At 39.5% G+C, this 72,089-nt stretch overlaps 2 protein-coding genes across 2 annotated transcripts; one reads left to right on the top strand and one right to left on the bottom strand.

The window, feature by feature from the left end:
- Window positions 1-16,218: 16,218 nt before the first annotated feature.
- LOC114667620 (chemerin-like receptor 1) lies at window positions 16,219-17,736 on the top strand. Its single transcript, XM_028822990.2, has one exon. It carries the CDS (start codon window positions 16,224-16,226, stop codon window positions 17,244-17,246), a length of 1,023 nt encoding a protein of 340 aa, XP_028678823.1. The 5' UTR covers window positions 16,219-16,223; the 3' UTR covers window positions 17,247-17,736.
- Window positions 17,737-40,049: 22,313 nt separating this feature from the next.
- LOC114667815 (chemerin-like receptor 1) lies at window positions 40,050-61,813 on the bottom strand. Its single transcript, XM_028823298.2, has 2 exons — window positions 61,708-61,813; window positions 40,050-42,086 (listed from the first exon to the last, which is right to left on the bottom strand). The coding sequence occupies exon 2, from the start codon at window positions 42,066-42,068 to the stop codon at window positions 41,055-41,057; it is 1,014 nt and encodes a 337-aa protein (XP_028679131.1). The 5' UTR covers window positions 42,069-42,086; window positions 61,708-61,813; the 3' UTR covers window positions 40,050-41,054.
- Window positions 61,814-72,089: the final 10,276 nt, after the last annotated feature.

The following is a 72,089-nucleotide window of genomic DNA, read 5'->3' as shown; positions in this document are numbered from 1 at the left end:
GCAAAGCTCCAGCCGCCAAGCGATTTCCTACATTCTAAGCTGCAGAAATGCGTTTTCCCGGCATCTACAACCATCACTTTTTGACGATTTCCGTTTGACACTGACAACCATAACCGTAACACACTGACAGGAGCCAGATTTGCAGGCTGTCAGCGCAGACTGTCGTACAAGGTCCTGAGTGAGGGGTATGAGTGATGGATATTGATATTGATTGATGGATATACTGATATGAAGGAAAGTGATGGCTTTACGAAGAGAACGGCCCCTTTTATGCTCTGTCAAGAATGCAGTGCGGCGGAGCGGCCCTGACTGAAGCGTAAGTGGCCGCCTACTAAAGGACAGAGGCACAGATGAGCCGTGGAGGTGGCAACAGGCGCGTGGGCCTGAGTGAAGCGTAATGAAGATTGGAGTGCCGAGTGGAGATGTCCACGTGGAGTAATTAGGTGATGGAATATGTTGCCCATGAATTATATATATAAAAAAATTAGTAATAGAGGTTAGAGTGAAGGAGTCTGTTGCTCCACTGGGCCCTCCGCAGCAGCGTCGCATCACAGGAAAAAAAAAAAACCTTGGGCACAGTGGGGCCCCTCCAGCTGTGGGCCCGAAGCGGTCGGTTTGTTCGCTTCACCCTAAGCCTGGCTCTGATCAGGGGTCCCCAGCTCTGGTCCTGGAAGGCTGCAGTGGCTGCAGGCTTTCATTCAAACTATTTCTCTTAAGTAGTGACCTGTTTTTGCTCCTAATTAACTTCTTTTGAATTCGTTTTTTTTTTTTTACATGATCTTGAAGACTCAGACCCCTCAATTGTTTCTTTTTCCTTAATTAGCAGCCAAACGATAATGAGATACAAAATGAACCAAAACATAACTAGCAAACTGTGACCATCATACAGTATCTGAAAATTAAGAAAGGTGAAGGTCTCAGGAATGCACAATGAAAGCAGCAACAAGCCATGGAATTGAAGAACAAGTTTAATTAACAGCAAGAATCAGAACCTAATTTAGCAACTGCTTGGAGTAAAATTAGTTGGAGTTTGAGGCCCTGATTTAGGTCGTCTTCTGTTGACTCACTCACTTCATATTTTAATTCTGTTTGGGTGCCATTTAAGGAAAGAAATGAAGCAATTCAGAGGAACAATGAAGAAAAATCTTAAAAAACAAGTCAATTAAAATTAATTCAAAAGATGTTAATTAGCAGCAGAAACAGGTCAGTAATTAAAAAAACAAGGTCTTTTCTGCCCATCAATGATTCTACCCGATGTACCCATTAAGTTTATTTTTATTTATCTATTAATCAATTGATTGGATGTGTTTTCTGTTTTGTAAGTCTGTATTCTTACTTTTTATTGTTCTGCTGCTGTATACATTTGAATTTCCCCATGGGATTAATAAACTGTATCTGATCTAATCTAATCTATTTCATGAAGAATCCTAATTTAAAGGAGGAATTTTCCCTTGTTAGATAGGGTGCTGCCATTCAGTCTTCTAGTGAACAGCTCAGATGTCCTTATGTGGCTATGTTGTTACAGAATACATAGCAACACATGTATCAACAATATGATGTTAGTCTTTACCATTCTTCCCAGCATCACTGGTGGCTTCAACCTGCTTTGGCCTGGTGGCACAACCACTGAATCCTGGAAAGGAAAACACACAAAAGTAGTAATTAGCAGCTAGTTTATAAAAAAAACAAACAACAACAACAAATAAGAATAACGGGCAATCTAGCCCCCTGTTCCCTTAAGTGACATACGCGAAGACACAATAATATGACAGGAAAACAAATTTCCGTGGGAAAAAAAAACTTTCATGAAAGAAGAAAGATGGAAAAAAATCTGATGGGAGAAAAAAAGGGAGGAGGAAAATACGCAGAAATAAGCTTGCGTTCTCTTGCAAAACTTTTGAACCACATCATCTGTTGCTGTAATTGCAGTTTCAGTCATTCTAAGTCACCCACTCCCTGACCGGACTCAAACATCCGCGCTACCGACAGGTGAAGGTGTACAGTTTGTGGAATGGCCGTGAAGATGATCTAGGACCACACCTTAGAGGAATAGAGCTGTGATCAGGGAGTAATACGAATTATTTAAAAGTGCGTCAATGTTATTACAGTATGTCTTACATGACAATATAATAATAGTAGGTGATCTAGGTCCACGCTACAGAGGAAAATAAGCTGTGATTAACAAGTAATATGCAATTTTTAAACAATGTTATTAGCGTATGTATTATACGTTAAATATTATTCAGTTCCGGGTCCCACCAACATTTAGTGCAAGATAGGAACCAACCCTAAACGCGATGTCAGTCAAACGCTGCGTCAACTGGGAACAACAACCTGAAAACATACAGTATCAATCCACAAAAACACAGGAAGACCATACAGACTCCACACGGACAGCACCCGCGTTTATGATTCCGACCAATGGCTGGGTCCGTAAGGCAGGAGCTGTAAGTATCTTCTTCAACAACTAATTCTCTTTTCTGTTCAATAAAATTAAATTCGGTAGGTTAAAACATTCTTGTTTATCAAGGCGCCGATAAGAGTTAACGTCACCGTACACGTACATGCGACAGTATTACTGCTATGAGACCCGAGTGCAATGCGATCAGTCGCACGATCTCGCCGGTCCTCAAGACGACACACCGTAATTTCAAGCCAGATACGGAAGAAACAATGAAACAGTCGACAATAACCAGGCATTGAGGATGGAGAGGCCAAAATGTAATGCAGAGATGCAAATGAATGAGCATCCTTCATCAGCCACACATTCCGAATGGTTCAGCCGAACTGTTAATGCACCTGGGCTTCATGTCGAAACTGTAACTGTTTCGTTATTATCGGTGTGCTTAGAGTTTAAAAACAGGTATTATTTTAAATACATTTGCATGTTTCTTTTTTTGTTCAGCAGTGTCATATCGGATTACAGTCTGCTCTTGTCGTGCTGCGGTGATTCACCCTTTTTAATTAACTAGAAGGTCACTTTTAGCTCAGAATCTGAAACAACCAACACAGCCAAGGGATACTGACCAACACTACTTTTACGCGTTTTATAGAAATGACGGCAACAGCTTAATTCAATCCAAACATCAATTTATAGACAGCTATAGAACTTGTCAACTGATGAAGTATTGAAGCAACAGTGGGTTAAATCGGCATTTACACTTTGGATCAGCACGGGAGATTTGAATCGTTCTTTATTAATCTTTTAGCTATCAAGAGAAAATCCAGCAATCTTTTTAGGAAGAAAGAAAGAAAGAAAGAAAGAAAGAAAGAAAGAAAGAAAGAAAGAAAGAAAACGGTAAGGAATCTTTTTTGCTTTGTGGACACAACTTCAGATGCAGTTTCATATGCAGCTAATTTTTAATCGATCGGGATTCAGCTATTTTACAGCGATGCACGCCATGAGTCTCTTGATTTGCGCTTGTTGTGTTAACAGGCGACTCCAAATTGGCCCGTGTGAGGAAGGCCTGTGCGCCACCCTGACCTGGTCTGGGTCTTGCTTTGTCTTAGATGTGGTCCGGACTGTCTTGGGCCACTGGAACACTGAATAGACTCCTTCTTTTTCTTTCGGCTGCTCCCGCTAGGGCAGGGGTCTGCAACCTTCACTATGAAAAGAGCCATTTTGCTCCCTCTTCCTCCAAAGAAAAATAGTCTGGAGCCGCAAAACATAACACAGCTTATAAACTTTTAAAAGTTTTTAATCTTTTTTTAGATTTTACATGTTACAACCACGGAATACAACAAACAGAAGTGCAGTGTGCATGTGTAGGCCTACTTTGAAATAAATGTAACTGAACTCTGCAGGCCTATTTGAGTCCTTCCTATACCTGTATAAAATTAAAATAAAAACTAGCCCACTTTAATATAAATAAAACATTTAGCTGTAGCTTAGCAGCTTTAAAAAAGTAAACATAAAATTCCATTTCAGTGTGCTCTCATCCTCTTCAGGTTTCCCTCTCAGCCAGCAATCAACTGAAGCACCTGAACATACAAAAAAACCTACATCAGCTCCGGGTCTGAAATAAATGTGTTTTTTTTTTTTTTTAAAATATTAGCCTATTAAATGCTATTGTTCTCACCTGTTTAATGTGACTTCTGTTTCTGAAGTTCGCTGCAGATCATCTCTAGCACTTTGAGCTACTTTTTGTATGAAAATGTGCTATATAAATAAATGTTGTTGTTGTTCTATGTCGGGGCTATACGATGTGACTTTGACCTTCACACAGGACTGCAGGCTCATGTGTGAGGTGGGAGAGATATTTGGACTTTATGAAGTTCATTCTTGAGAAAACTTGCTCACATAAGTATGTTGAGCCAAAGATGGACAGGACTCCAAATGCATATTTTTTCATGTTCATATATGTTTCGGGAATGGCACTCCATGTATTGAAAACAAGTTTGTCGGGTTTGGGGAGGTTTTCAATATCAGTCCATTTGTGCTCTTTAGCGAGAGTAGCCTTCTGACGGGCGACTTCTTCAAGATCCGCTGTCAGGCATTTGAACTTGGACACCCATAAATCTTTATCCGCTATGCGGCCAGTTCAATTTCTAGATCGGGCTTACTTACTCCTGTGAATGCGGATGTGTTCAGCAGGGATGGGTCGATGTCCAGGGAAGGAGAGAGTGTTTTTTTTCTTTCTGAACTCACTGAATCTTTCTCTAAATGCAGCTTGCATTGCAATAATTGTACGGTGGAAATAATCACAATTTATGTGAATGTTCACTGCTTTGAACTCTCTCAGGGAGGGGAAGTGAGAGAGTGAACCATGCGCTCAAACACCAAAACATTTAAAGTCAGAGAATAGATGCTCTGATATTTTTATGAACGATTCTTTCAAGTATTCTCCGTCTGTGAACGGCTTACCCCTCCTTACGATCTCTTGAGCTGCCACAAAACTAGCAGCTGTAGTTGATTGTGGAGAAGTGATCCACTTTTTGAAAGTATGTTTGCTCTGTTCAGCTTTCCGTTGCAGTTCTGAAATTGCTCTCTTTCGCTTATCTTCACTTGGGTATTTTTCAGTGAATGCTGAGTGCTTGTTTCGAAAATGTCTTTCAACGTTACATTTTTTGTTGTTCGATAATTTATCGCCACATATTAAGCACACCGGTAAGCCAGCGTCGTTGGCGGTGAAGGCAAATGCTTCTGTCCACGCAGAATTAAACTCTCTGTTCTCTTCTGGGATTTTTCATTTTTGGGATTTATTCATGGTTAGTGCAGGGGTCGCACACTCCAGAAGCCACCTGCAGGTAAAGGCGAGGGCTATAGACGTAGATGTGACGCATATTTTAGTTGACAAATTATAAATAAAAATAAAAATTAGATGTTAAAGTGTATAACAGTAGTAGTAGTAAATAAACATTATATATATTACATATATTATATACAAATTAAATTAAGAAATTGCCGTTATTCATTTTCATGTTTTTTTTTTTTTTTTTTAAGGCCAAAAGGAGCCATTACAAGGAGGCTGAAGAGCCGCATGCGGCTCCAGAGCCGCGGGTTGCCGACCCCTGCGCTAGGGGTTGCCACAGGGGGTCATCTTTTTCCACATTTTTCTGTCCTCTGCATCTTACTCTGTTACACCCACCACCTGTATTTGTATTGTTGTCCGCTTATTGATTTGACAAAATTTTACACCGGATGCCCTTCCTGACGTTACCCTTCCCATTTACCCGGGCTTGGGACCGGCACGAAAAAACACACACTGAATAGACTAAGCGATGGCTCTTGTTCAGAAAGCGGACGCCACTTGGTTTTTTCACAATAATTAAGATTAGGTATATAAGTAGGATTCACATTTCTGTTATCATTTTAGCCCTAAAATAGTGACTTAACATCAGGGACCTATTTTATTGAACTTGAGGTTAGTCTTTCGGCGAGGGAAAGGCCATCTCAAATGGCGTCCGCTTTCTGAACAATACACGATGTATGGATGTAATATTTGTAAAATTCAAACAGCAGTTTATATTAGGAGAATTAGATTCACTTTTGATATATACAGCGAGTATTTGCATTTTATATATATGCGTGTGTGTGAAATGCGTTCATTCCTCCATGTATGTCTTCTTGTGTTCACGTCACCAGAGCTAACCTGACCAATCAAATTGCTCAAAGCCACCAGATACAACACACACCCGCACGCACACACAGCACGCACACACACACACACACAGACCTTATCTTTTTATTATACTAGGGGGGTTTGCCCCCTGCTCGCTTCGCTTGTCAACCCCTGTGTTTGGTTTTCCTGATACACACTTTTAAGATTTTTTTCGAGTAATAATTTCCGTTTGTTTGCACTAGTGCGATCTTTCTCATTTTCCTGCTTTCATATTCTTTAACTTTCTCTGCATTTGTATCGCGCCGTTTTTTTTAGCCTTTCGAATTCCACTGCTTTCATAATAAGATGCAAATTAATAAAGAACCAGCAGTTTTCCATTTAGCTTGTTTCCATTTACAGCTGTGTGTGTTCAGCATGAACTATCTCGTTTAATTAATTTTTATGTTTCTGCCACTACATGTATCTCAGTTTCCACTTGTGTGGTTAATAAAGTCGATCTAATCTAAATAATAATAATAATAATAATAATAACTTTCTTTATATAGCACCTTATTACACATTTACATGCAACTCAAGGTGCTTTCCACCGCATAATCAACAAAAATAATAAAATTATACCATAGTTACTTGGATATTATCATTGATTAATATTACAATATTTTCTAATAAATATAAGTATACTAAATTGAAAGTCAACCTGGGCATTGTTAAAGAAAAGGTAAACACTAAACATCAAAACAATCCTTCACTCTTATCAGAAACAGGTTTATATTGTTTTCTAACTAAAAGCCTTATTCATAAAGATGTCAAGAGATCAACCAGAACTAATTTACATATATATAAAAATACTACTGCGGTGGGTTGGCACCCTGCCCGGGATTGGTTCCTGCCTTGTGCCCTGTGTTGGCTGGGATTGGCTCCAGCAGACCCCTGTGACCCTGTGTTCGGATTCAGCGGGTTGGATAATGGATGGATGGATGGATAAAAATACTAGGGGGCTCTGCTCCCTGCTCGCTTCGCTTGCCAACCCCGGGGGGCGGGCGCTATGCACCAAACACTTTGCATCTCTGCCGCTCGCGTATGTGAATTTCACTTTCACCAAACAACAAATCTTTTTATTATCAGCTTTATATTAACTTCACCTGTTTGCTGTCTGGTACAAATCTTGTAATCAATATTTAACCCACTTCCTATTGTCCAAATGACTTGAAATTTTGCACACTTACTCACTTCCGATGACAATACATGAATCAATAATCAGTTTCACTAATTGATCAATTAATCCATGTTAATTAAGAAATTAAATTTTCATATGAAGACTAGTTCAAGATTTCACCAATAGATGGCGCTAGTAATGGATAGAACTAAAACAAATCCAAGACTAAAAAGTTGAAAATAATATATATATAAAAAGATACTTTTTAAAAAACACGCGTATATTAAGTTAAAAAGTGTACTAAAAGTAAAAAATAACTCTCTCATACATCACTTATAAAATAAAAGTGTGGGCGTTTTTCATCAATCAACATTCAAAAAACACTTCTTAAAATCTTAGCAAAAGCTAAGATACAGAAGGAGAGGAAAACAAAAAACACTAAGATTGGGGCAAAAGGAGAAAAACAAAGCTCTGGAGGGTCACAGCTGGAAGACAGAAGTGAGCAAATCAAATAGTTAAGTCTGATGGTAATCCGTCTCTGCATCATAGAAGTCAGAATGACTTAGGCCAGCTGGGTGCCCACCCTCCACTGGGCACAGTTGATACACTCAGCTACTTTATAAAGGTTTCCAAGGCCTCCTCATTTCCTCCAGCACCTCAGGTGACTGCAGAACAGAAGTTGAATTGAATCTAATGAAATATATAGAAGGAAACTGAAGAGAAAAAAAACCCGCAGGACTGAGAATTATTCCTTTAGGCTTCAAATCATGTTGATGATATCTTTGGAAAAGGAAACAACCTAAGATATAAGATTAACCTGACATGGCAGAGTTAAAACAGTAACAAGCCATGAAACTGAAGTTGTTATTGGCAAGGATGAGTTTCTAATTAAGCAACTAGGCTGGAACAAAAACCTGCGCTCACTGTGGCCCCGCAGGACTGGCGTTCATCACCCCTGTTTTAGTGCACCAGTTAAGCCAGGCATCCTCAACCTTCACTTACTGAGAGCCGCATCTCCACGTGTCAACAAGCTAAGTGGGCTGCGCAGTGAGAAATAAACAGGTTTCCTTGAAAGTGACATTAAATGTTAGGCTTACGTGTAAAATATTTACCTGGTAATGACATCAGTATTTGTTTAATCATTTCTTAAACCAACTCTTCGTGAAATATACCTATGAAGAAGAGCATTGAGCAAAGAGAAACTAGAGCACTTGTTACAATTAGTGAAAACAAAAACCCCAACCCTGATTGCTTAATTAACAATTAAAAATACCCTGAACAATGTACCTTAACAGCTTTCGAAAGCAGTTACCTTTTCATAAGCAACAACTGCTAACATCAGCGGGCTCTCCGACGCCGATTACAGGAGATGAATGCTTCAGTCCAGGAGTCAGGAGAAGGACAGCACAGTGAAGTTCTGATTGTGGATTTTTGCCTGTGAGATTTGCTTCAAAATGTGACTTAATTCACCACATCCCCGTTCAATTATTAATAAACAGCGAATGCATCAATAATGGTTACTGTACTTACCGGCCACACTCAAGATAGATTTTATTTTATTTTTTTTCATTTGATATACCAGATGTGGAAGACTGCGAAGAATCATCCGTATAGTTGGATGGGGTTTGATGAAAACAAAAGAAACGAAAACTCAGAGGAGTGCTTGCACTTCCTGCTCCTTAAGAGACTTTTGTCGAATTACATTTTTTTTTATTGTGATCACACCGGCAGATGAGCAGATGAAGCCGTGATGGGCCTGCTGCTTCATGTATTTGGTGCAGGTGCCCCACGTAGCTCCTCATGCCCCTGATCTCTTTCCCAGTTACCTGTGTACTGGTTAACCTGTGTTAGTAATGATCTCTTTCTTGAATTTTGTTAGAGGCAATATGCATCAATTCAGTGCTTGTTTTCTTTTAATTGGGTTCCATTGATGGCTTTTATTTTTTGCTATTCCAGTCTATTTGGATTACAAATAATTTTTTGGGTGCCCGTTGTTTGGACATGTGGTGATTGCCATGGGAGGCTGTGACCTCAGTATGACGACACAATGGAATAAAAGCTCTTTTGGGGCAATCCATTCTTTATTTGAGCTGCAGATAAAAAAAAAACAACCACTTTGCTAAAATCTTCGTTTCTTTTGTGTAGCATTTATGTACTTAACTTTTGCTCTTCATTTTTTTCCTTGATGCACAGTTTTCTTTGGTTTTCTGGTGTTGACCCACTTCTGCCTTCACGTTCTCCTTCTGATTATTCCAAATAATAATACTAATAAGTTACATTTATTGAGCGCCTTTCACAAACCCAAGGTCGCTTTACATGCAGAGTAAAAAAAAAAAAAAATTCACAGATGACGAAAGTTCATAGAAGAGGAAAGTTTTCAGTTGAGATTTAAAAGTGCAGAAAGAGGAGCAATCTCGGAGAGACTGAGGAAGAGAGTTCCAGAGTTGAGGGGCCATAACACTGGAGGACCTGGAGAGTCTGGTGCGTGGGACAGTAAGGAGATTACTGCGTGAGGACCTGAGAGAGCGACAAGGAGTGTAAGGAGCTAGGAGCTGAGTGAGGTAGAGGGGGGCAAGGTTATGCAGGGCTTTGAAGGTGAGAAGCAGAATCTTGAATTTAATCCTTGATGGAACCGCTAACCAGTGAAGCTGGAAGAGAACAGGGGAGATGTGAGCAAAACGCTTTGTGTGGGTGAGGACTCTGGCTGCGGAGTTCTGAATGTACTGTAGCTTCTGTATAGATTTCGTAGGGAGGCCAATGAAGAGGGAATTACAGTAATCAATACAAGACATTATGAAACAATGAACCAGAGTCTCATCTTCCCAGCAGACATATCGATGTAGGGCCTGTGAGATAAAGTGAAGCACTGCACGATGCTGGACACCAGGGAGTAGCCCTTTGCTTTTGCTCTTTGCATTTGCTTTACATTAAAAGCAATTCCAGAAGCTGTAAAGGGCGTGAGCTTCAGTACCAACCTAATTCTTAGTTCCCACCCAGAGGGCATTTTTTTAATAGTATCATTTAAGCACTTTATCACTGTGGTGCATCATAGCTTATTAGTTATTACAGAGCTAAGTAATGCACCCTGGAGACTTAAAAACAGGAAACCAGCGTTCAAACATTTTTTCTTTAAACATCCTCAATAAGTATAGACTTCTACCAGCAAAATCAGCAGCAACTGTCGTGTTTAATCATCCATTGAATTATGGGAAGAATAAGGAGAGGCCCAACATTCTGTAGAGCATATGAATTACAGCAGAAATGCTCACACATTTTATGTAATGGAGACCACAATGCAGGGACGTGCACAATGGGGTGGCCACAGTTTCACAAGCCCCCTCCACTTTTTCCCTTGTTGTCCCAATTGCCCTTTTGACCCATTAAGACCTCATTAGCAGCATCTAAGCACATCTGAGTGAAAGCGGCAGTGATAAGCAACCTACTGGACCATGTCAAAACTACGCAGGCTACTGTTTACTCTCCCATATGGAAATACAGTATGGTGAACGTCAGCTGAAACGTCTGCACACAAGTGCTTTGCTTGTAATTCGAGTTCTTCTAACTGGCTTGTTGCAGTTATCAGCTGATTCTCACTTTCAAAAAGAGTTAGAGATTTTTGAAACAAATGTTTTCAACAACACACAGCATTTTTTACCTTTCAACTCAAACACGACAAAGCTAAGCTAAGTGTACTAAAAAGGATGACATCTGTGACACTGCATCTCCATGCTGGTTTCCTCTCCATTACTGATTTGTTTGGTAACTCCGACTAAATTAATTAACCTGCCTGTGTGCCAAGGGTATTAAGGGTATAAGCAAACTACAGAGAAACCGCTCTGTACCTGTGAAGGGGGTCAAGGTGGTGTCCACTTTACAAAGGTAACGTATAAAGTAAAGTTGTATGTACTGTACATTAATATCTGTATACTGTTTTTAATTATAAATTTACAGGAGTACATCCACCTATTTTCTTATTCTGACTCTGGGTGTTGGGGTGCCAGAGTGTAGGTTAGGATTAGGGTGGTGAAGATTCTGAATGGGTGCACTCACCATTTTATAGAATCCAATCAACATAACCTGCATTTCATTAGAATGTGGGTAGAAAATCAGAGTGCCTGGAGAGAACCACTGTGAATATGGGTGGAAAGATGCAAATAAATAAACAAAAACAGTGAGGAGTGGACTTCTATCGTCATATCACCTATGCACATATTTGAATATTTAAACTCAGAATAAGCAACAAATTCACTTATCACCAGCAATGAGCTTCAGGTTAAAGCGACACCATTAAGGCCCTCCACAGAGTGAGCCGTGTGGTCTTCATGCTTTATACTCATCTTACAGCAGCAGCGAGCACATCACACCCATCCTGCTCCGTCTTCACTGGCTCCCTGTGTCTACAGAATCGAATATAAAATCCTACTAATAACCTACAAAGCCTTAAATAACCTCGCACCAAACTACATCAGTGACCTTCTCCATCGCTATGTGCCTGCCCGCCCACTAAGGTCATCTGATTCTGGCAATCTTGTTGTACCCCACACTAATGTACACTCCATAGGTGACAGGGCCTTTAACTGTATAGCGCCCAGACTCTGGAATGACCTACCGAAATTAATCAGGTCAGCTAACTCCATGAATTCTTTTAAAAAAACAACTCAAAACTCATCTGTTCAGGAAGGCTTTTAGCTCTACTTGACTTTATTACCCATCTCTCAGTTTACCTGTCTGTCAAGATGCTCATGTAACCGGTGTGTGTGTGTGCGAGACCATCAATTATGTTGTTTGTTAGGCTTGTTCTCTGAATTCACTGTCATAATCTTCTTTATTTATTTATCTTGTTTGTACAACGCTATATACTGTATACCCTGCCATTCTTTCTTATATTCTGTAAGTGCCTTGAGCATGGGAAAGACACTATATAAATGAAATGTATTATTATTATTATTATTACCTGTAGAGTGGTGACAGAGAAAGTGTTCAAGCCGGGTATAAGAGGGAAGTGTTTAAGGCTGAGGTAGATGCTTTTCTTTAATTCTGAATTTACTTAGTTCCACACTGGAAACCTCAACTAACCTGTTGTTATTGTATTTGTAGCGTTTTAATTGAAACATTTGAACATTAAAACAATTTTGAGAAGAACAGGCAATTCAACCCATCAAAGCTTGTCAATAAAATTCAATTAATTTCTGCAAAGTAATGTTGAGTTGAGTTTTGAAGGTCCCTAATGTCCTACTCTCTACCACTCTACTTAATAATTTATTCCATATGTCAATAGTTCTCTGCATGAAGAAAACATTCTGTTTGTTTGAAATGTATCCTTAGCAACTATCCATCTGTGCCCCTGTGTTCTTGTTGAAGAATTTATATTAAAATAACAGCTGCGATCCACTGTACAAATTCCATTCAAAATGATGAACACTTCAGTCATGTCATCACTTAATCTCTGTTTGATTACACTGAAAAGGTTAATCTCTTTCAGTCTTTCCTCAAAACTCAAACCTTGCAGTCCCGGAGTGAGTCTAGTTGCTCTCCTCTGGACTTTCACATGTGTTGCTATGTCTATTTTGTACTGTGGATACCAATAGTGCACACAATATCACAGAACAGGCCTCACTAATTTGATGCAAAACTTAAATATCATCTCCTATGACTTGTATTCCACATCATGATAAATAACTTCACAGCCTATTAGCCTTCTTATTCGCTGCTGTACACTCTCTGGGATGTAGAAAGTGAAGAGTCCACTGTGACTCCTAGGTCCTCCTCATATCACCCATTATTGTGTATTCAAGTCTGACATTTTGAGCTCTCTCCATTTCAATTTGTAATGGCAATTGCCATGGAGGAAGGACAGGCATCCTGACTGGGATGGAGGATAATTTTTTACCTGGCTAGGAGGCCAAAATGGAACGACAGTGGAAGATAACCTGGCCAGAATGCCTGAAAATCTTCATCCCAACTGGGACAGAAGAAAAAGAGATGGACTTGTTAAACATGTGTGCCAGGAACAGCTCATTTTCCCTACATGACAGGTGGAAGTGTTTCTCAGGGCTAGACCCAGTTAGGACACCTGCAAGGTGACATGGGAATTAGAGTCCGGAAACACAACCCTGTCGTGGTCCTTGGGTGCTGCCAGATGGCACTACTGGGGGACTGCCCTGCTTTTCACATGACCAGGAAATGCTTCAGACAACCTTTACCATGACAGCAGAAGTAATCTTGGGTCCAGTTTAAAGAATCCCGCAGCCTCATCTCAGGGAGTCAGAGACAGGAAGCAGCAGGCGACACTCATTTGGAGAAAGATAGGAGGGAAGGAATTGATTGTTTGTTATATTCTTGTAGTAATTTGGTGATTAATTGGAACGTGTTGGTAACAAATAAACACCCTTTATTTGAACCCAGAATTGTGTTAGGTGACATTGTGTCTGTGGTTTGGGTCTCAGTGGTGCCCACAGGTGGTTACAACTGATCATAGGTTATCTGCCATTCCACCTAGTTTGGCATCAGCATTTTGTTCAGCTTTGTATTCTAAACATGAACACAGAATACAAAACAAATAAAGTTGAAAGATGAATATGTAATACTAAGCAATAATACTCCTTGAAAGTAAAGAATGACAGTAATTTATTGTGATGAGTTGGACATTAGTTGTAGGAGAAGCAGAGGTTAATGTGACTTTTCAAAGGCCTACATTTTAAAAACATATACAGTGAATGGTGACAGTCATAATCATGATAAAGATCTATTTACGGGTCACATAAAATTCTGGAATGTTCTCAGTCCAATTTAGGGATATCCTAGTGATACCTAAAAGACCACCACTTCCACTCACATGTGCCCAGTTTGGTACAACCAGTTAAGGTAACACATGTACTGCTTGCGCAAGGCAACAGGAGTTTTTAGAGAGAATAGGATCAGAAAATGGCACCCAGAAGTCAAAATTCATGTATGGGTCCTAACTGGGAAGACAATAATAAATAGCAAAGCTCAAGATTAAAGACCAGAGTGGAAAGGTATACAGTCATCCCTCACCTATCGCGGGGGTTACGTTCCAGAGCCCCCCGCGATAGGTGAAAATCCGCGAAGTAGAGACCTATATTTATTTTATTATTTATACATTTTTTAAGGCTTTATAAACCCTTCCCACACTCTTATAAATCTTTCTCACTCTCTTGTTAACCTTTCCCACACTCTTATAAACACTTCCTATGCTCTTAAACACTTTCTACATTCTTAAACACCGCAGACCAACACTGCACACTGCACGCAGCGATCAGACGTCAATGTGTCTGCACTCGCTTCGTGAAGGGGGGCAGCTGAACTCACGCTGAGCAGAAATGGACTTTGTTCTGCTTCTGCCAAAATGCCTGCTTGTCGCTCTGCGCGTTCGGAAGGAGGAGGAGGAGTGGGGGTGTGTGAGGGCTGAACGCACGTTCACTTAAACCCCCCTCCCCGGAGGCGCAGTACGCTCCTGCCACTTCGCATTGTCAAGGGGGTGGGGAGCTGAATGAACGCTAAGGAGAAGTGGACTTTGTGCTGGCTTTGTGCTGCTTGTCGCTCTGCGTGTCAATAATTTAAAAGCCTGTACAGCACCTATTTTCCTGTCTCACTGTCTTGTCTTGCGTGAAGTTAAAATGTTTTATAATAGTGAGATGTTACTCATATCCTTAGCCCGACATCCACATATCATATGTGTTAACAAAGTGTGTTTTATAAGTTTACATGTGTTTAAAGCATGTGGGATGGGTATTTTAAGGCTTAAACTATAAAAATGTTTATTTAAAATGTCTTTCTATATCGCGGATTTTCTCCTGTTGCTGATGGGAATGGAACATAACTTCCGCGATAGGCAATCACTTGTATTTAAAAACCCGCGAAGTCGTGAATCCACGAAAAGTGAACCGCGAAGTAGCGAGGGATTACTGTAAATCAAAAAGGGTATATGTGACCAGAGCCACAAAATATGAGATATTAATCGGTATCAGAGATCAGAAAAAATAGTTACAACCAAAAAATTAAAATCTATCAATATGAAATGAGCCAAAGATTTTTTCTTTTGTGAATCACACATTGAGCAGTTGGGAATGCTGTGCTAGTGATGTCATGACATGTGACCAATCAATGGGGCATCATGTCCTAACACCCTGTCTCCAACAAGGTGACATCCATGAAGAGAACAAAACAACACTACTGGGGAATATCAATCTTTTAAAAAACGTTAAAAACACAATGAAGCAAAAAATGAATAGATACACTAGATTCCTTGGCCATCACATAACCTGAAAGCATACTTATGTAATTTGTAGAGGACAAGGAACAGTTGTAAAAAACTAAAATCATAAGCATATGTCTTTAGAAAATGGAAAGTGAGTTGGACAACTCAGGGAAAAACTCATCCAGACAAAAATGAACAAGTAACCTCTAGATGGAAATTGGGGGATTCAGAGCCAGCACGTAGAACTTGTGCTATCCCCTCTGTATACTAAAATAAGGAGAAATGCTTCACATTTTGACACTAATTAACCATTCCTCCTGATTTTCCAAAGATTAATCCAAAGCTTTGCTTTCAACTTTCAGTAAAATGAAAAGTAAAAAGTCTGATATGTGGAGATGGATACAAGTTATCATATCAAACGTGCGTGACCTTTTCAGTACTAGCACACTTGTCTTCTGATCAAAATATGTATTATTTACTTTATTATGTCTGTGTGGACATCTTTATATTGCCCCTTGTTCCTTATTTCAATTGGAAAAAGTTGCTCAAATGTGAAAAATGAACATATCTCCATAAAGATTATAGCAGGTAGGCATCGACGTTCTAATACCGACATCAAAGGAATACCTTATTGCACCCGAGGCTTAGGGGTCAGTCAGATTTAATGGAGACAGGTGTCGCAGCCCTTCCAAAGCTCAGTTAGCCACCTAAGGTGCACAAGTGAAGGGTTTTACTATTCACAACAATAATTGTGTTTTGTGTTTTATCATGTTTCAGATCAACTCTGATGGATAATGCCACAAGCACTCCAGACGGGAGCACAATTAATTCTCTCATGAGAATGAACACAGTCGCTGTTGTGGTTTACTCTCTTGCCTGCATCCTTGGCTGCATCGGGAATGGCCTTGTCATTTTTATCACCGGCTTTAGAATGAATAAGACGGCCAACACAGTCTGGTTCCTTAACCTGGCCATTGCCGACTTTATCTTCACCACCTTCTTGCCGTTAACAATTTTCTACACTGCTAATGGCTACAACTGGATCTTTGGGAAGTTCATGTGCCAGTTCAACTCTCTCATACTCTGCCTCACAATGTATGGTAGTGTGTTTCTGCTGACAGCCATCAGTATCGACCGATGCATGGCGGTATTGGCTGCCATCTGGTCACGAACCTACCGCTCACCGCGCACAGCTAGCATAGCATGTCTCATCGTCTGGTTGCTGGCTGTTGTCCTGGGTACGCCACATGCAGTCTTTCGTGACCTTAAAGTATATCCAGATCACGTCATGTGTGGCAACAACTATTCTAGTGATACAAACCTTAGTAAATACAGGGAAAAGACTCTGATCATCACTCGTTTTCTTTGTGGCTTCCTCATCCCCCTTATTATTATCATACTTTGCTACAGTGCCATCATATGGCGATACAAAAAACTACAGCACAAGAGGAACTTCAAGCCATTCAGGATTATTGTCGCCGTCATTGTTGCTTTCTTTATCTGTTGGGCTCCTTTCCATATCATACAGCTGTTGACAATAAAAGAAGCCAAACAAACGGATACTCTTTACAAGGTCATACGGATAGGTAACCCCATTGTGACCAGCATTGCTTTCCTCAACAGCTGTCTGAACCCAGTGCTCTACGTCTGTATGTGTCAGGACTTCCGTAACAAGTTTAAGAAGTCTATCCTGCTGGTGCTGGAAAGCGCCTTCACCGAAGAGGGGCTTATATCTCAGTTGAACCACAGAAGGCCCAACTTCCAAATGGAGACTTTAATTTCTTCACATACAAAAGCCAGCACTTTATAATCCATATGTTCATAGAAGTAAATGCACTTTTCAAATATTCACAAATGTTTTTATTAATCAGTGCCTTATTACTGTCTGTTACATAACACACACAAAAAAATGTCAGCATGAAACAGCAGTCCTGTAATCCTGAATTCTTATGCATGCAAAGATTCAAGTGTGCTAAATAACCAAATAAATGGTCACAAACGGAAGCATTTCCCAGGTATCACATCTACAGAGTGACAGTTTAGGAAGAAAATATGAACAGCTACAAGAATCGACGTACTGTAGACATTATTAGTCATCTATTGTGCTAAGCAGCAATATCAAACTTTCAATAAAGAACTGCATTTGGAACATGGACAACCTGGATTTCTGAAGATACTGTCCCATTGTTAAGTTCAAGAGTAATGATTTGAGTGGCGTAGAAGTGTCATTAGAAGTTAATGCTGCCACCCAACAGTTTCCAGAGTCCTGGTCTTGGCTTCAAACTCAGGCACTAACCCAGGGGTCTGCAACCTTCACTATGAAAAGAGCCATTTTGCTCCCTCTTCCTCCAAAGAAAAATAGTCTGGAGCCGCAAAACATAACACAGCTTATAAACTTTTAAAAGTTTTTAATCTTTTTTTAGATTTTACATGTTACAACCACGGAATACAACAAACAGAAGTGCAGTGTGCATGTGTAGGCCTACTTTGAAATAAATGTAACTGAACTCTGCAGGCCTATTTGAGTCCTTCCTATACCTGTATAAAATTAAAATAAAAACTAGCCCACTTTAATATAAATAAAACATTTAGCTGTAGCTTAGCAGCTTTAAAAAAGTAAACATAAAATTCCATTTCAGTGTGCTCTCATCCTCTTCAGGTTTCCCTCTCAGCCAGCAATCAACTGAAGCACCTGAACATACAAAAAAACCTACATCAGCTCCGGGTCTGAAATAAATGTGTTTTTTTTTTTTTTTTTTAAATATTAGCCTATTAAATGCTATTGTTCTCACCTGTTTAATGTGACTTCTGTTTCTGAAGTTCGCTGCAGATCATCTCTAGCACTTTGAGCTACTTTTTGTATGAAAATGTGCTATATAAATAAATGTTGTTGTTGTTCTATGTCGGGGCTATACGATGTGACTTTGACCTTCACACAGGACTGCAGGCTCATGTGTGAGGTGGGAGAGATATTTGGACTTTATGAAGTTCATTCTTGAGAAAACTTGCTCACATAAGTATGTTGAGCCAAAGATGGACAGGACTCCAAATGCATATTTTTTCATGTTCATATATGTTTCGGGAATGGCACTCCATGTATTGAAAACAAGTTTGTCGGGTTTGGGGAGGTTTTCAATATCAGTCCATTTGTGCTCTTTAGCGAGAGTAGCCTTCTGACGGGCGACTTCTTCAAGATCCGCTGTCAGGCATTTGAACTTGGACACCCATAAATCTTTATCCGCTATGCGGCCAGTTCAATTTCTAGATCGGGCTTACTTACTCCTGTGAATGCGGATGTGTTCAGCAGGGATGGGTCGATGTCCAGGGAAGGAGAGAGTGTTTTTTTTCTTTCTGAACTCACTGAATCTTTCTCTAAATGCAGCTTGCATTGCAATAATTGTACGGTGGAAATAATCACAATTTATGTGAATGTTCACTGCTTTGAACTCTCTCAGGGAGGGGAAGTGAGAGAGTGTACCTTTCTGTACATCTCTGACAAACACTGTCATCATGCGCTCAAACACCAAAACATTTAAAGTCAGAGAATAGATGCTCTGATATTTTTATGAACGATTCTTTCATGTATTCTCCGTCTGTGAACGGCTTACCCCTCCTTACGATCTCTTGAGCTGCCACAAAACTAGCAGCTGTAGTTGATTGTGGAGAAGTGATCCACTTTTTGAAAGTATGTTTGCTCTGTTCAGCTTTCCGTTGCAGTTCCGAAATTGCTCTCTTTCGCTCATCTTCACTTGGGTATTTTTCAGTGAATGCTGAGTGCTTGTTTCGAAAATATCTTTCAACGTTACATTTTTTGTTGTTTGATAATTTATCGCCACATATTAAGCACACCGGTAAGCCAGCGTCGTTGGCGGTGAAGGCAAATGCTTCTGTCCACACAGAATTAAACTCTCTGTTCTCTTCTGGGATTTTTCATTTTTGGGATTTATTCATGGTTAGTGCAGGGGTCGCACACTCCAGAAGCCACCTGCAGGTAAAGGCGAGGGCTATAGACGTAGATGTGACGCATATTTTAGTTGACAAATTATAAATAAAAATAAAAATTAGATGTTAAAGTGTATAACAGTAGTAGTAGTAAATAAACATTATATATATTACATATATTATATAGAGAAAAGCCAAGCAAAATGACACCTTTTATTGGCTAACTAGAAAGATTACAATATGCAAGCTTTCGAGGCAACTCAGGCCCCTTCTTCAGGCAAGATGATTGCCTGAAGAAGGGGCCTGAGTTGCCTCGAAAGCTTGCATATTGTAATCTTTCTAGTTAGCCAATAAAAGGTGTCATTTTGCTTGGCTTTTCTCTACATTCATAATGGCTAACACGGTACAACACCCTAGTACTACATATATTATATACAAATTAAATTAAGAAATTGCCGTTATTCATTTTCATGTTTTTTTTTTTTTTTGTCAAGGCCAAAAGGAGCCATTACAAGGAGGCTGAAGAGCCGCATGCGGCTCCAGAGCCGCGGGTTGCCGACCCCTGCACTAACCATATCTGATCTGCACACTTTACACATGTTATGTTTTCCTCCTGGGTCTCCAATTTTCCTTTCACCTGCCAAGGACATGGATGTTAGGATAGCTAGCATCTCTGAACTAACCATATGTGAATGAGCGTGAGTGTACCCTGCAGTGGACTGGTGCTCTGTTCAAGTTTGTTTTTTGCTTTACACCTGATGCTCCTGACATAGACTCTGGCCAACTCAAAGATGGGATGGATTACGTGGGATCAAAAGTGAGAACATGAGAACAATTTCAATGAAAACAGGTCATTTGCCTCCATGTAAAGAAACTAATATTTGTGCAAAATTCCATAACAAGTGTCATTTGATGGTGATGCCCTCAAAGTATGATACATAGGTGACACAAAATTAGTTACAAGGTCAGAGGAGGTCATTTGATATTCAGTATGTTTGTGCCCTGGAGATTGAAGATGGAGCATCAAACTGCATCCTCCCCAGATTAGAATATTAGAACAATTTTAATGGAAAAATGCCAAATGACAAAGTGTACCAATCTCATTTACCTAATTTCTCCAAAACAACATCAAGTCGAGTTTTGACAGTCACTAAAATCATACTGTCCACCAGACTACTAGTTATTAATTCCATTGGTCTGTAGTTCTTTGTGTCCCAAATGAGGCGCATTACCTGCATTGTGAGGGAGTGTCAGTTACAGCACTATGGCTGCAGGATCCTCATTGTTCAGGACCTGAATGGCTGGACCAGGCCAAGGGGATGCCCACGTAACACCTGGCAATGGTAGATTGAGGGTGATTTCTGGAGGGTTGGACTCAGTCGCGTGTCTGCCTGGGTGGTTGTTACCAGGATCCCGAGCTGTTTCATTGTGTTGTGGGTGAGGCAACGCGCAGTACCACTGCATGCTCCCCAACCTGACCTGACCTCACCTGATAGAAGATGGAACATTAAACTTCATCCTCCTCACCTGCCTTTGACCAACACCAGTACCTTACCTGGGCAGTATGGCGTTACTAGAGGGTGGGCTTCTCATCAGTAATATATGGGACACTATAAATGAATTTACTGAATTGGAGAGCAAGGAGAGTAGGACAACTTTCTGGATTTCAGTCTCACTACTACTAAGGAATGGTTACTGCTTACTACTTGTTCTGGTAATTAAATGAAATGTTAGAAATGTTAGCCAAAAAAATTATCAAATATTGTTAAGTAACTGACAAAATCACAAAAAATGGTAAAATGCAAGGGTAGGGCCTCGAGTATAGCATTATGAAAGCAGAATTCGTTTTACCCAAACATCTCACAGGGTAATATAAAAAATTCAGCTACCGTGTCAACTTCAAAATAAAGGATAATAATTGTGAAACTGGCTACCAAATTTTCAGATGGCCTTACTTTACTAACTACATTCTTCTTGAAGATAAAAAGATATGATCAAAAATTTGAAACAAGAGCAATTGAGAATATTTCTTCATTGACTGACTTATAAGGAACTCTGGATTTAATAAGTGGCTAAGAAAAATCATGGCTGATCTCTCCATCCATCCATTTACTGCTCCCACGTTTTAGTACAAGCTTTAGGGTAGATAAAAGATTTTCATGACACTAATAGATTTAAACAGGGAACTGACCATGGGTGGAGAAAAAAAAGCATAGATCCTGTGAGAATACAAAATTCAACATACAGTGAACAGGCTGGGATTTGAACCAAGTTTCCCAGAACTGTGAGACATTGGCACTGAACCCTGGATCTGCCTGAGTGGCAGAGTTATCATAGATTTTAAACGGTCAGTGAGATATGAAAATAATTTAATATATGTACATGTAAAGGTAGACCTAATGCTAATCCAAAGGTCAAGTGGGTAACTATACCTTAGGAAAGAGGAAAATGGAATCTCCAGCCCAACTCCTCTCTAACCTGTCTGTATCACATCTGAGTAAAGGTCTTGCTAGGAGTGGACCTGGAAATTAATTTACAATTAATTGAAAGCTGAATATAGGTAATATAAATAGTAATCCTTGATGGTTTTCCATGACCCATACTATATGATGAAGGTGGCTACACCTTCTTCGCATGATATGTCTCCTAAGCCATAATGGATTTTAATGCTCAGAATGACTTCTACAAGTTTGAGATGGAAGTACACCCAGCACGCAAGTACCTGTATGTGGAATGTAGCTAAAGTATCAAATTAAAGTTCCACATTCTTTCAGGTACTTACAGAAACATTATCATTATTCATAGGCTATTTTAGAATATTTTTGATTGATGTAAATTGAATTACATAAAGTACTATTAATATTTAAGGTGGGACGTAGTAGAGGGAAGATAACCATAGGTCTCTGGAACTTCACTCAGGTTCTAAAGATAACATGTCATGTTGTTCATCACTTGAGTGCTGACCTTTCTTTCCATTTTAATTAAAGTTCTTACTGATGATTAATTATATATATGTACAGCTTCTTAAAGCACTTCAAGTTTCAAGGCATCTCCAGCAGATCATTGTTATTTTCCCCTAAACTGAGATCTTCAATGGTAGGAATAGCCAGCAAAAAGAAACTGAGCACTCTTTGTTCTTGTAGATTAACATTTAACATGAAAGAGAAATGGTCACTGGGTCTGTTATATAAATGGTATCCGGTGTGATGTATGAGATGTTTAGGTGAAGAAGTTCTAGAAATTGTGGACAGAAAAATAAATGAAAAGAAAAAAGATTATTTAGGCAGCTTTATTTTAGAAATTAGTCACAATAACACTTAAAGTATTTGAAAGGGAGGAGCAATGTAAATGTAATGTAATGTCCGCAGTAATGATCAAGCTGGGATAATCACTTCTTCTTTACTTGTCCATTATTTCCTTGATTTCCTGGGTCACCGAGAAAGTTTGTTTTAAAATATAATACATTTAACTTGTGCTATGCTTGTAATGAAAGAATTAAAAAAATTTCTTCTCCTTTATGGATGCTTTCTCATTTCGTCCATTTTTTATTTTCACAGACCTTGCTCCATTGACACGTTGACTTTTGTCATTCAGTTGTTTATTCTGCTGTGTAACAGACACTGACCATTGCAGTTTTTGAGACATTATGGAATCCACTCAGAAATGGTGGAAAAGCACTCGTGTGACACACAAGGGATACGTAGAGCACACTAAGACCAGCAAGGCTCATTGTGCATGTGTGTATGATGGGGCTGAGAAACCGAGAGTGAACTTAGACAAAACATTAATAAAGTTTTGTGAAAAATGACTTAAATTAATGCACAACAGAATGAAAACCCCTTCTAGTTATGTAAATAAAATCAAACTGACAGAACAGTATGGTCACTGGGTCCCACTGGAGCCCTATTGAGAATTCTACATGAGTCCATGACCTCAGTGCTTCGGTTTCACTTTTCAGACACTCCTCTAAGATTCTGCCACTTCTCTTTGCTAGGCAATGCTACATCATAGTTTATCCCACAGCGCTATGATGTTTAAGCAAGTGGTCACCTGATCTCCCTCTTGGCCATTCGCTTTTGCACCAATCGCCAGCCTCCATCCTTAGTATTTTTTATTTCAGTTTCAGTTTTCTTTTCAGTTACCCATCTCCAGTTATGTAACCTTGAACCCATATGGTAGTAACATGTTACTGGCCATCCTTTTTTTTCTTTAAAGATCTTAATGTGAGGGAGAAAAATAATACAAAATACTTTTGTGTTTGGGCAGCATGGTGGCACAATGGTAGCGCTGCTGCCTCACAGTTAGGAGACCCGGGTTCGCTTCCCGGGTCCTCCCTGCGTGGAGTTTGCATGTTCTCCCCGTGTCTGCGTGGCACTCCGGTTTCCTCCCATAGTCCAAAGACATGCAGGTTAGATGCATTGGTGGTCCTAAATTTGCCCTAGTGTGTGCTTGGTGTGTGGGTGTGTGTGCCCTGCCCAGGGTTTGTTCTTGCCTTGCGCCCTGTGCTGGCTGGGATTGGCTCCAGCAGACCCCCGTGACCCTGTGTTAGGATATAGCAGAGGTTGGACAATGACTGACTGACTGTTAACCATTAGGTAACCCTGTTGCCCCTTAATCAATTTGGTCAATTTAGTTTGTCATTAACAGAAAGTTAGAGTAACAAACTGTGAAAGCCAAACCAGATTAGATATTGTCAGTTAACCTATTAGAGAGAAGAGCAGCCAAAATATCAGGAGATCAAAACAAGAGACATCATGTGCAATAACAGTGGCACAACAATGGACAGGGTTCAGTATTCTGGTGGAGTGGCTTGTCCAGTAGGATTTCTACTGCAGAATCTTAGCTTCAATGCTTGTCATTTTTGCGTTGTGAAAATGCTGAAATGGACACAATGATCCTCCCGTCTACTCAGACAAGCTGTTTTTTCCTAGCTGAACTTGGAATGGTTAGATGAAATGTTTTTAAAAGCATCTTTAAGGTGTATCTTAAAACACCCCAGTCAAGGAACATCCACCATGATGTCACATGTTTCCTCACACAGCACTTTATTTTAGATTCTCTGATGAGACGTACAAAGGACAATGTGAGAAAAAAAGAGAGGAGTCCAAATTTGTGTAAATGTTATCACGTTATGACTCAGGCGCCGCCGAGAGTGGCAGCCTGTTCAGCAGCTCCGTGTACGACTTTATTTTTGTACTTATTTATTTTTCTACTTTTGTTCTTCTCTTTTTTTATTGATCACTCCTATCACTTTATTTTATGAGGATTCGTTCCCTGGACACACTTACTTTTACAACGTGGGCATGGATTTTTACATGCCGAGATTCGTTGTGAATTTTCCCTTGGGATTAATAAAGTATCTATCTATCTATCTATCTATCTATCTATCTATCTATCTATCTATCTATCTATCTATCTATCTATCTATCTATCTATCTATCTATCTATCTATCTATCTATCTATCTATCTATGTCCCCACTGTTCGCTCTTCATCCATCTAAGATCACATATGTGACTGTGATGGCCTTCATTCTTAATCTGAATGATTAGAGGAGAGAGATCGACAGAGAGAAACAGTGAGCGATGCAGGCTAAAGTAATGGCTCTACATGACTGATGGGGTATCCCTTAAACTGAAAGGTGAAAGATTCCAAATGTGGTTCTGAGTGTTCACATAAGTTACAGGAGTTCCTCATAGGCCTAATCATCACTAAATGGGTTATTTCACAAAGAATATGTCGATTAGCTGACTGTCACACATGTACTTATGTGCATTCAAGAGAAAGAAAGCCCACAAAAGGAAGTTGTCTGCAAATACACCAAGTATGAGGCAAGATGTTTCCAACATACAATAGAGTCATGTGTCATGAGAGAATCTTTGAAAGCAAGCTAACAACACTTCTCATATCTTCTGTTCAGTCAAAGATAGGGCAAAACTAGTGCCAGTTTGGTTATCTTATAAAGTATCAAATCAAAGTTTCACATTCTTTCAGGTACTTGCAGAAACATTATCATTATTCAGAGGCTATTTTAGTATAATTTTGATTGACGTAAATTGAGTTACATAAAGTGCTATTGATATTTATGGTGGGACGTAGCAGAGGGAGGATAACCATAGGTCTCTGGAACTTCACTCAGGATCTAAAGATAACATGTCATGTTCATCACTTGAGTGCTGACCTTTCTTTCCATTTTAATTAAAGTTCTTACTGACGATTAATTATGTATATGTACAGCTTTTCAAAGCACTTCAAGTTTCAAGGCATCTCCAGCGGATCATTGTTATTTTCCCCTAAATAGAGATCTTCAATGGTAGGAAGAGCTGGCCAAATAGAAACTGAGCACTCTTTGTTCTTGTAGATTAACATTTAACATGAAAGAGAAATGGTCACTGGGTCTGTTATATAAATGGTATCCGCTGTGATGTATGAGATGTTTAGGTGAAGAAGTTCTAGAAATTGTGGACAGAAAAATAAATGAAAAGAAAAAAGATAACTGAGGCAGCTTTATTTAGAAATTAGTCACAATTACACTTAAAGCATTTGAAAGAGAGGAGCAATGTAAATGTAATGTAATGTCCGCAGTAATGATCAAGCTGGGATAATCGATTCTTTCAAAGGTAAGTTGGGCTGTAAACGAATTGTGATAGTTGGGTCTATTGACACTGTAGATGTGGAGGTTTAGTGGTTATACGGGGTAGGGAGATGAGACAGCAGATACAACTATTCTATTCAATACTGCAAAAGAGGAAGTTCCTCGAGAACAGCCGAGTAAATAAACAGAAAAATGTATTTAGGGCAGAAAAAGGGAAGTATTTCATGCCACACTCTGGAGCAAACTGCCAAATCATGTAGTTCCAATGAAAAACTTGAAACTCGTAATATAGAAAGTAGATCTGTTTAGCTCACAGGAGCCCAGCTTAATAAACTAAGAGGTCTCCTTTTATTTAAAAAGTTACTTATATTCTTCAACTGTTAGGGGCATTATGACATTTACCAATGCAAATAAAGGTTTGAGGCAAGTCTTTAATAATAATAATAATTCTTTACATTTATATAGCGCTTTTCTCACTACTCAAAGCGCTTTACTCCAAGCTTTTAAGTATTTCTGCCTACTTCATCCATCCACTCATCTATCAACTTTCTGATCCCACTTTATCCAGTACTGTACAGGATCTTGACTGAAAGCAATTCCAGCATCATAAGGTGTAAGCAGAGACCAGTTCTGGATGGGATGCCAATTCTTTATCAGACACTCCTATGCAATCATACATTTGCTGACTTGAGCTTTTTAGTATTTGTATGGCCCCAACCAACACTATCACATGCCAGTTAATGACACTAAATCTGGACACTAAAGGGGTGCCCCCATCCAGAGCTGGCTGTTCAACAACAAAAAATAAGGAATTTCCAAAGCAGCTGTCTTCATCCGGTTGTTTCCATAAGGCAGTGCCTCCAGAATCCTCCATCCTAAATCCTCACTGCAAATTCAGTTTTTCAGAAATAGTTTTGCTTGTCTCTAGCGCCTGCCAATGATAATTTCTTCTAACCATCAACGTAAAAAAAGTACCCATGAACCGTAATGATTCTTTTTTTTTTTTTATTGTATTGATTTTATTAAAGTCACACAACATTCCATACAAATAGATCAATTTTACAAAAATAGAATTGAAAACAAATCAACCCTCACCCCTGAGAAAGAGAGCATTGGCAGCAGAATAAAACTTAAAGCTAGTAAAAATAAGTAAATAGATAAATTAATAAGTGAATTTAAGATAAATCGAGAAGGAAAAGAAATGGGGAGATAATCTGCTTCCTCGTGCTTTAAAAGCTTATTCTAAAATGTTATTGATCAGATCCTGCCAGGTTTTGAAAAATTTCTGCACAGATCCTCTAAGTGAGAATTAGATTTTTTCCAGTTTCAAATAATATATAACATCAGTTACCCACTGACTTAAAAGAGGAGAGTTAGGATTCTTCCAGTTTAGTTAAGGCAATTACAGTTTGTTTGTCCTTCTCCTATTTAAGCCCCTCTGGAAGTACCCCAAACACAGCTGTTAGTGGATAAGGAGGGATTGTGACACCAAGGCTGTCTGATTGGTCCAGAATGATGTTAATTTGGTGCAGGCCCAAAACATGTGACCCCAGTGAGGCTGGAACTTGATTGCAGCGTTCACAGGTTGGATCTTGCCCTGGAAACATTTTGGACAATTTTAAGCGAGACAGATTTGCTCGATATATAATTTTGAGTTGAATAATTGTATGGTTTGTGCATATGGAGCTCAAGTGAATGCTCTGCATTGCCAACTTCCACTCCTTTTTTGAGATGTTGAGTGAGGGATTCAATGGTTTTAAATGTTGCAGAAATGCTGACTAAGTCCTCGAAACTGAGCAATATTTTTTCCAGCATAGAGGGAGGTGGGAGGTGAGGAAAATCGGGCAGGTTCTGTTTAACAAAGTTTCTAATTTAAAGGTTAGTGAAAGAAATGTGTTACTGGAAACTTAAATTTAGAATGTAATTGTTCGTAGGATGCAAAGACATTGTCTATGTAAAGATCTCTAAGTGATTTAATCCCAAACGTTTTCCATACATTAAAAACTTCATATGTTTGTGAGGGTTGAAAAAGGTGGTTCTCGTGCAGAGGTGCCACCCATAAAAGATTCTCCATCTTAAAATGCTTCCTACATTGTTGGAACTGCAACAATTCTAAGAAACTTTATTCCCACCACTGACCAAAAGTTATTCTACTATTTTGCCAAAGAATTGCATTACTTTGCAAAAATTATGTGTTATTTGGAAAGACAAATGCAGTATTTCTCAGTAATCATTGCACTGTTTCGCAAAAATACTGCCTTCTGTTGCTGGTAACATAGTATAAACACGTGCATTAGTCATCTGTGATATCTATTGACTGAGTGCAGGTTCAGAGCACTGTGAACAATTCTCAGTTAATTAAAGACTATAGATTATATTAATTACTAAATACAGAACTAGTACACACTTAAATGCAGATTTGCTAAAACATTCAAAAAACAAGGCAGAAGGTGATTACATTTAAATCAAAGTCAACAATATCAGTCCATTAATTAACTGTTGACATTTTGTAGTCTCAATTTAAGATAGTACATTATTACAAAAGACAGCTTTGACCTTAACTTCCAATTTTTCCAGGAGTTATTTCCATGAAGCCTATTGTTACATTGGCACTTACAATTGCAAGAACTAAAAGTATAGATTAGAAATAGCTTGCTCACTTTCTCTCCTCCCCACCCCCCACCAGCCCCTGTGCCTCCCCAATTTGCCTCCCCATGTGAGGCTAGACCACACTTCATAAAGTCCCAGTCCTCTGACATATCTAGACACAGAGTGCGTCCAAAACAAAACAAGCCCCCCATCATATAATTGTGAACAAAACAAAAAAAAAGTGGCCGAGAAGGAAATAGGATATATAATTACGGCATGAGTCTTGTTGCGAGTGGATCAAACAGCAGGTAAGATCATCTTTGCCTTGCCAGGACACGATTCATGATTGCATTCAAGAGAAGTAAAAATGTAGAACTTGCCTTGGATTGACCACTTTCAATTCGGCAGGATATCCGATCTTGGCTTTCTGTAAGCACTGTTTAATGTTGTAAAATGCGACATGTTTAGCAGCTGTTGAAGGAGAAGAAATCAGGGAAAATACAAATGCGGTTATTTTCAAATATAATCTCTTGTGTCTGTCTGAGAAGTAACATTATATTTAACTCAAATTATAATTTGTCAGATCACACAATGAGGCTCCTAGGTTTTGAAGCATTCAATCCACGTATGCGGTAAGCTGCTGCTATCTCGGTCCTCTCCAATTATTTTAGAAAATGGTTCAGCTATGAATTAAACTGGGTTTGGACTTTCACAGTTTTCAGGGGGACCTTTGATTCTGATATTATTCCTTCTGTATCAAACTTCCAATGCAGCTAGACTGTCTCTGAGTACTTTGCCTTCAGAATTTGCAGCTGTTGCTTTTCCGTCAATGGTAGATGCCAGTTGTTCAACTATTTCAATACAAGTCGTGAACATTTTCTTAACATCTTCAAACTGAGCACCAGATTCTCTAAATTTATTCTCAAATTTAGATGCATTTTCCTGTATTTTTTCCCCAATTTTTTCCTTAATTTTTTTAGCATAGCTTTAAAGGTTGCTTCAGAGCAATTACTTAAACATTTCTCCTTGTCTTTAATATCCTGAAAGAGCTTCTCGTTTGTCTTGTGTATGTCCATTATATCTTTACTTGCATCATTTATATCCTTCTTTATATTATTCTTGAGCTCCTTTATGTCCCCTCCAAGAGCAGGGGCCATTGCGACGATCATTATCTTCAGCTCGGACAGATCATTTTGGTCTTCGCAGGTGAAGTAGCAAGCCCAGTTGGAGTTTCTGTTGCTGGCTCACGAGGGGTAATTGACAACATGGAAGGTAACGCCATTTTCAGTTTCAATGAACCTTCTGGATTTGGCGAGTACTCCTGGTTCAACTCACTTGTACATTCGCTCCCACTTTCATTCTCGGCTGGAGACGATGCAGCAGCATCAGGTCGTGGAAGATTTTTACTTTCGCCTATCTATTCCAGGTCAGTCTCTGGCAGGCCATACCTTGAGCTTGAACTTGAGGTCTGTTTAGGCTTGGATGAAGCTTTAGCTGTCTTTTCCGTTTCTTTCTGAGCCTTTTTTTCTGCCACTCATACTTATATATGTTTGAATATACAGTAATGTAATTGAAGCCCCTTGGGTTGAGTAAATACAGGATACCTAGGGATGATAAAAAAAAGAAAAAATAACACCACTCCTAATGGAGTCCCATCTCAGACGTCCATCTCCTGAAACAGATGAGACCATATCCCCCATTAATTAATTGATGAACTACAGCTAACTGATAATGGTGGAGATTAAAACCGTAAAAGAGAAAGTCAAAAATAAAGTCATAGTCCAGGAGACCTCGGCGATTTTTTGGCCGTCTACCTGCTCCTGGGTTTTCTATGGTAGAGTCTGTGCTGGCCATCCAATCTGATGAGAGAATCGTTCCATCCGGGGATTCCAGTGCCCCTTTATCTGAGATGACTTTTCCATATGCAGAAGAACAGCCTGGCAGTAGAGCAGTGGCACCAAGTGCCACATCCAGATACAGAGAAGAGAAACGACATAGAGGGTGTAAGATTGGCGCTATATTGCGCCTGAACCGACACAGATTCACACGGGAGACATGGGTAAAATAAAACAAATATTTATTTTCTTCAGCTGGAGGGAACGTCTTCCCTGTAATCCCTCCAGCCACAACACAGTCCCAAGCACAGTACACTAAGAACGCAATTTAACTTTCTCTTCCTCCACCACTCCCCTCTGGCAACTTCGTCCTCTTCCTCCCAATTCTGGCTGATGAGTGGTGGTCGCTTGCTCCCTTTATTGGGTACCTGGAAGTGCTCCAGGTGCTTGATTGCCGACATCCGGCTGCACTTCCAGGTGTGGCAAAACCAACGCCCAAAAGGGGCTAGCAGCTCCTGCTGCAGCACCTCATGGCGGCGCCTGCAGAACCAAACAGCGCTACACAGAACTCCAATACCCATGAAGCCCTGGGGGAGTCTGAGGCACCGTTGCAACCCAGGGAGGCTGCCATCTAGCTTCGAGGGGAATATACTGGGTTTCCCACCCTTGTCCTCCTGGTATATATAGTGCAGGGGCGTCCCGGCCAGGCATGAGCCCCGGCCATCCATCACAAGGGTTAGTAATGGTTTAAAAATATTGTGATCCTTATATTTCTGTACAAATGATTAACAAACAGAAATGCAGTATGCACAGCAAATCAGCAGCTCTAGTCAGGGTAGGCTAGACCAAAGTAGTAAGTCTTCAGCTGGGATTTAAAAACTGAGACTGAAGGGCCATCTCTTATATTAGCAGGCAGATTCACTCCATGGCCTCAGGGCCCTGTAACTAATAGATCAATCCCCCAGTGTTATTTTATTAATCCTTGGAATCTTAAGTAGGCTGGCATCTTGAGATCTCAATGTGCACTCTGGTTTGTAAGTACTTATAAACTCAGATAAGTAAATAGGGCCTTGGCCATTTAAGGCTTCTGAAGTTAAAAGGAGATTTTTGAAATTAACCCTAAGCTTAACTATGAGCCAGTGTACGGACTTGAGAACTGGAGTTATGTGTTCATGATTTTTGGTTGGTGTAATCATTCTCGTGGCATCAGTTTGAATTAACCTACACACTACATTTAATCTTACAGATTGTGGAATTACTGAAGGAACAAAATAATTAACTGACTACCAGGGAAGATAAAAGAAAAGGCATGAACAACAAGACAAATTAACAAAATAAAATGTGTGCATGGAGTCTTATTGACCCAAGTGTCCTTTTTGGCTGTCATTTCATTTGTGGCTACTTGATGATTTTACTTTGTTGTTTAGCAGTGGTCTGTGCATCTTCTAAGTGAAACAGCACACCTCCTGTTTCTTGTAAAACATGGAAAAAAGTAGTGCTAGGCAATGTTAGCTTCAGCACCTGTGGATGATTTTTTATTTCATCATTTAAAGTCCGAAAGAAACTATTTTTAAAAATATCTTATTAATAAAGGTAAGACCATGTGCCTCTGAACACTAAGTTCCTCCTTCATGATAACAGAAGTTGAGTTTAAAGCTAAATAATTAAAAGTGAATGAATAAAGAAGAGCGACGCTATCAGACTGACCATAGGGGTCATGTGAAACATTGTTGAACAGGAAGGGCGAGGAGTTACATTTAAGGATTGTAAAAATGAGCTGTACAATCCAACCAAGGGGGCATATTTGAGCAGTTTGACATAATGCATGATGTATTGGATTTGTAAGCCACTGCATCCACACACATGGTAAGGGACCTCAACTCAAGGCAATTTAAAGAAGATCAGCAAGAAGTTTCACAGAGTAGAGCACAAATTAGGATAGCGTGTTTCCAAGTCTGATTCTAAAGTACCAACCAATTTATTCATCAAAAGTAAGGCATTGTCAATAGCAACACCTTTGCGGCTCACGGGCCTGCCTAACTGCTTGACTCATTCTCCTGTTCTCCTTCACCATTTATTCTTTACCTTCTGGTTTCTTCTGCCTCCTTGCCCTCCTTATCCTGTAAGTCCAGCTGGCTCCAAGCTTGCAGAAATCAGGGTTTGAAAGCTTTCATAAGGACAGATCTACGAGTACTTCCAGGAGTATATCTGGTATTCTGTTTGCATAGCCAGCATAACCAGCAAGCACCTGTGATCATTAGTAATCTTAAACCTAGGAGATTGTCTTTCAGGAGGCTCCCTCTGATGAACCCAAATAGCTTAGGGGACTACAGTTCTCCTTACCAAGCAGTAGTCTGATATATTAAGATGTCATGCTACTGTTGTTGTGATCTTTTGAAGCGGTGCAACCTTAAACCAAGTCCTTCACTTTACTGTCTTTTCAATCAGAGAATGTTCCCAAAAACCTCCTGGATGGGTTATTGAGATCTTCTCCAGTCTTTGTCCCCAAAAAAACTCTTGAACAAGATACCAAACATCTGGCAGTTCACTTCACTCCACAATTGTGCTTTAGACTGACTATAGAGGTTTCTCCAAGAAACTAAAATAGAAGAATCAAGACAGAAGACAGTTCATTTGTCTTGTCAATTAAACACTGCTCCAGGCACCCCAGAGAAGACAAAGTATAATACAGCATTAAAGGACATGTCAGGGGGTCCATATTAAGTCTTAAAGTCAATAAGCCAGAATGTTCGGATTAAAAAAAAGATTTCATAAGTAATCTTAGCGCTTGGTTTACTTAACACGCCCTAGTGGACAAAAGAAGGTTGAAATGTTGTTGAGGTCATTGCAGGTATTATAGGATCACTAGCCACGTTACCTGATGAACACCATCCTTACCTTAAACCTTAAGTCTTTCTTAATTGAAAAATCTCAGAGCGCATTTATTATACAATTGCAATCAGAATATTACAATTCTATATTCTCTTGGACACTCTATTAGGTTATTACAATCACCCACACAATCAATGGATGTACTTTGACAATTTCTGTTATGAACAGGCATTTTTTATATGATTTTGTTCTTTTATTCATTGAAGCATTCTTTTCAGTAGGAGATATGCATGTATTTTTTCACTCCATTTGGTCTGGTATGGTGGACAGTTTCTAGGCTCAAACAATAAATTCCAGACAGCAATGAACAAATACTGCACTTAATAAAGAGATAAAAAATGAATTTGCTACCACATATTACGGATGTCTCCTGATTTTGCTTGGCTCCATGTCTACATTATATATTGCTACCTTTGTGCTTAGATGAAACCAAAAACATTCACTATCCATTGACTGATCTGATACAGAAGCCCATCTTCTGCATGATGGACCATGCCCCAGAAGTTCTGACATGTAGAGCATTGAGACAGAAAGCTCTTGAGGACTGCCTTGCTCTTGCCAATATGGTTACCATAGTATGAAATTATGATTAAAAGGATCAGGCATGGGTTTCTTCAATCCCAATATGTGAATCTATTACATTAAAAAATGCAGCAATGGCAGTAACTAATATTTTTCAAAGGCTTGAAGTATCTTTTGTAATGCAGTTTGTAAGACAACTAGACAGAAACAAAGGGGGACAGGAAAATGACATAGAAAATGACTGGTAACCAAAGTTCTGCCTCTGTATTCATCAAAGTTTTCTTGACCTGAATGTCTGTTTTCCCATACAGTTGTGTCTTATGATTATATTGAGTTACAAAAGACTGCATATGGAAACCCTAGAAGCTCAGCTGTTAACAATGCAAAGTGAGCATTGTGCAGTCATTGATGGAACTGTGGTTAGATGACAGGCACCACTGACCGGCAACAGTTTACACAAATAACCTCCATCCATCCATCCATTTTCTAACCCGCTGAATCCGAACACAGGGTCACGGGGGTCTGCTGGAGCCAATCCCAGCCAACACAGGGCACAAGGCAGGAAACAATCCTGGGCAGGGTGCCAACCCACCGCAGGACCACAAATAACCTTCCATGTTGAATTGGCTCATGAACTTCAAAAAGCTCCAGGGTGAGCCAAATGCAGCACAGTAAGTGTTGAAATGCAAGAGGACAGTAGATACACAGTCACCATTGGGCAGATTAAGAAACCATACTGTGCAGACAGTCTTCCTCATTCTCAAGCCAGTAATCGAGGTGACAAAGCCATTCTGGACATAGCCAAGGACGCTGGGCAAAGAGGGAGGCACAAAGCATTAATGCGTTTAATGTGATGCAAGATTTGTTTCCAAATGGCATATTTGGGGAGTTATCTAAGACAATCTGAAACAAGCGAAGAAACCATTGAACATTTTTATGATTATGACATTTGGGTCCTACAGTACAGATGTCCATGTTATTTGAAAGAGATATTTGGAAATGTTAATGATTGACTAGTGACATGAGGATGGTGAACTGAATGGACTCTGTTAATTCGGTAAACTTCTTATGTTCTTATGGCTGTGGTAGTCTAACAGTGCAGCATGATTTCACCTCCTACAGCTTGCTTTTCATTTCATTTGATGCTTATGAATGTTTAATGTGATCTTGTTCCGAGTTGATATGTAAGGATGTTTCAGGTTGTATTCTTGGAATGAGGATCAATGGTAAATGTAGACTGATTCACTAAGGTAAGTGGCTCCTCATATGTGACCCTAGCCTAGTCATTGTCAGATTGCCTTTTTTATGGATACTTCATTTCCCTCCACATAAGACATGAACATTAATCTGATTGGTGAAAAGTGAGTGGCATTCCTGTTGAAATAGGCTCCAACTACCTAGAAATCCCAGAAAACGGTACTTAATAAAGCCAGTTTGGAGAACAAAGGGATGCATGATGTACACCTCAATAGATCAAAGAAGAAACTTTGATAATGCAAGGAAATAACAATCAATGCAAGATGAATGATGAAAATGTCCTCTGCTTGCCAAGTCAGTTCTGAATTAAATGTTGAGTCTTTTATAGTTGGGCACAAGGTAGAAAGAGACCAGTCTTGGATGAGGTCCATTCATATTATCAGTCTTTTATTCCAGTATCAGTAGTTAAGAGTTTGTTTAGCCAATCAGTGGAAAAAAATAAAGACACAATGCTGAGATATAAAAGATATTTATTTCTTTTTTGGTGTCAATTGCTTATTTAAATTTTAGTAAAGAAAATAATTAGGTTATGCAAAAACTATAAAAATGATTGCAAAAAAAAAGAAATAAAAAAGAACAAAAACCTTCCCCACTAATGTTACTACAGAATAGGAAAGAAACAGGTATTGCCATTATAATAATAACACAATCAATGATGGCAAAATAAGATTATTAATAATAATAATAATAATAATAATAATAATAATAATAATAAGAAGAAGAAGAAGAAGAAGAAGAAGAAGAAGAAGAAGAAGAAGAAGAAGAAGGGGGTCTCTCTCTGAGTTGCTGTTCCAAAGATTTTTTTTCTTATTTTCTTAGGCTGGGGTCTTATTAAAAAACAGGGTCTGTTAAAGCCCATTGAGGCATTCCTTGTACGAGTTGGGCTATATGAGAAATAAACTGTTGTTATTGTAATAATAATCATAATAATGATAATGGGCAATGATGTGGTGTAGTGCGTTTGATAGCTTGTATGTTCCATGTTCATGTAGACCAGCGTTTCTCAGCCTTTAAGTATTTGCGACCCGAGTTTTCATAACAGTTTTAATCGTGGCCCCCCTACAGTTTTTTTGAAAGTAACCCACTAATACCAATTTGTTCTTTTTTAATTAATGATATATCATAGATGCATATTTTTTCATGCCTACTTAACTTTTATCGACATTTATCTAACTCTATATTTATTTTTCTAGTATCAGAATGTAGTTTAAGTTAATTTGTTTTGGTTTCAATAGATGTATTTTTCATATTTTCGATTCTTGTTTTCTTTTTTTCACATCTTCGCACCCCCTTTTTGTTACTTCGCGCCCCTCTAAGGGGGGCCTGCCCCACAGTTTGAGAACCACTGATGTAGGCTTTTCTCCTGGTGCCCTCCTTTCCAACATAAGCATGAACAATTATTTTTATACATTTTCTAAAATGTATTACACATTAACTAAACATCATATGAACATGTATTATTCACCAAAAATGGAAAGTCACCTTCAATATTTTCCCCAAACTTTAGTGCTTGAGGAAATTAAGGACCTCATTGTGGCAGCTATGTTAAGTACTGATGGTGATCTACAAAGGGTCTGGGACCATTTAGAGGACAAGCTTCACATATACCCTGAGATTAAGAAAAAACCTGTGAGAGTTCCATTGCAAATTGGTTTTTGCTACATGTTTATATGATAATTAGTTACTGAGTAACACATTTTTGAAGTGTTAAATTAATTTTGAATCATCCTCCATATAAAGAACAAAATGTGTTTGTTCTTCATTCCTTTGGACACATTATCTACAAAACGTTTCAGTGATCATCCCTCTCATCCTGGAGGCACCTGCGAGTTGTTCTCAAAAATAAATAAATTGGATCTCTGCTGGCAACAAGCCTGCTTCTGTATCTATCCAATGAGGCTGCAGCATTTGATAGTAGGACTCTCTGTATTGGTGCTCCTCTCTTTGGAACTTTCACCATTATGACCCCCCAGAATGTAATTGTGCCCACCTTGGCGGGAACCTTATGCCATTGCTTAAACTGTTGCTAATATATGGATGTTGATTTTTAAGAAAAAAATAATGGTCAGCAAAATGTTACTGCACTATGAGTTCAAGGTTTCACAGAGATGTTTAACTTATAAGAGCTGGTAAACTACACATATAGCTGAGGGTTGCGGTATGTAAAGTGTTTAACAAAAAGCTGAAAAACAGAGATGACCTAAAAATACTAAGGACAGCACTAGGAGATTTTTGCAAAAGCAAACATTCAAGAGTGAGATCTGGTAAGTGTTGACCCCTTGTTTAAATGTCATATGTAGTTAGAAGGAATCAAGTGCTGTTGGATAAGCTAGAATGTGGCGCTATCTGCTGTCGCAGAGTAGCATTTGAAAGCTGAAACTGAAGCGCTGAGATCAAGGTGAGAATTTTGAATAAGGCTCCAGAGAGCCTGCAGTCTGTCAGTTTATTTGATTTTATTAAGAAAGGTCCAAAGGGTTGCCATTTTGTTATGCAGTTATTTAAGTGATTTTTCACAAAACTTTATTAATAATGTTTTGTACAAGTCTGCTTTTGATTATTCTCTGCCCACACACAACAAGCCTTGCTGGTCGTAATGTATTCTACGTATTCCCTATGTATCACAACTTCTGCTTTTCATGCCATTTTAGGATTCTACAATGCCTCAAAGCCTGCAGTGTTCACCGTCTGTCATACAGAACAGTAAACAACTGAATGTCAAAATGTCAGTGGACCAAGATCTGTGAAAACAGAACAGGAAGAAAAAGGGTAGCACCCATGAAGAAGAAAAAGCTTTGCATGTACAGAAAATATTTAAAGCAAACAAAAATGCGTGGGTCTCACTTTCTTTGGAACTACAAAAGATCAGGGATAATGGATGAGAAAATAAGAATTGGTTAACCTATTACTGTAGCCATTACCAACATTGTTCTTCGCTTTCTAATGCTTTAAATATTATTTTTCTCATTTCAAAATAAAGTTGAGTCACCGAGGAGCCTTTATCTTTCATCTGTTTGCGTTTTTCTCTGGCCACAACTTCTAGAACTTCTTCACCTAAACATCTTGTACGTCACACCGGATACCATTTGTGTAACAGACACAGTGACCGCTTCTCTTACACCTTAAGCGTTTCATTGTGCTTACTACTATGAGTTCAATTTATGATAACAATGATTTTTCCGTTTTTTTTTTTTGCTGATTATTCCTCCTATTAAAGATCTTAATTTATGGAAAAATAGCAATAATCCACTAGAGCTGCCTTGAGAAGTGCACATATGTATAATTTATTAGCAATGAGAACTTTAATTAAAAAGGAAAAAGGCCATCATTTGAATGAAGAATAATATGATCTGACATATTTAGAACCTGAGTGAACTTCCAGGGACCTATGGGTATATTCCCTGTGCTGCTTCTCACCTTAATTATTAATAGCACTTCATGTCGTTCAGTTTACATCAATCAAAAGCACACTAAAAGAGCTAAAAAAATTTGCTTAGTAATGGAAAGAATGCAAAACACTGCTTTGATATTTTAGCCACACATTCTACATACAGGTATTTGCATGCTGGGTATACTGTATATGCTTGTACATCCACCCCAATGTTGCAGAAGTCATTCTGGACATTAAAGTCAATTAAGGCCTAGAAGACACATGATGCTAAGAGAGTTCAGCTCTGGTATAGCCACCTTCATTGTCTCATTGTGTGGGTCATGGAAAACCATCATGGATCACTGTTTGCATTAACATTATTCTGTGTTCAGTAAACGGCAAATTCATTTCTAGGATTCAACAGCAGACAACTGCTAACAGGCCCACCTCTATCAAACACCTACTGTAAGACATGATAGGGACAGAGAGAGAAAGGAGCTGGGCTGGAGGTTCCATTTTCCTCTTTCCTCAGATACAATTAGCCAGTTAACCTTTGTTTAAGAATTAGGGCTACTTTTGAATGTGTACATATTAAAATATTCTCACATCTTGCCAACCTTCATAATCTATTGCAGCTCAATGTATACCCACTAAGGCTGATCCAGTGCTCAGTGCTTATGTCTCACAGTTCCTGGAGACAGAGTTCAAATCTCAGACCCATCACTGTCTGTGTAGAACCTGCTTTCTCCTAACGTCTACATTGTTTTGGTTTTTTTTGCTTTATTTTTTCTTCTGTCTCACAAAGACATGCAAGTGAAGCTAATTCATCACTCTAAACTGACCCAGGCATGGAGGACTGTGGTCATGCCATGTGATGGGCTGGTTCTCCATCCACCCTAATTTTAGAGCTCCCTTTGTGAATCCATTAGTGCCGTGATAGACTCCAGCTCCTCATCACTCTAAGACTTGCAGTAAGTGGGATCAGTTAATTTAATGTCTATGAATTTTCTCAACCCACTTATAATATTGAACTATAAAAAGAGAAAATCTCTATTGATCTTGTGTCAGATGTTTGATCATATCTATTTATCTCTTTCAAGAATGTAATTACTAAAGTGAGGCCATCTGAAACCTTTGGAGTCTGTCATGATTACTGTCATCCACTTTACATGGTAGCTGAAGTTTGCATTTTCATTTATCCTTATATGATGTTTAGAAAGCATTCTGCTTTTATAATGTTACTACCCTTGCTGTTGAGTATTTTTCCAAGTTTTTGATTTCTTCAGTCAATTAACAATATTTGGTCAAAAAGAGAATGGTGTAACTACCATATCTTTGGTTTCCTTAAGCTTCAACCAGTCCTTAGTTGATATATGTAGGATATGAAATATATCAAGAGGTCCTCCTCTTCGTCCTCTTCTTCAGTTTAGTAAATTCATTTACAGAGCTCAGTATATTACTAATGAGAAGCCCACTCTTCAGTTATGCCATACTGTCCAGTTACGATACTGGTTTAGGTCAGAGGCAGGTGGGGAGGATACAGTTTAATGATACATCTTCTACCACCAGGGTACAAACTTACCCATGGTACAAAATACCAAGAGACTTTCTAAGTCCATGTAATTAATTTTTTGTCACTCATGAGTCATAGTTTGAGAGTATCACTATCACTCCATTCAGATGGAAACTAGTTAAGGTTAAATTCTGGACAAATATTAGGAAGATTTCTTCACCTAGTGAACTATAGGCAAATGGAACTAGTTACCAGTATTGTGGTAGACAGTAGGATTTTAGTGGCCATCAAAACTGGACTTGATGTTGTTTTGGAGAAATTGGGTAAATGAGATTGGTGCATTTGTCATTTGGCCTGTTTTCATTAAAATTGTCTTAATGTTCTCATTTTTTAACCCATTTTAACCAGAATCTGTCTCAGGAGCATCAGGTATAAAGCAGAAACCAACCTTGGACAGAGTTTCAGTTCAGTGCAGGGTACACTCATGCTCACACCGACACTCATTCTCACAAGGTCATCTCAGAGTTGCCAGTCATTCCAGCATGCATGTTTTTGGAATGTAAAAGGAAAATTGGAGAATATGGAGAAAAACGTGCAAATGTAAGGTGTGGAGATGCAAAATAGTTAGTGCCTTAGTTGAAGTCCACGTCCAAGACTCTAGGGAGTTGTTGGGTGGCAGCTTTGACTACTACCCACACTGCCATTCCACTCAAATCACCACTCCTGAACTTAATAATTGGTCAACATCTTCTGAAATCTCAATTGTCAATATTCCAAATGCAGCTCTTCATTGAAAGTTTGACATTATGGCTTAGTACAGCAGATAAGTAAAAAAATGTCTCTGTTATTTTTCTTGAAGTTGCTGATATTTTCTTCTTAAACTGGCACTCTGCAGATGTGACACATGGGATGTCCTTCAGTTTGTAACAATTTATTTGGTTATTCTTGATACTTGGACCTCTCTTCACGTAAGTCTTTGGCCTTACTAGACTATCATGTTGAAATGTGTTTTTTTTTCCTGTTTTGTAACAGACAGTTATGAAACACTGATGGATTAAAAACATTTAAAAACCATCAAAACTGCATTTTATACTACAAACATTTGGATTATGAAATGCTGTTTTTTTTCTGTAAAGAAACTAAAGACTCCATTTGGACGGTGGGCCTTCTCTGGCTCAATTGAGACATGAGCCCCTCTTCAGTGAAGGCGCTCTCCAGCACCAGCAGGACAGACTTCTTAAACTTGTGCCGAAAGTCCTGACACATACACACGTAGAGCACCGGGTTCAGGCAGCTGTTGAGGAAGGCAATGCTGGTCACAATGGGGTTACCTATCCGTATGACCTTGTAAAGAGTATCTGTCGAATTGGTGCTTTTTAATGTCAACAGCTGTATGATATGGAAAGGAGCCCAGCAGATAAAGAAGGTAACAATGACTGCAACAATAATTCTGAATGGTTTGAAGCATCTCTGGCGCTGCAGGTTGTTGTATCGCCAGATGATGGCACTGTAGCAGAGTATAATAATAATAAGGGGGATGAGGAAGCCACAGAGAAAACGAATGATGGTCAGAGTGCCACGTCTGTACATGACAACATTTACGTCACTAGAATAGTTGATAGCACACATGATTTTATTTGGGGTCACTCTAAGGTCACGATAGGCTGCATATGGAATTCCGAGGACAACAGCCAACAGCCATACAATGAAGCATGCAATGCTAGCTGTGCGAGGTGATCGATAGGACTGTGACCAGACGGCAGCCACTACTGCCACACAGCGGTCGACACTAATGGCTGTCAGCAGAAACACACTGGCAAACATTGTGAGGCAGAGTATGAGGGAGTTGAACTGACACATGAACTTCCCAAAGATCCAGTTGTAGCCGTTAGCAGTGTAGATAATTGTTAACGGCAAGAAGGTGGTGAAGATAAAGTCGGCAATCGCCAGGTTAAGGAACCAGACTGTGTTGGCTGTCTTCTTCATTTTAAAGCCAGTGATCCAGATGACAAGGCCATTCCCGATGCAGCCGAGGATACAGGCAAAGGAATAAACCACTATGGCGACTATGTTGAGAGAATCGTTTATGCTTCTTGCTGTAGAGTTTGTGGTGTTATTCATCTTTCAAGGTGAGTTAACCTGAATAACAGAAAGCAATACATGATTAGTACAGGGAAATGATGTTGGTGTGTTTGTACAGTGCAGTCCACACAAGTATGGTAGTGTAAATAGGCACCCATCACTTAAGCAACACATACTTTCAAAAAATCCTGACAAATTAGTCTTCATCTTATAAGTCATCCAAATTTTTGGATAATGTGCCAATAAATGTGAGGAAATTCGATTTATTTTCAATTTTCAAAGCACGCAAAATGCAAAAGCTGGATTAGAAGGGTTCAATAAATGGTTTGATTGATGAACAATTCTAGCCTAAATCTGCTGATGTAACAGCATATGCTTTGTTTAATCTGGCAATTCTAATTTACCATTCAGGTTATGAATATTACTGGCTTTAACCATATACAGTATCATTGGCTTTTCCGGAGGCTGCTTACAATAAATGACAAGCAACCTGATAGTAAAATGGAGAAGCATATCTGCTCTGTCGCTTCACTATTTACCACAATGTTTGGCTTGATTCCCTTCATAGTCTTGTCTATAAATGTTTAAATCTACACAGGGAAGGTTGAGCTGTTGAAGCGGACATCTGCCTCTCCCTGGCTTACAAGTATTTCTCTTTCTTGTTTGAATTACACCATGGTGGAGTTTTATTTTCATTTCATCTCTCTCTCTGTTAAACTTGGCATAAGGAGATGTTGCCAGAATTGAATTAGGCAGGTTCAGCAAAAGAATAGGATATCAGTTTATCTCACTCATACATCCTATTGCCTAAGTTAGTTTGTTGTTGTGGGTCAAATTAACCTACACACCTTGGGTATATAAGAGGAAACTGGAGATGAAGTAATGTCCACCTACTTGTGAGGCATTAGCACAATGGAGTGTGTCACACTGTTCATGAATCACACCCTTATTCCTCCTCAACATGACACATTACTCACAAAACTGGGACTAGTGGTTCTAAACCAGTCAAATAAGAGTAATAAGAGTGTGTATGTGGCCATGCATGACTTTGCCTAGAAATTGACTGGCAGTCCATTTATGGTTGCTACCACCATTATGCTGAAGCAAATCCAAAAAATGAACTTTGGATTATGTTGTCTTCAGTCAGCTAATTTAAGTTACACTAACACAAGGTGATCATGTGTATGTATGGCTTGGTGTATCTGTTTCTAATGCAATCAACATCTCATAGATAGATAGATAGATAGATAGATAGATAGATAGATAGATAGATAGATAGATAGATAGATAGATAGATAGATAGATAGATAGATAGATAGATAGATAGATAGATAGATAGATAGATAGATAGATAGATAGATAGATACTTTATTTGATGTGTCAAATTAGAACATTTAATTTGTATTGGATAAAAGACCAACATTTTTCATTGCTGAAAATAGCAATATATTATTCTTGGGACTTATTAAGCTGATTTTACTTAAAATGAGCATGTTTTTCAGCCAGTGTAGTGATTCAGTAGTAAGTTTTGTTGTCTTATGATTCCAATGTCCTGGGTTTAAATCCTGTACTTAGTTCCTGTCTGACTGTTTTCCCTGTGCCCTGTTTTTTTTTTTAAATTAATAATGTGAGTGTGTGCATGACCCAGACTTGAACCCAGTGCTGCCCCCCCCCCCCCCCCCCCCAAAAAAAAAAACCAAAACACACACACAGGTCCTCAAAGTGAAATAATCCAGGCTACTATCCGCTATGTACAATGGGCTATATCCGTTCACCCTGCCTAGAGCTCCAAATGGCTTTCGACCAGCACTGCTTGCGACAACATTATATGCATTCACTGGTTGTCAGGTCTCACATGCATACAAGCCCATCTCTATGAGTAAAAAAAAATCAAAACTTTTTCGTTCTGTCGGGGTACACTACAACTGCCCCATATTCACTAATATTATGTAAATTAATTCTATGACAGAAATTCACTGGAAATGTCATGTAATGTGACATGGCCTTTAGTGTAAGTGACATTTTTGATATGAAACTTATAGATTCATATATCTAGTGCATTATATTACATGACTGTTGTAGATAATGTGCCTACAGTCAAAATGATCAGAGTGGGTTGTATTTGAATCACCCGTTCAATATCTAGGAGCTCCTCAATTAATTTATGCATGATATTAAATAACTCCAACATTTTATTTTTCAGAATGTAGACTCCAGTTACCCTGTTCAAGAAAAGAAAATCCAGATCAACGTCTAGATTAATGGCTGGTTGGATGGTTGCCTGGCTGGCTGGCTGGCTGGATAGATGGAGCACAGCTGGCTTCAGAAGCTTTTACAGGAAAACTCTGAAAAGCATTACTTCAAAGAACATTTGTCACAATGTAAAGAAAGCTTCACAGCCAAAATAAGTAATGGAAATCCAAGGAAATGAGACATCTCTATTACAGTTAAGCAAAGAGAGAATTTTGAGTTCCATAAACTAAGTCCGTGCAGTGTTTGGAACTTCGTCTCTTCATTACTTGATACAAAACCTTGAACATTCAAAGACAGTAATCACTGCAAAAAGTTAACTAACAAATAGCTATACTGGATTAGCATGTTATCAGCTAGACATTGCTTAATGAAGAACTGACCTATTATTTCTTCAAAAGCTGTTGCTGCTGCTTTTCATATCACTTAAGCATCTTGTTTTATTTATCTGTATAAAAAACCTCTAGTTCACAATGACAATCTGATCTGGGGTGACACTGCTGAAAAAGCATACTGTGATTAGCAGAACTCGCATTATGATGAAATATTTTGCAAGATGGGTGCTATGACACATCAGATGGAGTATTGTATAAAGTTTGGACCATCTCATCTTGTTGTTTTTATCTCCTATTTGCATATGGTCACAACTGTTCCACAGAAGCTATCATAACACTTTCACTTTTTATGCCGTGCTGGCAGACCTGAATAATAAAGAGCTGCTATGCCCAAGTCCTGCTTACAGACTACAGCTCAGCACTTCACACTGCTGTACCCTCAAAGCTGATCACCAAGGTTCAAGACTTTGGGCTTAGTGCCCCACTATGAAATAGGATTTCAGCTTTGCAATCTGCCAATTTGGTTGATTTGTTTTCTCCATGCTGCTGATTATCATAGACTGACCACGGAGTGCTCTGCTGAGCTCTTTATTCTCCGTGACTGTGTGGCCAAACACAGCTTCAGCTCCATCATTAAATTGGCTTACGATACCACCACCATCCACGGCATGATAAGCAGTGATGATGAAACAGCTTACAATGAGAACACCTTCAGACATGATAATACCAGAGCAACCATCTCTTCCCTAATGTCAACAAAACCAGGTCGCTGGCATAGATATTGAGGAGGCAGTCCACACTCCCACTTACAATGGACAGGATGTTGCTGAAGGGGCAGTAGCTTCAATTTTCTTTGATTCACCTTGACCACTACAGATATACTGTAGGTGCAGCTAAGGGGACTTTGGGATTGAATTTCCAAAAAATATATTTGTAGTACTAGGGTGCTGTACCGTGTTAGCCATTATGAATGTAGAGAAAAGCCAAGCAAAATGACACCTTTTATTGGCTAACTAGAAAGATTACAATATGCAAGCTTTCGAGGCAACTCAGGCCCCTTCTTCAGGCAAGATGATTACATCTTGCCTGAAGAAGGGGCTTGAGTTGCCTCGAAAGCTTGCATATTGTAATCTTTCTAGTTAGCCAATAAAAGGTGTCATTTTGCTTGGCTTTTCTCTACAAAAAATATATTTTAAGACATGTTCAATTGATTCACTATAGTTTTGTGAAATGGACACTAAAAATTGTTTTGCAGAGAATGTCACAGTTGAGAAGCCCAAAACTAACTAAAAAGAAGATTCGGGAGGTTTCTAGATATTTTTTTTGGTGGTTGGAAAGCAGGGAATACTGCTCCCTAAAGCCTCATTAACACTTCCATGTTCACTTGTGTTCCTTTTGTGCAGCTGTATAATGCAGCTCGTAATCAGCAAATTATTTCCATTCATGTCTCTCATTCACATCACCACAGACAAGCACAGTGCATTATTTTTTAGTTATGACATACAGCATATTTTCTACGGGAAGATAAATTGAACTGTAGCACCGTGATCATCTTCTAACCATCTAACCACTTTCTCCTCACAGGAAGTCACTACACGTTACTCCTCCTTGACATTACCTAGCAGCCACCCCTTTCTGTGTCTTTACTCCTGCACAAAAGGTTAAGGATATGCACTCTCCAAGCACCGGAAATCTTCAAATTTCTTTTCTGTCTCTGATGCATCTTTAGGATAGCAAATACCAAATCTGTCATTATAACTGGGAAAATAGTATAACCAACATCCCGTATATATTCGCGTATAAGTCGGGTGTTAAAACTGGTCATATGCCCATTCAAAAATGCGACACTTAAATCTTCTTCCCTCCTCCAATCTCACACCAGTTTCTCAGGTACATCGAATTTTGTTGCAGTAGCGCAGTTACCAATTTCTTTCACCACTTCAACGACTTTTAATTTAAAATGATCGAACGCTCCATCGTAGGTAAGGGATGCTCTTACGATAAAGGTGTATGAGAGTGTGAGATACAAAAAACACAAAACAGTGCATACGTTGCTTCAGAATAGTTTGAGTATTACCGTCTGGTCACGTAGGTACAATACATAGAAAAAAAAGGATGTGTGCTCCGTGGATAGGTGGGCATTCGCATATCATAATGTCTTGGACCAATAGCGTGAGTTTTCTGCATTTGACTTATACGACCGACATTATAAAATACTGGAAATTATACAGTAAAATCAAGCCCCAACCTATCTGCGGGAGAACTTATCTGCAAGTATATATGGTAATATCTACACATGACAGGAAATGAGTCCAGTTTTGTTTTTTTTTTTTAATTAGAGATCTTTATTTAAATACCAAAATGAGAGGCAGACACGTGTAGATTTAAAGCAAGTAAATTCTTCCAGACAGGAACTAAACATCATCCTTCTACTATTAAATACACAAGTATCGCTAGAAACAAAATGAAGTTTCACAAAACACACTGAATTTCACTACTAATTCATTTCAGCACAAATCAGAACATATCTCAACTATCACCAGTGCATTAACCTCCACAAACATTTGAAGCAAGCCCAGATGTCTCAATCTGTGCTCACCATCTTCTACAGGTGCACCGTGTAGTCCATCTTCACTTCTGCATAATATTCTGGGATGGCTCCTGTTCACCTCTGGACTGCAAGGCACTGTAGGGGTTAGTAGAGCACATACTAGCTGCACTACCCACCTAAGACACTATGAAATACATATGTCTCTGTTGTATGCTATTTGATATTAGATTCATTAAAGAAGTGTTATTGATTGTGATGTGCCATCTATTGGAATAACAAATACAATGAATTTTATTACTACAAATGTTTCTGTTGTGCCATCTTTTAGAGCTGCGTTTCTCAACCTTTAAGTATTTGCAACCCGAGTTTTCATAACAGTTTTAATCGTGCCCCCCCTAATGTTTTTTTTGAAAGGAGCCCACTAATACCAATTTGTTCTTCATAGATGCATATTTTATTATACCTACTTAACTTTTATCGACATTTATCTAACTCTATATTTATTGTTCTAGTATCAGAATGTATTTTAAGTTAATTTGTTTTGGTTGCAATAGATGTATTTGTCATATTTTCGATTCTTGTTTTCTTTTTTTCACGTCTTCACGCCCCCCCTAGGGGGGCCCGCCCCACTGTTTGAGAACCACTGTTTTAGAGTGACAGAGACAACTGAACAGGCAAAAAGACAAACACATAGAATCTTATCCATTTATTAAAGTGGATTACTAATACAGGGCCCCCTTCTGTCCAGGAGATGTACAACACATACTTCCTTAGACCGGCAGTTTTATTAAAAACATCACCCATAAAATCTGGTGTATGACAAGAAAGAGATGTTTATTGTGAATTGTTCAGCAAGAAATGGGCAAGTACGTTTGTCCAGTCACTGTTTTTTTTTTCTTGCAATAAAAAAATTAATTTGCTGATCCATAGTATATATTACATGATGTCACAACAGTTCAAGCTCACCAACAGACGAGACGATGGATTCTGCAGAAGTTCTAGTGCCAAATACACACTGAGACTCACTGAACCTAATGGACACATAGAGACAATTCAACCATCATGCCGTTGATGTTTCAAAAATCTCTATGTGTGAAAACTGAGGAAGAGAAACACAGCTATCTTCTTTTTGTGGGTACACTCTTAAAAATACTGGTACTTGACTGTGTTGAGGGGTTCCTCATAGAGCCATTGCTTAACAAAGAACTCTTTAATTCTGATAAGAGTTCTTTGCATAAGAAATTGGTTCTTTGTTCTTTAAAAGAACTTCTTAATATGTAGAGAAAAAAAAATCTTTAATCTACGGTAGGCTACCTAGCAGAACACTAATAGATTAAGAAAACCGGACTGTAGTCCATGCTTCTGTATGTTTGCAGCAAAGGTCCTTTTCAAATCAGGACCCTTTGGTATTTCACAAATCTGTTACCATCTATTCATGGTTATTGACTGTATAGAACCGATTACAAATATAAATAAAACAAGGATCTTTCTGGAAACTTCTTTGTGGATGGGTCTTTTGGGAACCAAAACTGGTTCCCCTATGGCATCAGTCTGAAAAAACACTTTGACACATTTATTTTTAAGAGTATAAGAGAAAAAGGCAGAGACATTTATGATACAAGGACATTAACTCCAGAAGACGTGAAGTTACTTAAGATGCAATATAAGAATAAATTTGAAGAATACATAATGCAGAATAAACACTGTCTTTTCTCAAGTATTATATTAAATATGAGAGCGCCGAAAGATGCAGAATGTTCAGAACATTTTATAATAGAGCTAAAGATGTTCGTGAAGAACTGTGATTTTGCTGCTAGTGACAAGATGGTGCAAGACCGTATTGTTTTGGTCAGAAACTCTCCAAATATTAGAGGCCAATTGCTAAATCAAGCACTGGATAGCCCACAGATATTGCATGTTCACATAAGATTGCACAAGAGAAGTTAAAGGCAAAGGTTAATTCATGTGCAACCGTTCAAACTTCTGATAACACTTTAGTTTAGGTTCTGCAAAATGCACCCATTACTTATTTAATTTTAAGTAACAAAACCTTCTTCTGGTGCTAATATCACTTATAAAACATCAGTAAAGTGGTTATTCACCTGCGCAATATGACCTACTAAAACAACTACACTTTCTAATGGTCAGAGGTGGCTTAAATGAGACATACTGTATTTCTCTTGAATTTGCTTACTTAATTATATAATATGTGAATCGTTCATATTAACAAGTAATTTTACCAGCGTCTTATTATGCCACAATGTACGGAGATGAATAGCCTATCTACTGATGTTTTATAAGCATAATGAACACCAAAAGAACCCTTTGTTAATGTCTTATTATGGAAGAAGAAATGAGCAATAGATGCATGTTTGCAGGATCTAAACTAAAGTGTTACCAAACTTCCCAGTCTGCTCAAACGGCTCTGATGCCTATGTGTCCGAGGGTCTCCTCCTAGGCTCTGTCAAGGCGCGTAATAACCCACCGAGACATGAGGGGGCGTTATCACTAACTGTCTTCTCTACTTTTCTCTACGCAGCAACAGCAAACCTCCCAGTGAGGGTACCTGACTCCTCCCCTTCCGGTTTGCCAGCTGTAAGGACCCTGGACTCCCACAAGGCGGTGTCATTCGGCTGACGGACTTGCCGTGAAATGAAGCTCCTGAAAGCACTGGCTAAAATCTATATTGTATGTTTCCTCTTTTGTTTTGGCCCACAAGCCTGGGCAGACATTCTAAGAAGGGCATCATCCATCCATCCATTTTCCAACCCGCTGAATCCGAACACAGGGTCACGGGGGTCTGCTGGAGCCAATCCCAGCCAACACAGGGCACAAGGCAGGGACCAATCCCGGGCAGGGTGCCAACCCACCGCAGAGAAGGGCATCACTTTTGTTTATTTTCCCTTTTATTAAACAGGACAACCCAGTTGGCACCCCAAATATCAATCATGTCATCTGTCATTCATGCACCTGGCCACGCTGTATTTTATAAAGCTGCCCAACAGTGCCACTCCAAAAAACCTAAAGGAAGCAGCACATTCTTAAAAAAGTCAAATGTGTGGACCGTGTGCCCAGGAGCACAAAGAGAAAGATGCAGTGCAGTGCAAAAAGTGTGCAAAACGTAATCATTTTCATAAGGCTTGCAGATAGTCCATGCCATTGAGAATCTTCACCTTTAAGTAAGAGAGGAGCTCTTCATCTTTGCCATCACAGAAGCACAATGGCTCAAAATATGAACAAGCATTTGTAGGCATGGACATTGGCCCTAAACCACATAAAGTCAAGTTCAAATTGAACATTCAGAATACTCTACAGCAAATTCAAAAATCTTTATGGGCAGGTAAGGCTGAAATCTACCACGCGCCACCTTTCTAGACATGGTGCAGAACAACTTGATGTTAAAGACACCTGCCAGCTAAAATGCCAGTATAAAGATACTGTATCATAACTATTATTAGAGCTTTACATTGTGAATACACAAGCAGCTCCCATTCTTGGACTGGACATTTGCCTTGATATGGACTTAATCAAACCTGTGCTATCAATTCACACAGAGGCAGACAAGCACATAGTTTGCAGATGTCTAGGAAGCAATAGGACAATTCTCAGGTGAATGTAGCATACACCTTAAACCAGTAGTCATCTTTACATCATGCAGCCATTAAAGGAACAGCTGGGCAAAATGGGACACCCAGAAATCATCACAAAGGTATTTTAGTCAAGTGACCAGGTCAGTGCACTAGAGGTTGTTGAAAAGCTTCTCCCCAGAAAATTAAGAATATGCCAGGGATCACGTACCCAAAACAAAGCAATTAAAAGACTGCATTACCTGTAACAAACGCTACATGTTATCACCATGAAACTAGCTGGTAAAGTTAAGAATGCCAGATCTGGCGTTTGGGCAATCAAACTAACAGAGGAGGCATCTAAACTCACCACTTTCATCACTGTGGTTGGTAGATACAAATTACTGCAATTGCTGTTTGACATTATTTCAGCAGAGGATGATGCAAAATGGCATCCAACCCATCCCAGAAAAGGTCAAAGCTATAAAGGAAATAGAAACAGTCCAAGGATAAAACAGAGCTGGAAACGTTTTTGTGAATGATCAATTATTTGTCAAGATTTGCCCCAAATCTCTCTGAGCTCAACGCTCCATTAAGAGCGAGTTTGTGTGGAATGAGGCACAGAGTATTGCTTTCAAGGAGGGTGAACAATCTGACCAGGGCCCATCCTTGCTTATTATGATCCTGATAAAGAGCTTTGACTACAAGTTAATGCATTAAAGAGTTGCCTGGGTGCAGAACTCCTATAAGAAGACATGCCAGTGGCCTACCACCCAAATCATTGACAGCCACAGAGAAGAACTGTGTTCGGATTGAAAGGAAACCAAATTGCTGTTCTCTTAGTGCAAAGACTTACACTAGTGCTGATATGGCAGAAAAGTTTGTTGCAGAGACAGACCACAAACCCTTAGAGTTTATGCTACATCTACATATAATGATTTTTTAGCAGCTACAAAAATATGATTTTATCATTCTTCACTGACCAGGTTAAGAAATTCCTGTAGCTGATACACTGTCCAGAAAGTCTATGATCTACCACAACAAAATCTTGAATGAAGGCATGGAAGTCCAAATAAACACCATCATGAGCAACATACCTGTCAGTGTCAGTGAGATACAATAAGCAACACAGCAAGAGCCACAGCTTATAATGTTCAGAAGGGTAGTCCAAGTAGGATGGTCAAAGGTGAGAAGAGAATGAAATTACTGAATACTTGAATGACAGAGACGAGATCTCACAGATTAATGTCATTCCTTCGGCACATACACACGGGCCACATGGGCATTAAAAATTGAACAAACAGACCTCTTCTTTTGGCCCAGAATGGGGAAACAGATTGAAGCCATTGTAGAGGAGTGCCACACCAGCTATCAAAAGCATAAACCAAATGAAAAAGATCCAGTGATCTCATATCTAATGCCCCAGAGGCCATGGCATTGTTATTGATCTGTCTGAATGGAATGGTGAAGACTACATAATACTTGTCTTCACAATAGAAAGACTTCACTATACTTCTCCAACCTCTGTGATCTAGGAGCTCAAGGCCATGTTTGCTAGACATGCAATACCCAAACAATATTAGACAATGGCCCACAATACAGCTCAGAAGAGTTTTCAAATTTTGCAGCCACATAGGATTTTTGTACACACAACAGCAAGCCCTCACTATGGCCATGCAATGGCCTTGAACTAAGAGCAAAGACCACACTTGTTAAAGCCCAACTTCAGAGAAAGGACCCTCTGATGAGTCCATTAGAATACTCTGAGTAAGCATCTGCAACCACAGATTGCTCATGCCAAAAGAAAGCAAAACCAGGAGATTCAAAGATTCTATCACAACCACAATTCAAGAACATTATTTACAACTAGTCAACCCGCGCCGCATAATTATGTATTGATGGGTGAACACTTCCTGAACGACACAGTTGTCCAAATGGGGTGGGTTTGTGGATACCACTGTGAGTGAATGAAGAGATAGACCTCTGGAGAGAGCAACATATAATTGTCCGTGACTGAAAGCGGGATCGTCTATGACGAAGAAGGCCACGCTGGTGAAAGTTACTTCTTCGGTAGGGATAAGTGTCAGTACTTGTAGATTAAGGTGTAGCGAGTCTTCGTTGCTGACGCTTAATATAGCTTGCGTACTGAGATGTTCCGGAGTCACAGTTGAGAAACACTTTTTTAATGTCTTTTAAGCACAGGGGAAAAAATTAACATGTGAAACATCCGTAATGTAATAAGCCACCAAGAAAAGTAACATTGCAACAATGCTATCTACGACCCGATCTCTGTAAACAGAAGTGAAAACAAAATCGAGCCCGGTGTATTCTTTAACTGCCTTGTGGCGCTGTAGTAGTGCTGCTGCTTTGCAGTAAGGGGACTATGGAAGATTGTGGCTTCGCTTCCTGGTTCCTCCCTGTGTGGATAGCGCTTTGAATACTGAGAACACCGCTATATCAATGTAACAAAGTATTAACAGGAAATTGTCTTCGTGTAATAGTAAAAGACAAATTATCCACGACAAACAAACTGTTTTACACGCTGCATACCAACCCACGGCGTAGTATACGCCACATAATCACGCCGCTTTTTTAAATGTTTTTTAAGCAGAGGGAAAAAAATGAACATTTGCAAAATCCGTAACGCTGCTTTCAGTAAGTACAATGCACACGTGTTTAATTTGACGGCCACTTTTTGCCAGCCGTGTTTTCTGGTTTGGGCTGCTTTTGCAGTGTTACCGCTTGTGCATATTAAATCTTGAAATCCTTCGAGTAACTAATTAACTAACTAACACCAACCCACCCACACACACAGCTAGTGTGAAACAAATGCACCCGTACTTTCATAATTTTGTTGCAGTGTATAGTGGAGTCAGGCACAGAGAAGGTCAGCTGCTGAGAGAGCGTCTTGACTGTTGCAGGGCCTGCATCGGTGAAGCAGGTGAGACGCTAATGAAACAGAGGCACAGAGTTTATTGGTTTTTAAAGACTGCTTCCTTCATTGTGTTTTAACCTCAGTTTTAAAGGATTGTTTTAAGGATCCCATGGGATACCCCTCGCAAACTGTTTTAGACGCTGCATTCAGCAATTCACATCCATGACAAACATGCCTCTTCTTACATGGTCCTGCCGCGTCCACCCTCGTTCTCAAAGCATACACACCGCCTGGTCATGTGCCCGCTCGCAAGAGCAATTCACGGAGACCCGCCCACCAACTCTAAGACCATGGTGTGTAAAACAGTTTGTGATGGTGGTGCGTGCGTCATAACCGAAAAGAATAATGAAAAGTCAACGTGGCTCAGAGGTGCATGTGGACTCCTAGCACAGACGAAAGCGATTTACGGGGTGGTCAGTGAGTTGTTGCGTCCGGGCACATGAGCAGGCAGTGGGAATGCCTAGAGAGCGAGGGTGGATGTGGGCCGGGGAATAAGGAGTGTTGGTGGGCGGGGAAACGTTTTCCGTGTTCCTGCAGGACCATCTAAGAAGACGCATGTTTGTCGCAGATGTGAATTGCTGTATGTTGCGTGTAAAACAGTTTATGATGTTGCACGCCGTCGTGCGTCGTAACCGAAAAGTCAACGTGACTCAGAGCTGCATGTGGACTGTAGCACAGACAAACAGAAATGACGGCGTGTTTTCTGAGGCGTCACGTCTGAGTGGGTGGGCGTGGCTCTGCGAGTTTTCGTAGTATCCAATGGTCTTAGAGTTGGTGGGTGTGGCTCCTTCCTGCGTGCTTTCATGGGTGTGGGCGTGGCTCCTTCCTGCGTGCTTTTATGGGTGTCTTGCCCGTTCTGGCGGTGGCTTAGAGAATTATATATATAGATGAAACAAGGAGATATAATTAATTTTCAGCTGAACACATGGACTGTGGGAACCAGCCACTATAACTCAAGGATGAAATGTCCTACCTAATATGCACCAAGCAAGGCAAACCTCATCATAACCGCTATCGCCTCCAAAACGTAACCTTTCTACACTAGAGTAACATTATCAACAAAACTGTGAGTGTCAGCAGGAAGACAACCAGATAGAGCCCACCACAGCTCAAGAATCACACCTGACCAATGATAGGCCAGAAGGGAAATCTGACACTTAGACACATGTTAATACCACCCGTTATGGCCGCAGAGGCAGGACAATTCAAAGGGTACAGGTGCATCCTTGTGCTAATGCACTTTACAAGAACTCATTACTGTGTGTCATCCTGATGGATATTTGTAAGTGCTGAAAATAGCCACATTTTTCTCATGCAATCCCCTCAACAAATTCACCAATTGATCATGACAATTTAAAAAGGAAAGTGTGGAAAGCTTTTCTTGTTTCTCACATGTGTTTCCCAGACGTTAGTGCACTGTCTGCCCTGATGTTGCTTATTATAAGCAGCTGTCTGAAAGGACAGAAAAAGGATCTATCTATCTATCTATCTATCTATCTATCTATCTATCTATCTATCTATCTATCTATCTATCTATCTATCTATCTATCTATCTATCTATTATATAGTGCCTTTCACACATCTATCTATCTATTATATAGTGCCTTTCACATATTGATCTATCATATAGTGCCTTTCACACATCTATCTATCTATTATATAGTGCCTTTCACATATCCTCTAATAATTTGCTGGAACCCTTTCAGTCTGGTTTCAGAGTGCGGCACAGCTGTGAAACTGCTCTGCTACGGGTAACCAATGATTTGCTTATGGCAGCAGACTCTGGACAAACCAGCATATTAATTTTGTTAGACCTCAGTGCAGCATTTGACACTGTCAGACATGACATCCTACTGTCCAGAATGGAGAACATGCTGGGTATCTCTGGCACTGCCCTCCAGTAGTTCAAGTCCTATCTGACTGATAGGCAAGAGTTTGTTAGTCTTGGCAAGAGCAGATCCAGCTCAGCGCCAGTCACACAAGGAGTCCCTCAAGGCTCTGTCCTCGGTCCTCTGCTTTTCTGTACAGTATTTACATGCTTCCCCTTGGCCATATTATCCGTAGCTATGGACTGGGTTATCATTTTTATGCAGATGATACTCAACTCTACTTCAATGTTAAAAGTGGAACTTCATCAGAGCTTTCTCAGCTCACAACCTGCCTTAGTGAAATTAAAACCTGGATGGAGCAGAACTCTTTAAAATTAAATTGCAATAAAACTGAACTCCTGCAAATTGGGACTAAAATGCAACTTAATAAAATGAGTTCCTTCCCAGTCTATCTTGGCGGTGATCTCATCAGACCTGCCTCTACTGTAAGAAATCTTGGTGTCATTTTTGATTCCTCCCTCTCTTATTCCGCCCACATAAATCACATTAAGAAACTTTCTTACTTTCACCTCTGTAACATATCCCGTGTTCGCTCCTTCCTCTCCTTTTCTAACGCTGAGAAACTTGTCCATGCTTTTATCACATCCGGCATCGATTATTGTAATTCCCTACTGGCCGGTGCCCCATCTAATCTTATATCACAGCTCCAGCTTATTCAAAACTCAGCTGCAAGAGTCCTTACTCGAACCAGCAGCAGCAGCGAGCACATCACACCCATCCTGCTCCGTCTCCACTGGCTCCCTGTGTCTTACAGAATCGAATATAAAATCCTAGTAATAAATTACAAAGCCTTAAATAACCTCACGCCAAACTACATCAGTGACCTTCTCCATTGCTATGTGCCTGCCCGCCCACTAAGGTCCTCTGATTCTGGCAATCTTGTTGTACCCCTCACTAATCTACACTCCATGGGTGACAGGGCCTTCAGCTGTATAGCGCCCAGACTCTGGAATGACCTACCGAAATTAATCAGGTCAGCTGACTCCATGAATTCTTTTAAAAAACAACTCAAAACTCATCTGTTCAGGAAGGCTTTTAGCTCTACTTGACTTTATTACCCTTCTCTCAGTTTACTTCTCTGTCAAGATGCTAATGTAACCGGTGTGTGTGTGTGCTAGACCGTCAATTATGTTGTCTGTTTCTTTTTTTTTTTCAGAATTTACTGTCTTAATCTTCTTTATTTATTTATCTGGTTTGTACAATGCTATATACTGTATACGCTGTCGTTCTTTATTATATTCTGTAAGTGCCTTGAGCATGGGAAAGGTGCTATATAAATAAAATGTATTATTATTTATCTATTATTTAGTGCCTTTCACTCATCTATCTATCTTCTATTATATAGTGCCTTTCACATATCTAGCTATCTATTATATAGTGCCTTTCATATATCTATCTGTCTAAGTATAGGTGTGCTGTAAATCGCTTATATATCCTTGGTGAACTGGAAACTAATAAGGTATTTTGCAAGCTCCACTCTTAAAAGTAATGGTTCTTTAATGGTGCTTCATGGATTTTTACTGGACAGTGTGGTTCCTCATAGCTCCATTGGTTGACAAAGCACCATTTCATTCTGGGAAGAGTCCTCTGCACAGGAAGTGCTTCAAAAAACTTTCTTATATGAACTCTTTATAATGTATGGTAGGCTACATAGCAGGACACTAATAATTAAGAAAACCTGCACTTAGCCTCTGCTATTGTAAGCACGAGTCCATTTCGTGCCATGACTTATTGGTATTTCACCAATCTGTTACCATCTATTTGTGGTTATTTACTACACTTAGCCTGTTACAGATCCTAATCTGAAACCTTCATGTGGATGGATTTTTTTTGGTAAACAATAATGGTTCCCCTGTGGTATTCGCTCTGAAGAACAGCTCTGGCGCTTTATTTTTAAGTGTGTAACTGGAAGGGGAACTTGTGGTTTTCAAATAGCTCCGATACATGGCAAGGAGCCAGAGTAGCTTAATTTTACGGTGTCCAAGATATCTGAATATGACTTTACTTATACCAGTTCACCTCTCCAAGCTTTTTCATGTTGCAGATTCCACGCTGTCTGTTTACGTTTGAAGGTTCTCAGGGGAAGTGGGTGATGAATACCTCCCACTTTTCTCCCAAAGAGAAAAAAAAAGTTGAACAGATTAGAACCTGGGACTACCTGAACGAATCCGTATGTCTGCCTCTGTCAAAGGAAGCAGCCGACACAGCTGCAAAAGTTATACACCTGGCAGGCGCCGCAAAGCAACTTCATGTGTCACGCATGCATTGATTGTTTGATAAGTTGACGGTAATGGACTTGTCTTATGTGCGTTTGAACTTCCTGTAGTGGCTAATGTGCACTGACGATAGATAGATAGATAGATAGATAGATAGATAGATAGATAGATAGATAGATAGATAGATAGATAGATAGATAGATAGATAGATAGATATGTCCCCAAGGATGAATTTATCTTTTTACACGCGCACGTACACACACACCATAAAGTCTAAAAAGAAATAAAATCTAAAAAGAAAGAAAGCTTATTATTAAAATCAATAATAATTATTCCCGACAATCTCGAAAAGTTAAATCGCAGTTGCGCTTGAAATATGGTCACAATTCGTACGGGGGACAGAGCGCCGAACTATTTAGCGGGTTTGCGTGCTACTTGCATTTTAACTCAGCTGTCAAACAAAAGATCGTCGCTTGCGCTGCTGTTGAAAAAGGGGTCAAGGACGAGTCGCGCGTGTGACAAGTTTCTTGATGCAGGGGCCCACGAAATCATCATTAAAATATTCTGCATACTACTTCAGACTTCTTCGAGTCGATGCCGATGCAGGATTATGTAGGAAGTGATGAAGGTTCAATAAAAATGAATCGTTCAGGGGCGTGGCCAGCCACCCAGATAAGGTGGGTCTTATTTTTCAAGCTAATTGAATCTGAACGTATTACATCCACTAAGAAAAAAGTTAATTATTATAAGTAATGTCTGTTTGTTAGTTTGCCATGATTTATCGTTAAATTGTATTTCTCCCATTACACTCTGTGATTAATGTGTACTTTCGATTTGTGGTCTAAAGGTATAACATTTATTTTAAATTCCTAACCATTACCTCACTGCCGCTTATAGCTAACGTGATGCACATGAATGCAGGAGCAAATCGTCTTCAGTAGAGCTGCCTGTAACAGCCAAGATGATAAGTGCATAGTTTGTGCCGTTTAGTACTGTACATCATCTGTAGCAGAAGCTTACTTCAGAACCTTATTAAACATACACTGTGTAAAGCCACCTACGAGAAGCTTAAGACGTCTCTGCCTGATTTTCAGATTCATTAGTGTCTGAAAATATGATTGTCAGCTTCATATTTATCTTAATCATATTTCCGTGATGTTCTCATTTATTGAATAGCCTACTTGAAATACAAATGTTACAGAATTGGGGCAGTATAGCTATTCGCTTAAATAATAACTTTTAATCTATATTAAACTAATTATTCAATTACCTCTGTCAATAGCACCGCCTTGCAGTTCAGATGCAATTATGAAATAAATAATCACATGCAAACCTAGAAGTGGTGTAGTTGTTAAGGCCTTGGACTTCAAGGTCCGAGTTTGGGGATTCATATCCCACCACGGACACGGTGTGACCATGAGCAAGTCACTTCACTTGCCTGTTTGTGTTCCAATTGGAAAAACAAACGGGGACGGCATAAACTGATGCACAAACAGTAAACGGGACAATGAAACGAGACGCACTCAGAACTGACATTTAAACACTATGTGGCCCCGCTACAATGTGACTGATTATATCTCAGATGTGCGATGCCTTGAGTTAAGGCTTCAAACAAATGATTCCTTAACATTTGAAAAGCTGCTATATTTTATATAAAAGGTTTATTAAAGTGTGTAAAAAATGAATGGCTAAATAAAAGTTGTCTAAGTATCACGAAACGGTATATTATCATATTCATTTTCAACAATGTGCTTACTTTTAGTGTCACTTTTACCGGTTTTATTTGGAAATGGACCCGTTTTTAAAGGTTCTTAATGTTTCACAGCGGGCCTTTTCCGGACGGCCCATTTCATCCATCCATCTTCCAACCCGCTGAATCCGAACACAGGGTCAAGGGGATCTGCTGGAGCCAATCCCAGCCAACACAGGGCACAAGGCAGGAACCAATCCTGGGCAGGGTGCCAACCCACCGCAGGACACACACAAACACACCCGCACACCAAGCACACACTAGGGCCAATTTAGAATCACCAATCCACCTAACCTGCATGTCTTTGGACTGTGGGAGGAAACCGGAGCGCCCGGAGGAAACACACGCAGACACTGGGAGAACATGCAAACTCCACGCAGGGAGGACCCGGGAAGCGAACCCAGGTCCCCGGATCTCCCAACTGCGAGGCAGCAGCGCTACCCACTGCGCCACCGTGCCGCCCGGCCCATTTCAGAATAGTTTATTTAATGCACGCGTAGTTTATTTTAAACTGTCGCTTTTCATGATGGTTTTGCTCGACAATTAATAATTTTTGATACATTTTGTTGCAGTTTTTGGTTTTAATGTAGTGACGTATTTATATATAATTTACTGCGCTTCTTCGTGAGATTATTTACGTCACAGTTGTCTTTTTATTTATTTCATTTCGGCACAAATGCTTTTCTGTGCGCTCCTGCCAAACACACAACCGAATTTTAGCGACTGATAAAGTCGCCACAGTAAAGCAAACTATTAGTAGATGGTAGATAATGGCTCCCTCGAATTAAAGGATAATTAGATGACAATTTATCTAACCCGAAAAGCCTAGCTGAAAGCCCTTCTGTATCTTCTTATCTGCGGAATATCTGTTGTATATTTTGAGACCACTCAGCCGACCGTTTAACTTTCCGTTTACTAAGCTCCTTTCTCCCCATTAAAAAAAAAACCCGGTACTACAAAGGCGCCTCGGGTAACCCGTTGTTGCACATTTTTTCGGCATTCTGGTATGCGTAACGGTCTTTTAAACAAAAGGCTATGGGCTTATTACGTTTTATTTTTTGGTCGGCTAGCAGTTTGGGACCCAAGGCTACGCCCCTTAATGTATGCAGGAGTCCCTCTGCTAACTTGAACTTAGTGAAGCACTAATGATGTATTAAGCAACTATATGCAAGTTTCACTTTAAAAGATGTCATGGCATTTTCGAACCCATTTAATCCTGATGAGGGTCGCGCCATAGTTGGGGCTGGAGGCAATCCCAGTTAGCATACGGCGGGAACGAACCCTGGACTGGGAGCCAGTCAATCACACATACACGGAACAATTCGGCACCGCCAACTCACCTAACCTGTAGGTCTTTGGATAGTGGGAAGAAACACCCGGGGAGAACATGCAAGCTCCACGTAGGGAGGACCCAGGACGCGAACTCGGGTCGATATGCTGTACTGATAAGCAGCAGCGCTACCACAGCGATATCGATGCTTTACACCCTGCCGATGTAAGATACTGCGTAAACTCATCTTCACCACTTGCGCTCTCCTTAATGGTTGAAAGGTGCCTACAGACTTGAACACAGAGCCGGAACTATTTGACATAACGAATCCATTTTAATAGAATACTGGAAGACAGATCCGGCGCCGGCAGCCAACCTTAGATAGAGCACCCGTTTGATGAAAGGTGAAAAACCCACGGGGTGAACGTCAGAGCCTTTGAGCCCCCTACTGTGGATGTGCAAGGCTTCGGCGGCGACGTTATTTGCCGTTTTCAGGAGCTGCTCTGTCCAATTTCTGGGTTAGATCCTTTTTCACTAGAAGAAAACCGACGGAAAAAAAATTCCCTCGCAGTCAATGCAAAATACCCAGATCCTCAGTTTAAATCATAATGCCATTCAACTGTGAATCTCATTCGGTACCGATGTAAGTTAACAGGCATGTACTGCATCCGTTTGCATACATCATTCTAACATTTGGAGCACAGACAAGACTAAATCGACGAGTCTCCATCATGCTGGGTCTGCATATTCGAAGCAAGGACTCCGGAGCCATGGAGCTACAGCGCTAACCACTGCGGCACACAGCCGTCTTGCCGTCACTCATCAATATATTGTAAGGCTACTAAAATATGAAACAGTCTAGCATGTACAGTGTCAACATTAAGCCCATCACTAATTATTTAAACACTTGTTTCACCTGTGCCGACTAAGATTTTCCGCAGCTGCTGCCCTCCGAGGTTTGACTTCCTCTGTTCGTCCGCTCTTCGCAGTCCTAAGCCGTGAAGACGCGTCTGCCAGCTCACTCTCAGCTTTTATTGTGCGCCCTGTAGGATGGCGAATTAGATTAATCATGGGCTTACTTCCTTGAAATTACAAAGTGAATCCTAGAAGGCGGCCAAATACGATTTTGGTTAAGCCTTTTTACTCCTAATTATCTTTCTTAGGGAATATTGATTTATCCACATATACTGTTGTTCATACTTGTGTAGGAAAACCATTACATGAGAACAGTCTGGCCAAAAGCAGCCAACCATCTTTTAAACAGGCAATCTGTAATTGTTTAAATGGGCTGCACGTCTTGGGTTCTGTTTAATGTCCTTGACATCATGTAATTTCATTTGTTTTTTAAACTATTCTCAGTGCTATTCTTCCTTAAGTATGGAGTCCTGTTGTACTGTCCTTAATTTTACAGTTGTATGTGATGTTACACTGTTTAAAATGTTTTGTTGGATCAACCTAAATAAATTACTTCACAAGGTAACAAGCAATTTAATTGATTTCTTTCAAATTTTAAAAAGTATTTGAGTAAACTTAATTCATTTGAGTTTGTTTTAACCTTTTCAAAATCTTGAATAAAAGCAAAAAAATGTATTTAGCTCAAACCAAATTTCTTTAAAAACTCAAATTAACTGTGGTGGGCTGGCACCCTGCCCGGGGTTTGTTTCCTGCCTTGCGTCCTGTGTTGGCTGGGACTGGCTCCAGCAGACCCCCGTCACCCTGTAGTTAGGATATAGCGGGTTGGATAATGGATGGATGAACTCAAATTAAAATTTTGTCCATTATTGTATTCACTGTAATGCCAACTTAAATTCTTAATTGGACTCAACTAAATATGTTCTTTATATGGTGTTGAATTCACTGTTTGTTAGGGTGAAATTGTTTTTAATAAAACAAACCACAACAATGTTTTGCTTTAAACAATGGAAGCAAATTTATTTTAAAATTAGTGCTACATTTTGTACAGTGCCTTCAAACATGTTTTTAAACTGATCTAATGGTGAACCAGCTATAGCAAAACTCTTAGATTTATTACTGAATATTTGCAACACAAAAATCAATTTTTTGGTCATTCCTTGAACATGTTTTTTCTGTAAATATTCAGAACAAACATTTCACAAAAAATGTTTATAAATTATACATAAAATATCTATTTGAAATAATTATATATTCATATATTAAATACACCTTATATTTTGAACATTACATAACATTATATAGTATACATAAAATGTATATACTGTATATATATATATATATATTTTTATATATATATATATATATATATATATATATATATATATATATATATATATATATAGTCACAAACTCGAGACAGAGTCATATAAAGATTTGGGGCAGCCACCTGTATAATTTGGTTTCCTGGCTGCAAAGTTGCTTTTCAAAATAATACACCACGGATGTGCACAAAACCGAGTCCAAACAGAACTGAGGGAATAGGGAAAAGGTGGAGACTTTTAAAGGGGGGGACAGGAAGTGAAGTCAAAGGGGTTGGGCTAATGTAGATCTTCTGCCATTGGTGCGAGCCCAGACGTGACATCACAGGGGTCAGAGACGGCAAGGTCTCCAAAGCGATTTTTTGCATTAGACCAAATAGAAGAAGTTACATTAAGCGACAGCAAGGTTTTTCAATTTGAAGTAAGGCAAAAAATTACGTTAGGTGAACAAACATATTAATATAGTTCATTACAAGTACTAAAATTACCTTAAATCAAAAAGAGCCCTTTTTCTCTTTTTAGAGTGAGTCTGTCTTTGTTAAAGAGTCTGTCTTCGCTTCTCATTTCTGTTTGATTATTCTGCACTGCCTATAGTTGCTACCAGTCTATCCATCCATTTTCTGAAGCTGCTTCATGCATTGGTTAAAATGGCCAGAGATCATTCCAGCCACAGTAGATTGCTAGAGACTAACCAGCCTGGGAAGGATGTCCACCCACCCCTGTGCCAATTTAAGTTGGGATATCTGTCAGTATTTCCTTTTTCTCTAGCAGAGTTTTGTTAGCATCCATGGGATGCACACTGTCCACAGTGAGACAAGCTTAAAGCATTCACAGCAGATGAAATGCTTTTCATCTACAACAGGCAGAAGCCCAGTGTTCGGATTCTGTCCTTTAGAGTTCAGAGTCAGGTTCATCACTTGACCAATGGAAACTTCTTCCATAAAGCTTTAACTGTTAAAAATGAAGGTTCCATGGTGGTTCTTCATTGTGATGCCATAGGGAAACGATTTTTGGTTCCCATAAGAACCATTCACATGAAGGGTCCACAGTGGTTCCAAAAAATAACTAAAAGTATGGTTCACAGGTTTACGATTTCAAAAAGGCCGCTGCTCCATACAACACAGGCTAAGTCCAGGTTTTCTTGATCTGCTGGTATTCATAGGTAGCCTATGATATTTAAAAGTTTCTGTTTCATCCACATATTAGTACCCTTTTCAATGTCCACAGAACTAACTTCATATGTAAAGAACTTGTTCTTTATCAAGTGATGGTTTTATGAGGAACCACACAACCCAGTACAGCGCTATTACAAAACCATTATTTTTAAGAGTGAAGATGCTGGATCATAGCATTGAAGGCCCTCTAAACCCTCTTTATTTATCTAAGATGCATCATAGCATAACATTCTCTAAAAGCATCTCTCTATTATAAAAAAAAAATCTTGGAAGGAGACGAGACGTGATTGTCTCAGAGACACTTTCACATCCCCCAAGATGAGTCTTCGTGCCAAGCGATGTAACCACACTTGGGGCCAGAAGCCCCGCAAGACAAGAGCTTATGCAAAGAGATTTGGAAAAGTCCTGCGTGGTTATGTCAGACACATTTCTTTTAGAAAGAAAGAAACGATATTCACTCATGGGCAGTTATACGTTATGTTGTCACGATGTAATTCCAAACACGGAATCAAAATTCAATGCGATATTGATGAAAAGGTAAAAGCGAAAAGAGATTGAATATATGGACATAGGCTGCAGTGGGCTGGAGTCCTGCCCAGGGTATGTTTCCTGCCTTGTACCCTGTGTTGGCTGGGATTGGCTCCAGCAGACCCCCATGACCCTGTAGTTAGGATATAGCGGGTTGGATAATAGATGGATGGATATATGGACAAAAGTAATATGATAGAAGTGCGCCCGTGCGAAATGCAGATCATGCAGTATGGCAGCAGCAGCAGCCAGCAGCTGATCAAGCAAAGAGGAGGTCAAAGAAAAACTGTATGTGTTTCCCATTGTATCACCGTTTAAGAGGGGGTGTTAGAAGAGCAACTGCGTCTCCTTGGGGTGTATTCAGACCCCCCCTTCACAACGCAAGTGGGAGATGGTTGAGCAAAGCGAGCAGGGGGCAAAGCCCCCTAGTTATAAACGTAAACAAATGCAAACAGGACGTCTTAATGTATAAGCAGCACAACTAGAAATCACATGAGTGCAGGTTCAATCCAAACTGCTGAGCAAGTAGGCTGGTGGCAAACTAATTTTATGTCCATGAAACATTGCACTGTCGGCAAACAACTTTTAATATTTAGGTACATTTTTTTTAAATAAAGAAGCTATATGGGTAGAACAGTATGTTGGATCTCAAGTTGGTTAACCGTTCAGGTGACAAAGATAAGAGGAGAATACTCCACGTGGAGTGAGGTCATCAAATGGAGTCCATCTGGGGTCTCTATCCTTGGACTGTTAATTTTTCTGATTTTTATTAATAACTTTGATTCTGGTTTTGTCATAATCAGGGCTGTATTTTAGGGTCCATTTGCTTTTTCTATATTATACAGCATTTTGCGTAACTGTTGTTAGGGTGACATGTCACGTTTCTAGGGGTGTTGTCTCCAGGGTTGTGGCCTCGAGTTCATTGGCACAACAAGATAAAAGGACAGTGATTGCAGCAGGCTTTTTCCGATCTGTGAGTTAATTCTTTAAACCCACAAAAAAAAAAAAAAAACACTTTCTTTGCTATTGATGTCTGTGTCTTGCCTGGTTTTGACATTTTAGCAGATTTTTGAGTTTGATTCTTGTCTCTCATTTTCAGTCACTTCATTTGTATTTAAAATGTTTTGTTTGTCTCCCCGTTCATCTCAAAAAATTAGTTATCTGTTTTCTGCCAAGCCAGAACAGGTAGAGTTAGTAACTTTGTGAAATTTGCAAATGAACCTCAAATTGAATGAATGGAAGACACAGAGGAGGCAGCAAAAACAATTCAAAAAGCTTCAGAAACAGATGAACACCCGGAAAATGCAGTTTTATATAGAAAAGTGCAAAGTGCTACACATGGGAGACAGGAACATCAGTCATAAATGTAAGATGGCAGACAATGTCCTATAGGATCCACCCTCTAAAAGAGAAATAGGGGTTAATATTGACAAAACGTTTTCATAATCTAAGTAATGCATGGAAGCATTTAAAAAGACACATTAAATGTTAGGTTATATCTAAAAAAACATTGAATGTAAATTGAAGGACATTATGCTTGGACTATCTTCTTCTTCTTCTTTCGGCTGCTCCCGTTAAGGGTTGCCACAGTGGATCATCTTCTTCCATATCTCTCTGTCCTCTGCATCTTGTTCTGTTACACCCATCACCTGCATGTCCTCTCTCACCACATCCATAAACCTTCACTTAGGCCTTCCTCTTTTCCTCTTTCCTGGCAGCTCTATCCTTAGCATTCCTCTCCCAATATACTCAGCATCTCTCCTCTGCACATGTCCAAACCAACGCAATCTCGCCTCTCTGACTTTGTCTTCCAACCGTCCAACTTGAGCTGACCCTCTAATGTCCTCATTTCTAATCCTATCCATCCTCGTCACACCCACTGCAAATCTTAGCATCTTTAACTCTGCCACCTCCAGCTCTGTCTCCTGCTTTCTGGTTAGTGCCACTGTCTCCAACCCATATAGCACAGCTGGTCTCACGACCATCCTGTAGACATTATGCTTGGACTATAAAGTGCAATATTGAGACCATATCTGGAGTATTGTGTTCATTTCTGGTCACTACGCTACAAAAAAAGACTCTTTTTCTTCAGTTTATAGGATTCTGTTTCTGGATAGTGTTTTGTTTGCTTAGAATTGCCTTATTGTTTGCCTCCTTTTTTGGTTTTTGATTTTTTTTATTAATATAAATTCTCTTTTATTAATATTTTATAATGCCTTACTCATAACGAACCAGGGTTTGATGGCGTTCCCCTCCCTAGCACAGCATTGTTAGGGTTTTTCAGAATATTTCAGAGTATATTTGTGAACTTTGAGAGTTAAGCTCATTTTCAGCCCAGTGTAGGCCAAAGCTATCTACTCAAGTGGAAGCTAGGCTGCCTTTCAGTGCATCTCCCCTGGACAAGGTGGTAGGATTTGCTCCTGCTTCTTGGCCTATTTTTTTTGTAGGCCTCACAGAACTTTAGCTGTTTTAGGTGAGTAGAGCACTACACTGCTGTCGTCTTGTCACTTTAGGCTTCATGTGAACCAACAAGGCCAGACAACTTTGCTATTTTCACAGCACTACAATGCACTTCTTGGCCTTCCATGGAGTCATTCAGGGTCACTGGGATTCCCTGATATTTATGTTCATGTACTCAATCACCTACGTCATGTCACCAAGGGAGGCCAGTTCAGCTGACTGTTTCAGAGTAGAAAATCATCAAGCCCAACTAGTAACAAGCAAACCAAGAATCTTTTTATATATAAAGACTAGTAAAATACCCGCGCTTCGCAGCGGAGAAGTAGTGTGTTAAAGAGGTTATGAAAAAAAAAGGAAACATTTTAAAAATAACGTAACATGATTGTCAATGTAATTGTGTTGTCATTGTTATGAGTGTTGCTGTGTTATATATATATAAAATACACACACACACATATAAACATATATATACATATACATATACACATATATATACATATCTACATATATATATATATATATATATACATATACACATCCACATATCAACATATATATATACACATATATACACACACACACGCTTTATGGGTGATGATTGTTTTACTCTTTTTATCTTTATTTTATTTTATTGTAGAATCAACTCCTATCTGCGCACAGCAGGGCAGCCGTGGGCGGATGCGTATGGTGTATTCACTCCATGTTATCGTGCATTGTGCTGTCAGTGGTATTTTGATAAAAGAATTTGAACAACATATAAGAAGCGTATAAATTATTAAACAGTAAAACATTAACATTTAAGAAGTAAAGTTACATTAAGTACTACTGCAGTGCCTTCGGGTATACCTCATTTTTTGTTTGCCCATTACATGCTTAAATGTATACATTTTTTGGTGCACCTACCCGAGAACACGCGACATATAACCGAGCGTGGGAGAAGCATGGATTTTAAACACGCGTTCAGTTCATCTGCTGGTCTCCCTCGTGGAATAACTGGTAATGTTTGACTAAAATCTACAGCGAGTAAAACGACATTACCTCCTATTTTTTTTTTTACGATCTCTGAGATCTTGCTTTTTTCGGTTCAAGGCTTGATAAACTCTTTTATGTTGTATGGTGTACTTATCCCAAACCATCATCTTTGAATGTTGCAAGACTTTCGCCTTGTATGTAGATCGGGGTAATTACATTCATTGCATTCCTAGTCTGAATCACAATCTGATTGTATGGGTGGTTACCTGGCACTGTAGGGTTGCCACCCGTCCTTTAAAATACGGAATCGTGCCGCGTTTGAGAATGAAATTGCGCGTCCCGTTTTGAATCAATACTGGACGGGATTTATCCCGTATTTTTTTTATAATTTTTTTTTTAAAGCAGCGTCTCATGCAAATCATCCCACACGCATTTTATGAAGATGCCTCCTTTCCTACTTTTGATTGGGTAATACTTGATGTCATCGTTAGTTTGATTGGTGTTTTTAACTGTCCAGTGAGGAGGGCGTGTCTTTTAAGTACAGTCTGCAAAGTGTTGGCACTGAGATGTGGCGTCAGCGCCATAGTTGAAGCCCCTAACGTTGCGGTCAGCAAGTCGGCTAACATCCGCCATGTGCCGTCTTTCAGTTGCGAGAAGCAGATCATAGAATGGTTGAAACTGTTGCCCCTAACGTTGCGCCACGGAGTGTGGTTCGTTTATACCTCGTGTCTTCTCATTAAACTTTTATCTCGCGAATATGTTATTGCAATCCGCAGTGGGAGCGTTTCTATAAACTTAATTTAAACTTACGTTTTACACCGTGCTTTGTTTCCCTTATGAACATGCTTGTATGCTTAACTCACTCCGTTCTCAATTGTTTAATTAATTTTTTGCTCTTCGCTGTTTGCGGCTGTTCCTCCATTTCCCCCTACTTCGTTCTTTTATCTCGCGAATATGTTATTGCAATCCTTAACGGGAGCGTTTCAATAAACTGATTGAAAATAGTTTTGCATTTACCTTTTTAGTAAAAGGCGAGCTTTTAAGCCTGAGAAATCACCCCGTAAATGCACACGTTTAATTGGACATGTGTTAATATGTATGGTTACACAGTATTAAAAGACAGTGAACAACGTCAGTTACCTTTCTTCCCGCGTTTGATAAAAGGTGAGCTTTTAAGCCTGAGAAATCACCCCGTAAATGCACACGTTTAATTGCACATGTGTTAATATGTATGCTTACACAGTATTAAAAGACAGTCAAAAATTAACGTCATTTACCTTCGTTCCCGCGTGTGACTCGTGCTGTAAATGTCTTCCTTGTTTTTAGTTCACGTGATTACGTAGGAGGCGTGATGACGCGATACGTGACTCCGCCTCCTCCATTACAGTGTATGGACAAAAAATATGTTCCAGTTATGACCATCACGCTTTGAATTTCGAAATGAAACCTGCCTAACTTTTGTAAGTAAGCTGTAAGGAATGAGCCTGCCAAATTTCAGCCTTCCACCTACACGGGAAGTTGGAGAATTAGTGATGAGTGAGTCAGTCAGTGAGTGAGTGAGTGAGTCAGTCAGTCAGTGAGGGCTTTGCCTTTTATTATTATAGATTTATTCTTCACAACAATGCTCAGTAATACTGGATTACCCAACACTGAGCCTGGTCTGTTTGTGGAGCTCCCTGCTGAATGCAAACTGTACAAAAGCTATTGCTGCTCATCGCCATTTCTCCCTGAAGTAGATAGGAAGTTCCCTTCAAGCATTTGTAAGCTTTTTAAGGAGTTGCTTAATGGTCTGTTCAGTCAATGGTTAATTTGAAGCTGATATTTCTAAAAGCCAGGGTTGACTCCTGCTTGACATCCATTGCTGCTGGAATAAGCTCTGGTCCACTGTATCTTCAAAATCCCCATTACACCAGTTTAGAAAATTGATGAAGTAATTGACTGGTAATTCTAAAAGCAAGACTGGATTAATATTCTGATTTTTAACAGCCCACTTTCCACAAAATAAATTCAAGGGCACACAAGGAAATGTTCCATAAATTTGATAAATTATTGGGTGAGGAAATTAATATTATATAATAGAGTTAAAAGTTTAATATTTCTATTTTTTATTGAAGATACCCGAGGGAGAAGAAGGATAGCTTGGTCACTTCTAAACTTCATGTCTGCCACTGCTCTTTGCTTCTACCACTACAGGTTGCAATAAACAGAAGCAGAAAATGCAGGTTTAAGAAGATGTGTCTTATTACATTTAGGGAATTATTTTTCCTGTTGAACTTCCTACATCTAAAGGTAGAGTACAGTATGTAAGTATTAAAAGGCCCAAAATAATGAATAAGTGAACATGAAAATGAAGTGATGGACCAGTAGTTATTTATTGCTGTAGTAAAGCACATGTTATATTGCCTTCAATAAACCAATCGTAATTGCTTCTCCCTTAACATTCTGGTGTCTCCCTTGCGCGAATCAGCATGTTAAAATTAATTTATTGGAATAACCATTTACATGAATATCTCTCTATTATAAAAAAAATCTTGGAAGGCTTGGAAGGAGACGATACGTGATTTTCTCGGAGACACTTTAACGTCCTGCAAGAGACACTTTAACGTCCCGTGAGACAAGACAGTGAGACAAAAGGACAGTTGCTGTAACAGGCTTTTAAATGATCAACACATAGCGCGACAATCAGAACTCACAGCTCGGCAGCAGCAGCAGCAAGCCAGCAGCTGATCCAACTGCATCTCCTTAGCATGCGTTCAGCCCCACGCTTCACAATGCGAGCGGCAAAAACGCAAATTGGCTGGTGCATAGTGTGCCCCGGGGGTGGGGCAGTGGGGTTTAGGGGGTGGGCGAGCGAAGCAAGCAGGCCGTGTTATAATATAATGCTAATTATCCAAAAGTCCATATTACTTTAATAGTTCTAACAAATGGTTAACAGTGGACCTAGTGGAAATGGCAGAAGAGGATATTCTGGCCAAAAGCTGCAGCTATTAGACCACCTTGGGTTCTAGGAGTTGTGAGTAGCTAATGAGGCTGCAAGTGAGAGCATGTGTTACTAAAATGTTTTCACCATCCATCCATCCATCCATCCATCCATCCATCCATCCATCCATCCATCCATCCATCGTTGCTTTATTGTGAAAAGTGGGGTAAATCTGGGCATTATAAACTGTGCCACACATGCACGTCAGAAGATCACCCTTCAAGTAGATACCATCCTGGGTCGAGTAGGACACTGTTGTTAACTATCTTGTGATTTTCTTCCTCCACAATACAGAGAAACCACCCAGTGAGGGCAACTGACTCTGCCCCTTCCAGTCCCTGGACTATAAACACACAACTGCCCAAAAGGAGGCGTCATTTCTACCCAGAACAACCAGAGCTAAGGATCTCTATGACTTTCCAAAGGCAGACAAGAAGGCCTAATTGATTGCAGCCACTTTATTTTCGTGGCAATAGTTTTGTTCTTTTTACACCTTTATGAGTTTGTTTTTTGTTTGGACTAAGAAGTAAACTAGAACTGGGTTGGCTGGGTTGGTGCCCCAAAAGTTCTCTCTCTTTCAGATGACTACAGCGGGTATACAATAAGTCACATGGAATGGTGTCCAGGCCTTTGCTGGATACATCCACACCTTCTTCAGAGTGTGGAAGAAAGTCTGGCTCTTGAAGGAGAGCAGCCCAGTGCTACAGCAAACACCAAAGGGCTCCTATATAGACATGTGTGCATGGCAGACAGATTTCCTTTCTATTTGCTAACATGCTTTGAGAAAATAATTTGGTATTTGAACATTGTATAGCATGATGTGAAAAAATAACTTCTTTTAAGACATTAAGCTTCAAATTTAATTGAAATGTAAAATGCCTAAATAGTTGAATTAACATATAAACCAAAAGTAAAATCTAAGTGCCTTAGGATGTGACTAGTTGATGTA

This window comes from Erpetoichthys calabaricus, chromosome 17 (genome assembly GCF_900747795.2).
Source record: "Erpetoichthys calabaricus chromosome 17, fErpCal1.3, whole genome shotgun sequence".
Lineage (NCBI taxonomy): Eukaryota > Metazoa > Chordata > Cladistia > Polypteriformes > Polypteridae > Erpetoichthys > Erpetoichthys calabaricus.
This window is presented reverse-complemented; position numbering and strand designations above follow the sequence as displayed.

Excerpts from the sequence above, each read along its gene's own strand:
- LOC114667620 (XM_028822990.2), top strand. The coding sequence starts at position 16,224 with ATGGATAATGCCACAAGCACTCCAGACGGGAGCACAATTAATTCTCTC.
- LOC114667815 (XM_028823298.2), bottom strand. The coding sequence starts at position 42,068 with ATGAATAACACCACAAACTCTACAGCAAGAAGCATAAACGATTCTCTC.